This window comes from Siphateles boraxobius, unplaced genomic scaffold (assembly GCF_051911475.1).
Source record: "Siphateles boraxobius isolate OS27281-9 unplaced genomic scaffold, OSU_SipBor_1 22, whole genome shotgun sequence".
Taxonomy (NCBI): domain Eukaryota; kingdom Metazoa; phylum Chordata; class Actinopteri; order Cypriniformes; family Leuciscidae; genus Siphateles; species Siphateles boraxobius.
Window position 1 is genome coordinate 20,540,724 of NW_027508833.1, and position 72,089 is coordinate 20,612,812.

General features: G+C 42.7%; 2 long non-coding RNA genes across 2 annotated transcripts; one reads left to right on the forward strand and one right to left on the reverse strand.

Moving 5' to 3' along the window:
* Positions 1 to 12,021: 12,021 nt before the first annotated feature.
* Positions 12,022 to 13,166, reverse strand: LOC143746376 (uncharacterized). The gene is made up of 2 exons (XR_013206519.1): positions 13,124 to 13,166; positions 12,022 to 12,189 (listed from the first exon to the last, which is right to left on the reverse strand). It is a non-coding gene; the product is annotated as an uncharacterized LOC143746376 (long non-coding RNA).
* A 19,736-nt stretch (positions 13,167 to 32,902) lies between these two features.
* Positions 32,903 to 34,107, forward strand: LOC143746377 (uncharacterized). Its single transcript, XR_013206520.1, has 4 exons — positions 32,903 to 33,015; positions 33,131 to 33,234; positions 33,385 to 33,471; positions 33,876 to 34,107. It is a non-coding gene; the product is annotated as an uncharacterized LOC143746377 (long non-coding RNA).
* Positions 34,108 to 72,089: the final 37,982 nt, after the last annotated feature.

The window sequence follows — 72,089 nt, forward strand, 5'->3', positions numbered from 1 at the left end:
AATTCCACGTCAACAATATAAAAGCATGGATCCATCCTGCATTGTATAAATGCTTCAGGTGGTGGTGTAATAGTGTGGGGGATATTTTCTTGACACACTTTGGGCCCCTTAGTACCAATTGAGCATAATTTAAACACCACAGTCTACCTGAGTATTGTTGCTGACCATGTCCATCCCTTGATGACCACAGTGTACCCATCTTCTGATAGCTACTTCCATCAGGATAATGCTGCATGTCACAAAGCTGAAATCATCTCAAACTGGTTCTTGATAATGACAATGTGCCAGAGACACACCAAGATTCCTGACTTGATTTTTAGTTGTTTGACCCCTAGACTGAAGGTATGCGTTCACCTTGAGAACTTCATATTTGTTTCCAAATGCAATGACTTCAGTTTTGTCTTTGTTTAACGGAAGAAAGTTTTGGCACATCCAATTGTTTACTTCATCAATGCATTGGAACAGAGAGTTAATGGGGCTGTAATCGTTAGGCGATAGTGCTAAGTAGAGCTGTGTATCGTCTGCATAGCTGTGGTAAGTGATTTGGTTATTTCTCATTATTTGGCTCATTGGGAGCATGTACAGGTTGAATAGGAGTGGCGCAAGAATTGAGCCTTGAGGGACTCCGCATGTCATGGATGTCCACTCAGACTTATAGTCTACTATACTCACATAATAACCTCTCCCTACCAAGTATGACCTGAACCATTTTAGGACTATCCCAGAAAACCCGACCCAGTTTTCCAGCCTGTCAAGAAGTATGTTGTGATCGACAGTGTCAAATGCAGCACTGAGGTCGAGTAGTACCAGCACTGATAATTTGCTTGTATCAGTTTTTAAGCGAATATCGTTTATTATCTTTATGAGCGCTGTCTCTGTGCTGTGGTGCGGTCGGAAACCAGACTGAAAATTGTCAAAGTGTCCATTTGAGCTTAAGAATTTGTTCAGCTGATTGAAGACAACTTTTTCAATGATCTTGCCTAAGAAAGGAAGATTTGAGATCGGTCTATAGTTGTTTAATATGGTCTTTTTCAGATTGCTCTTTTTCAGGAGGGGCTTGATAACTGCAGTTTTCAGGGAGTTCGGAAAACTCCCAGAGAGAAGTGAGGCATTTACCACTTCTAGGAGATCTGCTTCTAAGCTGTGTAACACATTTTTGAAAAAAGATGTGGGAAGTGCGTCAAGGGCGCAGGTTGATGTTTTAAGGTGCTGTATGGTTTCTTCCAAAATGTTACCATCAATTCCTTCAAAATCAGACATAGTGACTACTTTCTCAGGCTGTTGTATGATCTGCCTGACCCCAGCGCAACTCAAGGATGAGCTGATCACCTTTCTGAAATTATTGATTTTCTCAGAGAAGAAAGAAGCAAACTCACTGCACTTGCTCTCTGAGAGCATTTCACTGGGAATCTTGCTTGGGGGGTTTGTCAGTCTCTCTACAGTAGCGAAAACAGTGCGTGTGTTGTTTATATTGCTGTTTATAATATTCGAGAAGAAAGTCTGTCTAGCTTTGCCTAGTTCCTTATTGAAAGCATGGATGCTGTCTTTGTAGAAGTTATAATGGACTAGAAGTTTTGTCTTCCGCCACATGCGCTCTGCTTTTCTGCATTGTCTTTTCATATTTTGCACTGCTGTGAATTTTCTCCAAGGTGCTTTTTGTCTGCCTTCCAAACAAGGAAGGTAACAAACAACAGGTGGAAAGATTTAAACAATAACGAGATAACAAGATGGGTGGGGTTTGACAATTGACAGGAGAGCACATGGCACAAGGAAATAACATGACAGCCATGTGCTCACAACAGACCAGACTAAACACAAACACATGACAAACCGAGAGTGTCACGGCTCTGTCACTAAACCAAGAGAAAACCCAGACAAGGGTGACAGAACTGTGACAAACCCTGGCTGCACTTTAGATTTCTTGCCGTTGTCGTTTTGGAAAAAAATGAGCATGTCAGGCAAAGTAAAGCCAAACACAATATGAAAGACAGTTAATCTCTGACTGAGCGTATACAAGTTTCCATAAGCTGGTGCGTTCCCAAGACTCACGTTTGTGGGGGAGAAATTGTACAAGCTGCAACTCTGTAAGGATTGGCGTGCCCATGTAAATCCATTTTTATCAGAGGCTCTCACTCTCCCTGTTCAACACCAGTAGCTCATGAAATTCAGAATGGAGTTAGTCACAAATGAGGTTTTGCACATAAAAGAGTAAAAAAGAATCCAGAAATTTTGTGCGCAAATTATATTTTAAAATTCTAAAACCAGCTTTTTAATTTTTGATTTTTTTAATGACACAAAGCAAATGTTTTTGATTATTGATTCAATTTTATATTTACCCTATGTGGAATACAAATTTAGGGTAATTACCAAGATTTAGGGAGTAGTCTTTGATTGATCATGGTGTCATGGTTGCTGTCCTTATAAAAAAAATAACTTGATCTAGATCACTAGTGCTATTGTAGTGCTGTTAAAAATACAATTTGTGTATTTAGGTGTGAATCTTTTAATTAGAGCACATAAAAAAAAAAAAAACTCAAACTAAGCTTAGATATGCAAAGGGAACATTTGGGCAATTTTCCTTTTTTTTTTAATGCAGGTTTGAAAGTCTGTGGGAAATCTATTAAATGCACTGTGAGCTTGACAAATCCTTCCAGTAAAGTACATGAGAAGATTTATTTGTCAGATAAATTGCTGCATTTAGTGTGGTGACATTTAATAATTATTAATAAAACCATAATAAGAAATGTCCCTGGCTTTGGAGCAATAATGTAATGCTTTTGAATTATCTTCATAAAATACTTGATTTACTGACAGTAGCCTATGTGGTTCGAATTCAATGAATTTATTGCAGATTATCAATTTAGATCATCATTTTTAATTGATCGACTTATAACTGCATTTTTATCACAACAATTAAATCATCTTTCAGAAAATAACAAATACTAAAATGTTTGTCACCCTAAGACTTCTTTTTAAGGTTTTATGTTGAGTTTAGTTTAATATCATTGCTCTGTTTGCAATTGTACTATAGCTGTTTGCAAACATATCTAGACCTCTTGCTCACAATGCAAAAATACTGATTTTGCGAATCAGTTCTACCTCATTATGAAAGGTTACTTTTGACAGCCCTATTTTGTAACCTTTCTCCTGGTGGCAGCCATAAATCATATTCTAATCCCGGTGCTAGTAGTGTGCAGTCATGATTAAAGAAAAAGCTGCCCATAATGGCAATGTACCACCACTCACAGAGAAAAAGGCCTTAGACGACCAGGACCGTGCCAGTCTTGTGGATAATGATAATATGAGATGAAATAATGACTTTTCCCACCTTGTCCGTCCCTGGCAGGTAATTTTCTGGAGATTAACTCCAACCCAGAGCACAATTACTGGGACAGTGGAGACAAAGTCCACACAGTAAAAAATTTAATTAATGGGAAGACGAGGCATCATTAAGAACATGTTGAATGGAGACCTGGGGTCGATGAGAGGAAGGTACATTTGGTTAAAAGCCTCCTAGAGGTTCTCAGTTTATATCAAGTGATTAGGTTTCATGAGTGTTTTGATATACATTTTTTCCATTTGCAATGTTGGAGAAAGCAAAATTATAGGAAATGCTGAGCCGACATGTTAGGGTCTTTTTGTTTAAAAATGTTTTGAACACCAAGGAGCTATGACTTAATTAATTAATAAGGTTAAAGGTGCTCTAATCGATGTTGGGTGACGTCACTTCTAGTTGACGTTCGAGGTATTGTCAAACAAAACGGAGGCTAGCTAGAGTTAGCCCAGTTTGTTTTTGTTGCCGTTTTTGGAGCCTGGGGTGTCTGGAGAGACCGTGTTTTTTTTACAGTGTGTTCAGGGGACAGGCAGCTAGCAGATAGTGAGGAGATGTTTTCTGTATGTGACAAAAAATGTTTTGGCCTAAAAAACACATGACATCGCTTAGAGCACCTTTATCAGAGTTTAAATAGTATCCATTTGCCCGGCTCTGTTTTGCAATGCGTGAGTCCATTTCATCATGTGTCAGGACATGCAGTTATAGTGATCATAACTAAATAGATGGCTCATTCATGGATTGTCATTAAATGAATATTCCAGGTTCTTTAAAAAAGGTTGCAGAGAAGACCTTAGTGTGAAAGCAAATGGGGCCAGATTCAGCAACTAAGTCCACCTTGATGAGCGTCGGTGCGCAGAGGTAAGCTAATCATATCTGGGGTCATACTGTAAATATAAAAGTCTTATAGGGATAGTTCACCCTAAAATTAAAATTAAGTCTTAATTCAACCCTGGTGTTGTTCTAATGTTGTATGCCTTTTTTTTTCTTTAATGGGCCACAGAAGGAAAATTGGTACAAAAGTTTCCTAATCTCACTTTTTCATATAATGACAGCGTTAAGCTTAAAAAAAAAAAAAAAAAAGATTCAAAAATTCTCTACCCTTTACAGCAGCAAACAACTTAAAGGTGCAAGCTTGTTTAAGGGTCAAAGAGAAGGTGGAAAGTAGAAGTGCAAAACAAAATTATGGCAGTTTTTGGTGCAAGAAACCTATGAGTGATCTTTGGGGACCCCCCCCCCCCCCCTTTCTAAACTTCTTAAGTTTAGAATAGGTCTCATTACATTTACGAACCAGAAAGTTTTATTTCCTTCATTTTACCGACGCAAACTTTTAAAAGTTCTGCTTTCCAGTTTAATGGTCTTATTTACAGCATTAATAACTCTACCCAAACCCCATACCTGTCAGGTAAAAGTAATTTAGTGCTGGTCTCTACAAGTTTTCAGGCAGCTTGTAACCTAGCAGATGATTGCTCTCACCTGCTGCCCTGTTCACAGGAGGCCTCTAATCGCTTCCAGGCTGATTACTTGTCCCCTGAGACCACCAGCGACATCTACTTATGAGAGCTCCTGGCATCATCAGTTCTTCCCCAAGAGCTTTTACCAACAATCTAGCATGAAGTACGAGCAATTGATAACCTCTAAGCCTTTGAAAAAAAAGATGAGATACCTGTAGAAAATTGAGAAGGAACAGCACGGGACCTTAAAGCGCAGTTCAATAACTTATGAAGTTCATGCCCTTTATGGAGCCAGTAACAAAAAATGGGGTAGACAGAGTAGAGTGGCTTTCTGGGTCAAATTACATAGAAATGCACACACAAATTGGCTGTAAATTACTAGTAATAGCTTGTATTGATGGCACCTGTTTATATAAATCAACTACTGACAGATTTAATGTGGAAATAGATCATACAAAGCTAATAACGCCATCTTTAGAGAAAGGACTGCACACACACACACACAGATGGGTGACATGATCGTTGCATGGGAAATTTGTGATAGGAACAGATTCGCATGACTGGTAATGAGGACTTGTGGAAAATGGTGACATTCTACCTAAAGGCATTTAACAGCCTGAATGTCTGTCTTTCACCGGGTTGTAATGAGCCTAACATCCGTAAAGCTCAATTTGTAATGGTGCAAATTCTCTATTAGCCTGTCTGCCATTCCAACAACCTGGTAACCTTCACAATGTGTTATGAGGAATTTGGAGATATGTGGTGGAAACAGGGTGGAACAAGGTTATTAGGAGGTGATATCTAATGCAGACGTTTCTGGGTGAGAACATAAAAATTGCAGAGTACAGCTGTATATGGTAGATAAATGAGTCGTTTCTGCTTACATTTATAAAATATATTAGGTAAACCAACTTTAATGGTGCTTTTTGCCTATGGTTTGTTTATGTTGAGGAAAATAAAAGCTGTTTTTGCTATATGACTGCATTTAGTTGGGGGTATTATCAGCGTATCTTAAATCAGACGCTTATTTGCTCTGCACTGGTAGATAGTGTTGGTCATTATGCACTGTTAAAAATGATTTGTGGTGAAGTAAATACTACAGAAAAAAACAATGTAAATTACATGAAAAAGTTAGTTCAGGCAAGTATTAAAAATAAGTAAATTCTATATTAGAACTCAATTCAAGCGTGTAGAAATTAAAGCGTAAATATCAACATTAAAAATTAAGTAAAATTACTCAACTTTTCTGATACTGATGTTTCCATAATGCACTAGGATTTGAATAATTAATGAGGTTGATTTTTCACTGTTTTCCAGCTGTATTTACACTGTTTTATCATTGCTTTTGTTGTTAGGATTAGTAACTTGTGATGTGACATATGGAGTTAATTTTCTACTCAAAATGATGCATTCAAACAAAAAAAAAAGGGGGGGGGGGTTGTTAGTTTTTTGCATTCTAGGCTAATGAACATTTTAATTTTTTGGTCAGAGATTTACATGTATATAAATCTGGGATTAAGTGTAAACGAGGAGTTAAGTTCTATAAGTTGAATATGAATACATAAACAAGCGTATGTGCACAGTACGTATACCTGCCCTTTGCATCTGCTTTCTGCTAATTGCTGAACTAGATTGACAGAATGGCTGACCTACCGGGTACACATTCATTTAATTCACATACGGGATGTACCATGAGATGAGATGACGTGACGCAAATAAGCAGTACTGTCATATTTTTTGTTTGTTATACAGTTTTTAGAGAAGTGCATGGCATGACTCAAAAGTAATGAAGTCATTTTTATTTAAAAGTATAAAACTGTTCAAACATGAAACAACAATAATAAAAATAAATAATACAAAGTGCACACAAAACACCAGTGATTACACTCTGTACAACAGTCAGGTAAAGTGCAAAAAATAAGGGCAATATTTTTTTTTCTTTTTTAAAGAGTATAAAATATAAGAAAAACAGGTAAAAGTAGTGTAAAGTTAAATCAGGTAACCAGTCAAGTAAGGAATGAATAAAAGCTAAGTCTAAAACACAGTAGTGCAAACTTTTTTTTTAAACAAGGCAAAATTCAAATGAGTTAAGTATAAAATTAAGAGAAGCAAGTAAACTAGTGCAAATATAAACAGTTGTAAATAATAGCCTATATAAAGTGCAACAAAAACAAAAGTCCAAAACACAGTAGTGCAAAAATACAATACAGAGCTGCATAAAATAAAAAATAAATAAAAAAGGCATATAAGCAGGGATAACAACAACAGGATTATTCAAAGTTGGCATTCAAAAACATCAGCTGTCTGGCCTAAGGGGGCTGATTCTGCTTCTTTTTTCGGAGATGATCTGTCCATTCTTGCTGAAAACTCTTTCTGATGAAACAGATGTTGCCACAATGCAAAGCCTTCCCAACATAAGTTGGGTCAGTCTGGGGTAAATCAGTGCCCGGTTTTGCCACCAGAGTAGTGGTTTGGAGGACCTTGGTTTAAGGGGCTCCTCTGAAGAACTTGTATTTATCACAAGACCTGCAACTTGTTCATCAAAATCACCCCACACTAAGCTTTCTTGTGGTGGTCTTGCTGTTGCCTGTTGCTGCTCTGGTTGATGTGCTGAGGAAGACAATCTCATTGTGCGGCATTTTTGAGTCTCTGGATGGCTTCATTTGCTGCATGATCATCTGAAAAGGCCTTTTTTAATTTTTTTATTTTTTATCTTGGGTCCAGTGCAGATGCTTCTGAGAGCAGATGGTGAAATTCCACCTTGTGGAATCTGGCACCCATGTCTTTGGTATTTGTCTCAAGCATGTCCATAGGTTTTCTGAAACCTCCTGATCTCAGGTATCTTGTGCTTATTTTTTGGAGACTCCGTGAAAGCAGAATCACCTTTGAGGCAGTCACATAGGGTGCAAAAACAACATTTGAATTTAATAAATGCAGTATAACAATTAATAATGAATAATAATAATTTCCCTGTATTACTGTGGCAATAACAATGCCACTTAATAATACTAATAATGTAATTCAATTAAAATAAAACTATAAATTAAATGAAATCAAATTTGTTATAATAATGATTGTTCTAAGAGTATTGCTACATACATCTCACCACTGATTTCAATTGTGACTTCTTTAAATGGTTTTAAAATCTCACAGGCCTCTTCCATTTCTTTCCACTCATCCTGTTTCAGAGTTCCAGTCGGGAATTTATTACTGGAAGTGTGGTGATGGCATCCTTCTTATCAAGAAATCTCCGTAACATATACAATTTGGAGTTCCATCGTTGGGCAGTCTTGTTTTAGTTTTAACTCATCAGTTGGAATACCCATCTGCTGCTGAGTTGCCTTAAGTTAATCAGCTGCCACTGTGCTTCGGTTCATGTACTCCACAATTGTTTTAATCTTATTCAGTGTATTTTGGATTACATGGAGTCCACCCTCACAATCAAGTTAACTGTGTGGGCAAAGCATGGCAGATGCTTCCATGAGGTTTTGTGAATGGCCAGGCTTATGTTGTGCGCATTATCAGTGACACAAGCTACTATTTTGTTAGTTATGTTCTACTCTCTGGCAATTCTTAAAATACTGTCTGCTAGATTGTCTGCAGTGCGCCTTTCAGCAAATTCAAAACAATCCAACAATCCAATCTCCATTTTAAAATTTTCAATGAAGTGGCATGTAACTGACATGAAACCACATGTGGCCCTAGATGTTCAGCAGTCTGACACACAGCCGATGCCTTGCCAACTTTTTCCATAATTTGTTTACGAACCTTCGAAAACATTTCTGGAATTATTGTTTTTGACAGTGTCTGCCTGCTGGGCAATATATAGGAGGGGTTTAAGGCCTTTGTAAATGCTTTGAATCCTCCGTCCTCCACAAGGGAAAAAAGTTGCATATCCAATGCAATCATCCTTGCCAGGTCCTCATCCACTTTCTTTTGTCTTAGTGGGTCAATTGGCCGAGCCACAAAATGTGTTAGGGTGGTCTGCCCTGCTCGTCGTCTGTGTGGGACAATTGTATGGGAAGTGCTGGTAGTGGCAGGTGAGGTAGAAGGAGATTGTGCAGTACTGGTACTGCTGGATGTTCCAGGCTCCTCAGCTTGTTCAGTTTCCCTTTGTGTCAGCTGCAAAGTTGGATGCTTCACCCTTTAGATGCCTAAGGTCAGCTGTAGATCCTCCTTTAAATGACAACTGTGTTTTACAAATTGTACACACAAGCCTATGTTGGAGACACTTCATTAAAATAATTCCATAATACACTTCCCTTTCTGGTGCCACTAATTTTGAAGTTAGCAGATTACTTGATGCCCCCTACTTAGCTCAAACCTATAAAAACTAAAAATATTAAGTTGTCTTTGCTAAATTTAACCATCAGCTTGCACTGTGTACAACAGTGTACATTTATTTATTTGATGCAAAAATGAAGCTGAGCTCCATCTATTCTTGTTAACTTAGCCCTCATTATCGTGACGTTCAAACAACTGGTTCTTTTCATTCACAAACAAGATGTAACAGTTCATTTGACTCGTTCAGACTCGAAAGCAACTCGGTCACGGTCAGTGAAGGGGGTATTCGTTCACTACATTCAACAAATCACATGCTCCGTCACATCTCATACTCGAAGGCTATTGGCTCGGAGTTTAGTCATTCTTTGACAGGATGAAACAGTCCACAGAGCTACCCGGTTCACTGAGATGCGCATGCGCTGCTATGGAGGGAGGGGTTTCAGGGGATGAGAAATATGAGTCAATGGATTACGTGAACGAGAACGATTCGTTCACCTAATAGATTCGTTCAAAAAGAACGATTCGTTCACGAACTTAACATCACTAGCGTTCACGTGGTGCATAACTTCTGTTATGCATGTAGATATGGTGTCTCAAACAATATCTATTGTATTAATTACTTAGATGTTTCTAAGTAAAGCATATACTTAAAAAGTGTGGTTTAATTCCATGTTGTTTGTGTAAAATGTATTGCAAAGTAAACTTCAACAAAATAGATGTTACTCAACCTTTTACTAGCCAAGTTAACCCTCTGAGGTCTAAGGTGTTTTTGGGGTCCTTGAGATGTTTTGACATGCCCTGACATTTGTGCTTTTTTCAGTTGCTTATAAACATATTAATTGCAAAGGTGTAATTACACTAATTACATTTAGCACAAACAGGGCTACCATAATATGTGAGCAAGATGTATGTACATGTTTGTATTTTTGAGAGAATATTGTTTATGCATGGTTATTGAAAAAACTAAAACTTAACCCTCAGGGGTCTGAGGGGTTTTCTGGGTCCTGTATGGAATTACTTTTGTGCCAATAATAATGAACGTAACTTTTCAAGAAACTGATGAAAATATAAATTGAAACTGAAAAAAATAACTTTGAAACTGAAAAAGAATAAACCGCGGGCACATTTTTTTACTTCGTTCTTAATACACAGAATGTTTTGCTAACTATTTCTCATATTTTGTTCGCTGATCTGAACTTACAAATGCGCTTCCAGAGTTTTCAGTTACGCTTCTGAAGTTTTCGTTTACGCTCCCTGAGTTTTCGTTCGCAGTTCTGACACATATCTCTCGTGGGGGCGGGGCTAGTAGCAGTGTGTTCTCATTGGCTACTGAGTTTTTGATTGACAGCTTCGTGACCTGGAAGTGAAGACGTCAGTGTTGTGTTTACATGTTTGAATGTGAGCGTCTGTAAGCGCAGCTTTCTATTTCATTTTACTGATATTAAGTTATGTTTGTTTTTTAATTTTATCTGTATTTACCTGCTGCTACTACTTTGTCGAAAGAAGCTTTTAGGAGTGCAACAGATCTATTGAGTCTATTCACTATTCAGGTGTAATTGTACATTAAAATAGGCCTACTGTATAATACTGAAAATATTGTATAGTGTCCAATGTTTTCGGAGAATATTTGTTTATTCCTGATGATTCTTTTGCATGTTAGGCTCTGATTAGGTTGAGCTGCAACAATTTAAAAATAATACTAGCATATAGTGTGTGTTATATTCAGCCGTCAAGAAGAAAGTTTCACTTCAACCAGGTAATCAAGGTTGGCAACCATGTCCATCACATTACTCATTGTCAGCATATGCATTTACACCATCAACATTAATGATCACTTACATAAGAGGAATTTAAACAATATAAAAATTACAATCGTGGCCTGTTGTCAAATGATACAGAAAGGGCATTTCATTACATTTGTCACAAAAAGAATGTTTTTTATCATGCTGATAATTTTATTTAGTTATTTAATTTAGTTAATATTATCTTCTAACATTTAAAATTGTAAAATTAAAATTTTAACAATCATCAAAAGTTTCAGTTGTGACTTATACAACCAGTTAAATGAAAGTAATTAAAAATATGAATTCAAATAAATGTACATTCTTTATTGTCAATACGGCATATACACAAGTATCAAAGTGAAAGTCTTGGCTGCAATAATGTTGTGACAGAAAGACCAGAATCCACAAGACATTACCTGCATACTATACATGTAATGCACAGCATTACTATACAAAATGCACATTTACAAATACAGAATACATATTTAAAATTCATATCGTTTTAAATGATGCTATGATCCTTTGAACAGTTCCTGTTATAGTAAAAGTAACAAAGCAGTGACTGGGTGGGTACAAGGATAGTCCGCCCAAAAAATTTGAATTCTCTCATCATTTACTCACTTCATGCCATCTCGGATGTATATGACTTTCTTTCTTCACATAAACATAAACAAAGATTTTTAAGGAAATAATCCATCTCTGTGAGTCCATATAATACAAGTGGATTGTAATTCGTGTACATATGACAGTTGGTCGGAAGTGATTATTAATAGTTTTAAACGGTTTACATTATTAGTATTTTTCCTGTCTAGCCCATTGTTTCACTCCAGAAGGCATTGATTCATCCACTGAGGTCGCATGGACATCACGGTCACTGTGTGTGGTTTTTAAAGCATCTTTAGGACTCGCAGAGATGGATTACTTTCCTTAAAATCTTAATTCGTGTTTATCTGTAGAAAGAAAGTAAAATGCATCTGGGACGGCGTGAGGGTGAGTAAAATAAGTGAGAATTGTATTTTTGGGTGAACTATCCCCTTAACATTCATATGCTGTTGGTATGCTAATCCATGATCAGCATAAACTAATATAAATTAAGTGCAACCTCTTGTGTACTTGTGAACTGTGTTTGTTTTGATCTAGAGGAAATTAAAATATTTGATATTTTATAAAAACAAAATAAATCAGGTGTCTGAAGATCAAGATCCCAGTCATTCAAATGTGATGTGTCTGAACAAAGTAAGATTATTGTCTGATGTGGACAGTGTATCTCTGGTACTATCACTCCATCCTCTGTGTCAGCATCAGAATTTTGTTTATGGAAAAGTTGCTCAACTCCCTGGAAAATGAGAAAGGAAACATATTATAATCAATACAAACTGATTTGAACTCCCACATACAGTAACAAGTTGAAGACTTAAAATATTTATTTCAAACAAATTATATAAATGTTTTAAGGGATTTTACAGTACTAAATATTTACATCTGAGTCATGCATCATTTATCATCTGTAATACTGTTGTGTAACCAGTAGATGGCTGTTATAGCCCTATATATAAACATATATCCATGGCTGTGTATTCCCTAGTTGCTGGATGTTTTCAGTCATAATTACTTGCATGTATTAAGTTTTGAATTTGGACATATATTTATTATTAAAGAATATTACATATTAAACATTTTTCTCAGAAATGTTAATTTGAAGTGAACATTTTTGCATTATTATTAGTCAAATATGGACACCGAAAAAGCATTTTGTTACTCATACTAGCTACATATAATAGCTTTATCAGTCATCTTTATCACACAAAAGTAATCAGAATACATATTGTGACCAGGGTGATACTTCAAAATAATTGTGTGTTTACATATCATAAACAGAGACGTGGTCTGAGTTCAAAAACTCTGCATCACAAATTAATCAGAAATTGAGAAATTCAGGTTTAAATAGCTGTATTGGCATGGTAAAAAAGGCTTTACATTGCCAAAGTTGAATCAGGCAGTGATTGACAGCGCTCTGGTCCAATGGCATCGGTCATTGTCTGATACAGTACTTTTTGTACTGTAGGTAACACAGTACAGATACTGTACAGTACTCTAGCCCAACGTTGTTTGGGGTGGCTCGAGGGAATATTATCTAATCAAAGCAACTATGATCTAATCAAAGACATAATCATATGTAGATAAACAAGTCATGTAATGATTGGGCTAACAGTTGAATCAAGACAACATTGTATAATGTTATGGGTAAAAACTAACAAAAAAAGACTTACCACGAGTATCCAGTATCCTGATAGTGACGATGACTAATGATAATGATATCATTCGTCTGTAGGCTACTATTCCTTCAATAAGAAATCATCTCAACAATATAGTGTACCAGCAAATAAATACAGATACAAACTTAATATCAGTAAAATGAAATAGAAAGCTGCGCTTACAAACGCTCACATTCAAACATGTAAACAACACCGACGTCTCCACTTCCAGGTCACGAAGCTGTCAATCAAAAACTCAGTAGCCAATGAGAACACTCTGCTACTAGCCCCGCCCCCACGAGAGATATGTTTCAGAACTGCGAACGAAAACTCAGGGAGCGTAAACGAAAACTTCAGAAGCGTAACTGAAAACTCTGGAAGCGCATTTGTAAGTTCAGATCAGCGAACGAAATATGAGAAATAGTTAGCAAAACATTATGTGTATTAAGAACGAAGTAAAAAAATGTACCCGCGATTTATTCTTTTTCAGTTTCAAAGTTATTTTTTTCAGTTTCAATTTATATTTTCATCAGTTTCTTGAAAAGTTACGTTCATTATTATTGGCACAAAAGTTATTCCATAGTCCTGGAGGTGTTCTGACATGCTCTGACATTTGTGCTTTTTTCAGTTATTTATAAACATGTTAATGGCAAAGGTGTAAATTCACTCTATATAGCACAAACGGGGCTACCGCAATATGTGAGCAACATATAAGTACATGTTTGTATTTTTGAGAGAATATTGTTTATGCATGGTTATTGAAAAAAATAGAACTTAAAGTGTCTGAAATAAGGCCACAAAACACATACTAAATATGTGTCTACAAGACTTTTGACTAATGGGCATTGTTGCCTAGAGTTTTTGCTTCAAAATGATCTGAAAATCATCCTGCCTAATCATTTACACAAAACAATACATTGATTTAAATTTTCTAAGACACCTTTTGTTTGGAAAGGCAATATGCGTGGAGGAGTGTTCACACCTGAGAAGACAAAGGCCGGATAATGTGCCACATACATAATGAGCTGCATATTAATTAGCCCTTTCACACTGATTGTGTCACAGGGTCCCAAAGAACGCAAGGACAAAAGAGATTATCAATATATACATATTTTACAATTAAAAATTGTAACCAATTACAATTAGGTTACAATTACAACAACAATTACAATTTTAACAATATTTCAAGTGTATTCTTTCTTTGTAAAAAGTATACATTTTATCATGCGTATTAACCCTCTGGGGACGGATTGGGCGGTACCGCCCAAAATGACATACTTTTACCAATGTGTCATTATCTTAAAAACTATTAATGATAGAGATGTGCGGTCTTTTTTGCCGTCTTCCTCAGATTCCGCTGAAAACAGTGATAACAAACTTACCCGGCTTGTATACACACTTGCTTGTTGCGCAATACCACTATGTCAAAGGCCAATGAAATCGAAGTTGTTTTGCAGATTCACGAGCAACAACCAATGGAAAAATTGCCGATGGAGGAATATTTTTCTTACCCAATCAGAGGAAGGTTACTATGACGTATTCTAGCAAATCGGAGGACTCTGTAGCCGTGCAAGGGGTGGTACTATATACTATTACGCAAACATCTTTGAGTGGCAGAGACTACAGAAAGCGAACGGACGCGTCGAGTATAAACAAGGCTTTACGGAGCGAGAGCACACAGAGATATGAGAGAGAGACAGAACAATTATAATATACACATACAATTATAGAATTATTTATTGTTTAACACTTTTATGATGGCAAGGAGTAAACAATTTAGGTAGAACAAGCTCTGGAACAATTACTGGAGAGTGACGGGGAGAAAGCATTGCTTAGAAAATTCTAAGCATTCCTAAGAAAAACGCCTGGGATTATTTGTAAATAAAGTTAACATTTTCATTGTTCTTTACACATTTTATTTAACAATTACACATGTCTGTCAAGCAAAGGCTTTGACAAATATAATTTTTGTTCAAAAACTGTTCACTATTGTTGTGTGATGTGTGATTTTCAGAAATAAATGCCAAAAATCGAATTTCCGTTTTTGAAATTCTCTAGTTTATAATACATTTTCACTCATACTTCCTTTATAAACATTTTACATTCGTGCTTATGTTAGATTAGGGTCTTCTGAATCCATAGATACCAAACACATAGTATTCCATCTCCATTACATATAGTTTATAAGCCCAAATGTAAAAATAGAGAAAACGGACCAAAAAGAGCTTAGTCCCCAGAGGGTTAAAAAAGGTAAGGATTCATTATTTTGAATATTGGAACAAACACTATAATAACATCTTAGTTGATAATTCAATATACCTACTTTATTTTTGACAAAACATAATATAGTATATTTAACATGAGCAGAAATTTTTGAACAAAAACTTACCTATTTAATGTGACAGTAGTCTTTTTTTACAGTCAAAACTTTATAATCTATCCAAAACTAATCAAAAAATCTAACAAAGTGTTGTGCTTTTCGTCAAATAAAGAAAAATAAACATGATGCGCGTTTTACCTTCTCTCGTCAGTGAGGTCCATTCTGAAACGCGTCCAAAAAATGAACTGTAACTCTGTCAATACGTGTCACAGAGATTCGAGAGATTTCTCTTTATGAAGCTGAAATTCTCTTCTTTTAAATGAAGTAATTTATATAAAAAAACAAATATTCTCAGTTTATGTAATCTATATCAAAAGAGAGAGATGTCAGTATTTTTCTTTCCTGACAGCTCTCAGCGGTCCAGCCGCGACTAGGACCGCTTGGAGAAGCCTTCTTTGCCTGAAGGACGGTTCTCAGATCGACCTTAGGCTCAGAAGGCTTACCCCGAGAGCGCCGCCTCCGTTGCCAGGCTCCCTCGGGAGGGGCGCGGGCGGCGACACTCTCTCTTTGCACTTGACGGTACGAGGAGCTGGCAGGCGGCTGAGGCTGCCCTTTTGAGGCAGCCTTCCCCGAGGATCCAGAGCGGAGAGGGAGGTACTGATGGAAAGCCGCCGACTACTTTTTCACCTCCTGAAACCTCTCGACTACTGAACCAACAGCACCACAAAGAGGCCAGAAGGTGCAATCGGGGAGTCGAGAAGAAAATGCTTCTCTTTTTCCTTCATCCCCGACAAATTTAACCAAAGGTGTCTCTCCACACACACCATACTAGCCATGAAGCGGCCGATGGCACGGGCCGTCTCCTTTGTGATGCGGAGAGACAGGTCGGTGGCTTTCCTCAGCTCCAAGATATCATTAGGAGAGAGACTCTCGCCCTCATCCAGCTCTTTGGATGCCGAAGCAGTCCCGTGTGCCGCTGAGAGATCCATCTGTGACCCCCACGATCTGCGGCGTCGCGCTGCCTCGGCAACCGCGGGCCCAGAACCGTGAGGCTCGCGAGCTTGGCCGCTTGACTCATCAAACACGGCCAGCCGCGAGCGCAACGCTCTGAGCGGCAGCTTCTCACACTCGCTACAAGCGGCTCCCTCGAGAGCCGCTCTAGCGTGCTGCACGCCCAGACAATGCACACACAGCTGGTGTGTCATCTACTACGTCATGACGCAGCACCAATCAGGATTGGACAGATTTCATTCATGCTTCAGACGCGCTACGCTGAGGCATTCCCCATAGTGTCGTCGCGACGACGACTCAGTGCGAGTTCCCTCAAAGGGGAACTACCGAAAACACTGACTCACGACCGCTCTTACTGAATATCCATATATATATGCTGGATACCAACCTACTCTGTTTGCACTGAGCTGAGTTTCACTTTCGTGACAAAAATGACTCGATGTTGAAAAAAAAGCATTTTTTACGAGCAGTTTAAATCCTGCATTAACTTTTCCTATGGTATTTTCATACAAGGTTATAAATTAATTTAGATTTTTTTTTACCTGCAATATGCTCTTTAATTCCATATGTGATATCTACTTAAAAATATGCTTGTGAAATTTACTTCTTTACAAAAACTTTTTTCAGAGTGGAAATCATTCGGCTGCGTCTGTGCGGATCTGAGCGGATCTGACCATCGTCAGTAGATCACACTCAATTCAGCTTTCAGTCACCTTTCATTTTAATTTAAGACATGGGTTTAAGATCTCACCTGAAATGAATGACACTCTGTGGCAATGTTAGATTATGATACAGTTCATGTCGAAGACCACATAGAAAATCTTCTTTTTTTCATTTAAAGATGGAAATTCTGATGATAAGACACAAATAGCATTGACATTTTTTTGTGAAATTTTTTAAAAATAAAGAATAGAAGTATTTTACTAGTGGCCTCAGATTTTTGGATCCAGTGTTTAATATTTAAAGTTTAACATATAATATGTCGATATTCACTTATATAAAAAACAACAACAATTCTGTCGGATTCAACAATTCAATTGATAATCTTTGATATTGGTAATTATATCTTTGCCTATTTGCACAGAATGACAGATATCAGCAGATCCTAATGACCGATGGCATTTTGTGATTAGTCTTTGGATGATGAGGTTTTCTTGAGGACAAGTTTTTTGTTTTTTGCATTTATTTCTTTGACAAGTTTGTGACTATGCTCTATGTAGTTGCATGGTTGGATATGCTGCCTAATTGGTTGAAATTTTAATAATATCTCTTCAGGGGGCCTGCATTAAATCAGTTTCCACAGAACAGCCACAATGGTTTGATATTTCGTTTTATAATGCAGTGACATTTATACATTTTTAAATGTGGCCGAAGTATCCGAATACTTTTTTGGGTCACTGTAGATGTGGCTGTCTCAGACAGTCATCTGGGGAGTAACTTAACTTAAATGTAACTTTCCATTCAGCTGCCCTGTATAGACATCTAAGGAAATCGTCTCGGTTACGTATGTAACCCTCGTTCCCTGAGTAGGGAACGGAGACGTTACGTCGGATGACGACGAATGGGGTTTCGCTTAGAACACCTATCGACTTCGAGTATTACAAAACGAGCCAATGGCAAAGAAATGCCATGGGTCTGCGGAATTTGCGTAGCGTATCTTCGCCTTACCTCGTGGGTATAAAAGGAGGACGCCGGCAACAGGCAGATATGTTTCTTCGCTGAGGAGCCAAGAATGAGCTCAGGCGATCCCTGCGGTACAGCGGAAAGAGGCAGGAAGACGTAACGTCTCCGTTCCCTACTCAGGGAACGAGGGTTACATACGTAACCGAGAAGTTCCCTTTCGTTGTCACTCCGAGTTACGTCGGATGACGACGAATGGGGTTACCAGTCTAATCACGCCACCTTCTCGGCTTCCCGAGTCGATATCCATACCGAGAAAAGAGATCCTCTGCACGGGGCAAAGTTTGCTCTTCTCCCCGTTGACCCGAAGGCCCAGACGAGCTAGGTGCCGAAGCACTAGGTCCCTGTGTTCGCAAACCTGAACTCGAGAGTGAGCTAGGATCAGCCAGTCGTCGATATAACTCAGGATGCGAACCCCATGTTCCCGAAGGGGAACAAGGGCAGCCTCGACAACCTTCGCGAAGATGCGAGGAGACAGGGCTAGCCCGAAAGGGAAAACCGCGTACTGGATGCCTGCCCCTCGAAAGAAAACCGAAGGAACGGTCTGTGTCAAGGAGAATGGAGACATGATAGTAGGCGTCCTTCAGGTCGATCGCTGCAAACCAATCCATGGGCCGTATGCATTCGAAAATGCGTTTGAGCATCTTGAACGGCATCCTGTGAAGGGAGCGGTTCAGCACGCGCAAGTCCAGGATTGGCCGTAACCCACCGGTTTTTTTGGGGACGGACCTCATCTCGGCTGGAGGGACAGTCTCGATTGCACCCTTCGCCAGCAGGGTGGCAATCTCTGCTCTCATGATGGGGGCATAGCCACCGACAAAAGTGGAGCGGACTCCCCAAGCGGGGAGGAGACCGTGCGAACTGAATCGCATAGCCGAGCCTGATGGTCCGCGCGACCCAGCGGGACAGACGGGGAAGCTCTAACCAGGCTCCCAGGAACTGAACCAGCGGGATCATGCGAACCACAGGCGTCCCCCCGGAGGGGCAGCGAAGCGGAGTAACTGGCCCAGACGTGGACGGCATAGCGGCCCGATGTGGGGGAACAGTTAGCAACCGCGCCCTGGCAGAGGGGGCCAGGGGAGGACCAGGCTGGTCGTCCCGCGGGGGCCTGCTCTGCCAGGGGTCTGGCGACAGAGGGGGACAGGGGCGAAGCGGTCCGTGGACGGCACGCCGTGTCAACCACCTCTGGGACAGAGGGGGACGAGGAGAGCACGGCTTGTGGGCGGCGCTCTGTGACGTCCGAGAACTCTCTGTGCTCAGAGACGGGAGAGTCAGCTCTTTGGAGAATAAGGATTCTTCCCCGGCCCTCCCCCGGGGAAAGGAGTGGTCCTGCTACCAACTCCTGGAAAGAACTGAGTCCCATCTCTGAGGAGCCCATCTCAAGAGTGCCGCTTAACCCGGCGTGTAGCGGGGTGCAGGGCTGGAGAGGACTGTGGCGTCCAAGGGGGGGCGCCCTCGGCGGTGGGCAGACCGAGGGATCTGAACGGACGGCGGGGCCGTCGGGACAGAATCAACGTCAGTCTGCTCATGGGCGGCTGAGAGCTGTTGGGCAAGCCCTCAACCGCACCGCCGAAGAGGCCGACCTGGGATATGGAAATGTCGGACAGACGGGTCCGCGCGACATCCAGCACATCAGACAGGTTCAGCCACAGAATGGTGAGCATCACCTGACCCAGGGAGCGTACGGCCACTTTCGTCGCTCAGAGAGCAAGGTCAGTGGCGGCGCGCAGCTCAGTGAAGAGCCCTGGGTCAGTCCCGCCCTCGTGCAGGTCCATGAGCATCTGGGTCAGGTGGACCAGCAGAATGACCATGGCATGCAGTGAGGCGGCTGCCAGTCCCGTGGCGCTATAGGATCTCGCCACAAGCGTAGACGAAAAACTACAGGCCACGGGCGGGTGCTTAGGATTGCACCGAGAAGAAGCACTCTGAGGACACATAGCATCGCAACAGAGCGTTTCAGCCGGGGGGACCCCAGTGTACCCATGGGCAGCGGCCCCATCGAGGGGAGGAAAGGCGGATCAGATCAGCGAGCGGTCCCGAGAAGACAAGGGGGTCTTCTTGGACTTCGAGATCTCATCATGCACGTCCGGGAAGAGAGGTATTGGGGTTTGCCGTGGACGAGGGTCGGCGGCCTTACCCAAAACGCATCGTCCCAGGAAAGCATGGTCGTCATCTCCGGATCAGACTCAGGCACAGCCATATGCACACCGCAAGGTGGCAGCTGTGACGAGCCCTCACTTCCAGAAGACTCAAACCCACCTAGTGATGCTGCAACAGACATGGCATCTTCCTCTGTAGCTTCATCTGAAACACGCAGGCCACCAGAGGGTAGACTCGCGTGAATCAGCAGTTCACTAGCGGGCACCGTCATTGAAGAGGGGGGCTGGGGTAGCGGACACATAGTCGGCGCCTTGATCCAGACCGTAACCCTCAGGTCACCCTGGCAACCAGCCGAAGATCGGGGATCTTGGATGAGGGGATGAGGGGATGAGGGGACTCTCACTCTTGCGAGTTCACCGAGTCTCGACCTATATATGACGCGATGATCACGTTCCCAGCGAGAACATGAGTCACCCACGAGTGCTGTTCAAGCATGATCAAAGCCCAAACACACTAGACAGCGCTCGTGCCCATCAGAGTCCGATACCAGTCGGCTGCAACCAGAAATGCACGGGCGAGCCGTCTTTAAAAAGACGTGCCGTGTGCGAGCTCTTTTATGAGAGGAGAAAAAAATTCCGCGATGTTGAAGCACACAGGGAGACACACACACACACTGGCAGATCACTGCACAGATCAGCAGGCACTGTGAGCTCGCTGCAGATCGCCGTCACACCAACACCGGAGAGAGAAGCTCGTCTCGTAGAGCGAAGTCAGAGATGACTGTGGAGTGAAGAAATACTCTTGGCTCCGAAGCGAAAACATATCTGCATGTTGCCGGCGTCCTCCTTTTATACCCACGAGGTAAGGCGGAGATACGCTATGCAAATTCCGTAGTCCCATGGCATTTCTTTGCCATTGGCTAGTTTTGTAATACTCGAAGTCGATAGGTGTTCTAAGCGAAACCCCATTCGTCGTCATCCGACGTAACTCGGAGTGACAACGAAAGGGAACTAATGAAATAAACTCTGTCATCACTTCGTTTTGATGCCTCCATGTCTGTGTTGAAAAATTAAAGTTTGCTCAAGTGAAAAGCAGTAGAAGACTTGACAATAACATATGATTTCCAAAGCTCCTTTTCCTCTGACAGTGTGCTAGTTCCAGTATTGATGGCTAGTTTAGAAATGTTCTGGTTTGTGGGGTTATAAGATTCTTACCAAGAAAAGTTAACGACACTCAAGTCAGCATATCGGTGGGAATGTAGTGGTTTGAGTGTTCTCCTACTGTGTAGAGGTATTTCAGGTAAGACGAAGCCAAGAGATGCTGGAGTTGTATCGATGTTTCCTGTTTTTCTTTTTCCACTTTTCAATTTTGCAGTGTTACATGCACGTGCAAAATCTGCTTATTGATCACCGTACAGTTCTGTAGCCTGAAAAATGTAAGATCACCTCTCTTGAGAATGTTAAACCGGTGTGTGTGGGTGAGCTGAGTGAAAAATGCAAAAAACATCCACTATGAATCTGTGTAAAGGTGCATATCAAGAAATATGAACCATTAGAGAGTTTGATGAACTTTTTGTTTGCAGATATTGTTGCCTGTTATCCAGCTCTTACCCTAGTCCAGTTTTCAATAGCTAAATAAATTGCATGTGATGTACGTAATTTGTAATTTGCTTTGGATGAAAGTAGAGACTGATTTTAACAAATGTCAAAGTATATAATAATTTTATGCATGATATTTTTTGGTATTTCAAATGAACAGCCTTGAGCAAAATTCAGAATCTATATCTGTCAATCTGTCTGTTTGTCTGTCTGTCTGTTTGACGTTCTGTCTATTGTTCTATCTCTGTATCTTTCTATCTATCGTTCTGTCTAAATCCCTGCCTAACATTCTATCATTCTGTCTGACGTTTTATCTATCTATCTATCTATCTATCTATCTATCTATCTATCTATCTATCTATCTATCTATCTATCGTTCTCTCGTTCTCTCGTTCTCTCGTTCTCTCGTTCTCTCTGTCTGTTGTTCTGTCTGTCTCTCTGCCTAACATTCTATCGTACTGTCTGTCATTCTATCTTTTGTTCTATCTTTGTATCATCTATAATAATAATAATAATAATAATAATAATAATAATAATTAGTTACATTTATATAGCGCTTTTTCTAGGACCTCAAAGCTCTTTACATAGAAGGGGGAATCTCCTCAACCACCACCAATGTGCAGCATCCACCTGGATGATGCGACGGCAGCCAAATTGCGCCAGAACGCCCACCACACACCAGCTTACTGGTGGAGAGGAGACAGTGATGAAGCCAATCAGTATATGGGGATGATTAGGAGGCCATGATGGACAGAGGCCAAGGGGCAAATTTGGCCTGGATGCCGGGGTTACACCCCTACTCTTTATCGAAGGACATCCTGGGATTTTTTATGACCACAGAGAATCAGGAACTCGGTTTAACGTCTCATCCGAAGGACGGTGCTTTTTGACAGTATAGTGTCCCCATCACTATACTGGGGCGTTAGGACCCACACAGACCACAGGGTGAGCACCCACTGCTGGACTTACAAACACCTCTTCCAGCAGCAACCTGATTTTCTCAGGAGGTCTCCCATCCAGGTACTAACCAGGCTCCGCCCTGCTTAGCTTCAGTGGGCAACCAGTCTTGGGCTACAGGGTGATATGGCTGCTGGCCATAACTTTCTATCCTTCTAACTCTTGTACTGTGTATTCTATCGTTCTAACTTTCATGCTATGTATGTAAAAATCTGTCGTTCTATGTATTATGTTACGACCTCTTGGCTCAAGGAGTAGCAACATGAATGGAGAGGCCATACAAAGTAATCAAATTTGCACAACGTTGTATTTAATTCGAATAATTAGACATGACTACATTAAAATAAAAACAAAATATAAAGATACACAAACAGGCACATCAAGCCTTGGACTGGAGAGGACGAGAGAGTCAGCATGACAACCAAACAGCAAGACCAAGCTTCAAGCTTCCCTTTCTTGAGCTATCCTCCAGCTTCTTATGAGCAGCATGGTTAATCACCGTCAATTCTCCACACCTGTTTCACAGCAATTAACCTGAGGATACAAATAGCGTTACCCAGAGACACCTACTGGACAAAATAAAGTACTACACCCCGTGGTCCATCACACCTCCCTCCTAAAGACCGAGGCCCTTATACAAAGCTACTCTGTAAACATGATACAAAAAACCCACATACAAAGAATATAATCACAGAATAAGATTTAAGCAGATTTAGATGTAAAAAAAAAAAAAAAAAAATGTATATATATATAGCTGCGAGCAGCGATTACGGGCCCAAGCCGGTGGCACCGCAATATTTATTTTATATAATATTTATCGCTGCTCAGAGCTATATTTATTTATATATATATATATATATATATATATAACAAGTCGCCAACCCGGTGCCTTTAGGGTTATTGTTCACGGCGCCCAAAACCATACCCCGCTTTGACTGTTGTGTGCTGTAGAGCTTGCATCAGTGTGGGCTCTGCAAAAGTGTGCATCGAGGGCATATATCAACCACAAAGTATGCGTGACAAACCTTCTAAAACCTAAAATGAAAAATTAGACACCCTACAGTCTCATGGATTTAACGGACACATGAAATAACTACATAAGACCGAAAATTCATATGAAGTGTGCCATTTGGGACAGGGCCTATGATTGTGAACCACAATAGCCACGTATATGAGTTAATTTACATTTAGAATAATTTTTAATGTCAAATGATAATTTAATTTAAAGCAAACTAAAAGATATGGGTCATATGAATATTTTGGAAAAAGATATCATATATATATATATATAGATATCCAAAAAGAAAAGGCCTTCAACTTAAACTTGAACAAGGGTTAAACTCTTGTCACTGTAACAGACACCAAGGCGCGCGCACATCACACACACACACACACACACACACACACACACACACACACACACACACACACACACACACACACACACACACACACACACACACACACACACACACACACACAGTTTAAAAGCAAAAAAATATTTATCCAACCCCATTTAACAACAGTCTGTGAGTGCCATCTTTTGGACATTCATCATATTGCATAGGTTTTCATTTCTTGTCCTCAAACAGAGCACTAATTTGTTTATTTTTAATTTACACATTCTACATTGATTAAAATAGAAAATCAAATGTGTCTTTTTTAATGGTTGTATCATTTTATACAAAAATGTATGATTCTGATGAGAATAAAGTTAGTGTTGATTAAAATGTTAAAGAAAACATATATATTGATCTAATACACAGTATATAGCACTTTAATTTTAAATTCATTCAGCTTGAATCACCAAACATACAATATTAATTTTATTTAAAGCAAATAATACATTTAAAAAAATATGTTCTATGCATATTTGGTCATTTTAAAAATATCCATAAAGTGCTATGCAAAAAGACAACGCCTTAGAGATTTCTTTATCCTTTTAATGCAGGACTAATTTTAAACTCAAACTAAGTGCACGGCTGCACGGTCATTCATGGGGACAAAACAGATAATTGTTATCTGATTAGAACAATGAAAAAATTAAATAAAATAATATATATTTTTCAAGGCTTAAGACATTTACTTTCCTTTTTAATGCAGGCCAAATCACACAGCAGTGAAATGGTTTATCTAGCACCCCCCCCCCCCTCCCCCTCCCCCCACTCCTCACACAGACACAGAGTCATAGACACAGAGAGAAAGAGAAAATTACCATATTCAAACCAACATATCTGACTTCCTGTTGGTCGGAGCTAATGACTCTAAATTAGAAAGTTGTCCGGCTTGATGAGAAAAATATACGTCCAGAGTTTTGTTACTGTAGGTAAAACTGACCCCCCAACTTTTGTCAAAAGCATTTAGAAAGTAACACACTTCCTGCTGCCAGTTGGTGGCGCTATAACTTTGACTCACAATAGTTACATCCATCTGATCGGCCTCTTAACACGAACTCACTGCTGAAGTTTCATCAAGATCAGTTAATGTATGCAGAAGTTATAAGACTTTGTGTTTCTCTTTTCTCGCCATAAATTTGTTTCCTTGCCACGGCCAAACCGTTTGAGATATCAAAAATCCGTCCGCAATTTAGCATCCTCAATGTCTTGACTTCATGTACACCAAGTTTGCGGACGATCGGATGCAATCTCTAGGAGAAGTGTTTCAAATTCCAAAGCATGCGTTTTCCAAACAACCCATAATAGCCGACTTCCTGTTGGGCTGGCTTAAAACTTAGAGCACGAAAGTTGTTCGGCTCGATGAGATCTATATGTGTACCGAGTTTCATATTAATTCATGCAAGCGTGTTTGATATATGGACCAAGTTTTCAAACCCCGTTCCAGGGGGTGCTGTTGAGCCCCCCTGCCACGCCCGGGTACCAGCTTCCGCCCATCCCTGATGGGGTTCTGACCTCTGTGCAAAGTTTCAAGAGTTTTCGAGCGTGTTAAGGGCCCCAAAAGCCCCCGAAACCTTGAAAAACAAGAATAAAAGCAAATCTCACACACACAGAGACACAGAGGCAGAGACAGAGAGGGAGAGAAAATGCTTGAACAATCCACATTCAAACCAAAATATCTGACTTCCTGTTGGTCGGAGCTAATAACTTTAAATTAGAAAGTTGTCCGGCTTGAAGAGTACAATATACATACCGAGTTTTGTTACTGTAGATAGAACCAACCTTCCCACTTTTGTCAAAAGGTGGCGCTACTGAGCCCCTGTACCACGCCTGTTTCTGAAACTTTGCACATGTCTACTAGGTTATAAATGATATTTGTCTGTCGAGTTTCATGCAATTTGAAGTATGTTAAGAGTCTCAAAAGCATCCAAAAAGAATATTAAAGTTTGATGCGTTGCCATGGCAACAGTATTTAAGATATCAATAATCCTTTCACAGGTCTACATCTGGCGTGTGTTTACATTATACACAAACTTTGAAGCAAATTGGGTAAACATTTGAGGGTGATTTAAAAGCATTTTGAAAGTGACAGACTTCCTGCTGCCAGTTGGTGGCGCTATAACTTTGACTCACAATAGTCACATCCATGTGACCGGCCTCTTACAACGAACACACTGCTGAAGTTTCATCAAGATCAATTAATGTATAAAGAAGTTATAACACACTTCCTGTTTCCATTATTCGCCATAAATTTGTTTCCTCGTCACGGCCAAACCGTTCGAGATATCAAAAATCCCCTGACAATTTTTCATCCTCAATGTCTTGACTTCATGCACACCGAGTTTGGTGATGATCGGGTGAATTCCCTAGGAGAAGTGTTTCAAATTCCTGAGCGTGCGTTTCCAAACAACCCTAAATAGCCGAGTTCCTGTTGGGCTGACGTAAAACTTAGAGCACGAAAGTTGTTTGGCCCGGTGAGATCTATATGTGTACCAAGTTTCAGATTATTACATGCAAGCGTGTTTTATACATGGACAAGTGTTCAAACCCCGTTCCAGGGGGCGCTGTCGAGCCCCCCTGCCACGCCCGGGTACCAGCTTCAGCCCGGCCCTGATGGCCGCGGGTTCTGACCCGTGTGCAAAGTTTCAAGAGTTTTCGAGCATTTTAAGGGCCCCAAAAGTGCCTTTTCAAAAGCGCCTTTCAAGGCTTGGGCCCGAATTATTGGTTCCACTTACCCTCTCTCCTTCACCACCTACCCCTTTAGTACTCCACCTCCTAATGCTCTCAGGCGCCTTGAGAACACAAAGATGAGGTGAAAGAAATAAAGAGAAGAACCAACAAAAATGTAATAGATCACTAGTTCAATGGAGCTTGTGACAAGGTATCCGCCATAATATTATCTACCCCTCTAATATGACGAATATCCAGGCTGTAAGACTGCAAGAATAAAGCACAACGAATAAGTCGTTGATTTGGACTATGCAAGGACTGTAAGAAGATAAGAGGGTTGTGGTCTGTAAATACTACCAGAGACACAGATCCTCCCCCCACATACACATCAAAATGTTGTAAAGCCCAAATTAATGCCAACAACTCCTTTTCAATGGTTGAATAATTACTCTGACACAAATTAAACTTCTTCAAAAAGAAGCTAATTGGTCGATCAATACCGTTGTCATCCTTCTGCAATAACGCAGCTCCAGCACCCAGCCCACTCGCGTCCACCTTTAAATGGAAAGGACGGTCCCAACGAGGTGCCGTTAACACAGGATGCAGAACTCAGCAAAAGTTTGGCATTATTAAAAGCATTCTGACAATTTTCGGACAATTCATATTTATGTTTGCCTTTTAACAAATCCGTTAAAGGAGCAACCACTGTTGAGAAATTTTCACAGAATTTCCGATAGTACCCAAACATTCCTAGAAATCTCATTAACTCTTTCTTTGTAGAGGAACTGGGAAATTATCAATGGCCGGGACTTTTGCCCGAACAGGACACACTTTACCTTGTCCTACCACATTTCCCAAATATACCACAGTGGCACGTGCAAATTCACATTTCGCTAAATTGACTGTCAACTTTGCTGTCTCAAGACGAGTAAATAAAGCGCGCAGTTGGAAAAGATGTTCCTCCCATGTCTGGCTATACAAAACCACATCATCCAGATACACAGCACATCCCTCAAGCCCAGAGATAACCAAATTCATCAGGCGCTGGAATGTAGCTGGAGCGTTTCGAAGTCCAAAACTCATTCGTTTATAAGAATATAATCCGGAAGACGCCGTGAAAGCACTAAGTTCCTGAGCACGAGAAGTTAGGGGTACCTGATAATATCCCTGAAGTAAATCAATTTTTGTAACAAACTCAGCTGACCCCACCGAATCAATGCAGTCTTCAATTTATGGAAGTGGAAAAGAGTCAGATTTAGTAACAGCGTTCAATCTTCTATAAACGGTACAAAACCTAAATGTTCCATCCGGTTTCGTAACTAGAAGACAAGGAGAAGCCCAACTGGAACTAGATCGTTCTGCAAGTCCATTCTCCTACAGATACTTAACCTCCGATTCCAAAAGTTTTTGTTTTTCGGGAGACACACAATAAAATCACTGCCGAATAGGTTGGGAGTCACTGACATCAATATCATGCTGAATCATGTCAGTGCACGAAGGAGTATCAGAAAAAAGCACTTGAAACTCTGTCATCAGATGTATTAATTATCTACAATTATCTTGAGATAAATGCCCAAGCATAATCTCCAATCTTTTTAATTGCTCAGAATTACGGAGTCTAGGTTGAATTAAATATTCATCAAAAATATCCTTCTCAACTCCATCTCACAAAGAACCACTTTCACCCCCTACAGCAAAAGCAGTAAAAGAGGAACCAGTCATTGGAAGCATCACCAAAACTTGATCTCCAGAATTGAATTCCCAGTTTTCTGCCTTTTGATAAAACCAGGCTTTCATTTTAGGCCCAATACAACCTATATCGGAACCCATTTACGTAATCCAAAATATTTACAGGTGGTTCAGTTTCCAATAAATCATCACGCAAGAGTGTGAGCGGTCCCCTTACGTTATGTCCAAATACTAGATCATTAGGACTGAAACCCAAACTTTCTTGAATGACCTCGCGAGCAGCGAGCAGCGAGCATCAACCAAGGTAGTCCCTCCTCCCAGTCTTTCATCAATTCAGTACAGTACGTTCTCAACAACTGTTTTAGTGTCTGATGAAAGCGCTCGAGGGCACCCTGACTCTCAGGATCTCTAAGCACTGCTTTTTTGATGATCTACACGCAACTGTTTTAAAATTTGGGCAAACATACGCGACGTGAAATTTGTTCCCGTCAGACTGAATAACACAAGGAATTCCAAATATGGAAATAAATTGAGTCAAAGCTTTCACTACAGACTTCGTAGTAATATTTCGCAACGGATACGCAGCAGGATATCGCGTAGTCTGGCACATCACAGTCAATATATAGATGGAACCAGTTTTAGAAGGAGGTAATGGCCCCACACAATCAATCGTTAGATGCTCAAATGGATTTTTCACCACAGGTATAGGATACAACGGAACAGGAGATATCAATTCGTTCGGCTTTCCGACCAATCGACAGACATGGCAAGTTTTTATAAAAGCAGCCATTTCTCTCTTTAAAGTAACACCAGGTAACTTTTGCTCTCGGGGTCCCCCTACAGTTGGGAAACAGTATTGTCCTCTACTACTGTCGTAAACTCTGTCATCGTGCATTTGTTGACAACCATGATGACCCTGAACACTGCAGGAGGAGGTCACATGCAGGTGTTCTGCTTGCGTCGCGTGTGAAATGACTTCATCCCAGGTACAGTGGCATATATTTCAGCATGTCATATGAATATAATTTCATGGGTTTTATTTTTTTTTCTAACGACAAATGATCGCGAAGATCACGTTTACAAGCCAGTATCATTATAGTAGCCTAGTCTATTGGTTACCGTTTTACTGAATCTATATGATACTTCAATGCAATGTTTGAGTGGTTAGATAATAACCATATATCGTCAATATTATAATTTCAAGCTACCATAAATAAATATGCAAATTTTACAAATCGATTTGCATTATAGCTTGAAGCAAGACAAATAATCATTACCTGATTCATGAAGATAAACGGAGGATAAGATAGCTTCCGTAACATAGTCAGGCAGACAAAAAAACACCCCAGACTACGGGGTGTCATTGGTTGTTGCGTTAAATGTTACCCAGATAAAATAGTGCTATTTTCTGATTGGCTAACAACACCAGACGAACAACACCAGAGGAGTCACGCTTGAATTCATGCCTGTTCCACAGTGTGAGCGGCGCGGCCAGAGTTTTGGGCGCTGCGGCATATTAAATATATTACAAATAGTTTTTGAGCATGAGAAATACAATGTGTGGCGGGAGAGTGTGACAAAAGACCGAAATGAGTGACTGTCACGCTCAATGCGTGACACTTGACAGCCCTGCGATTTTAAGAAAGTGGGGGTGGTGGTGGAAGTGACGTATATGCCGTAAAGCAGTCGAGTTATGTAGTTCTCTTTGTTCGCCGGTTACTACCCGAAACCCGAAGTTTAAAAGTACGATTAAAAACGCTACAGACCCCGTCAGGCTATGGCAGACGTGTCATTCAACCTATTGTAAGTCGATGTACCATCACAAGAGACTTGGAAATATATTATGAAGGTTGAAAAGTTACCTGGTGTTACTTTAATCGAGGCAAAAAGAAATAACGCATCAAGCTGTGATAGGTTTTCTTTCCTCCAAAATGACCAGCTATGTCACCATGAGCAGTTTTCAAAATTAACTCCTGCAATCCCTTCGGTATCACTATTTGAAACACCGGGTCCCCCAGAATCATATCATAACACAGCGTCCATTTTCGAAGTAATAATCCGTTCTGTGCAAAATATCCACTAGCTTTTCATCTCATATTCTGTTTTAACAGATTCAAACAATGTTTTTAGCTGCGCATCATTTTTTTGCTCTACAATCAAATCCTGTAAGGAAATCGACGGAACAAGCCAAGACAAATTCTTAGAAAGATCATTAAATGATTCTTCTGGATCTTCATACTCATCCATATCTTTCTTCTTACTCATTGCTCGTGTTATGGAACAAAAGGAACAAAACACGTCAGGCAGTTCTTGCAAACATTTATCTGATTCTACCGAGCAGACCGGAGTGGTTTTAACAACGGGAAATTCCGTACCCCATATTTTACTCCCAGCCAAATTATTTCCCAAAATCAAATCCATCCCCTCGATAGGCAAAACTGATCGTAATGCAATTTCTACCCCTCCTTTCACAACCTCAGAATCTAGCTGAACTCGGTGCAGAGGAGCCGAAAATATGCCTAATCCAATACCTTGAATTAGAACACTTTTACCCGTATTTGTTTCAGAAGAAAACGGCAGTTTCAAATCCAATAAGAAAGATTCAGATGAGGGCGATTCCACAGTTTCTGTCCACAAGGGGTGTAATGAACAATATAAATTGAATAATACCCAGTTGTTGTAATTTTTTTATTTTTAGTTCACTATTTTGTTAAAGATAGATGTTAGAAATAATAAAGTTAGTTTTATCCCACTAAGCCTTGGCATTATCGTATAATGAGACTTTATTTTATTTCCGTCCCCAGAAATTGCAGATGTCAGTTATTTCTTTAATTTGCTTTAATAAAATCCGGAATTTTGGCACATGACATTTATTTTGGTGTGTCTTCTACAAAATACCACTACTAACACTGAAAGTATAATTCCCTTAATCTACCACGATGCAATGGAAACATTTACTAACGTTCGTTACACTTTCTGTCCAAGCAGTTACGCACGTTAAACTATGATTGTAAAGGAAGCAGAGATATAATTTTTCCATATAATTCCATATAAAAAAAACAGTCAGCAAACGAGCTGGCTTACTGAAGCTAATCCTGCAGAAAAGCATGAAATCCACATACTCTGCCTGGCAAAATGAGAATCCCAGCATGAAGTTGTGCTTCAGTACGTTTTGCACACTCCAACCAAGCCATATTTTGCCCTATGTAAAAGCCCATTTGAACCAATGCCTCTGTGAATATTGTGAGAATATTGACTTGAAGTTAAACGTGATAAACCAGGTTGTCCAAGCAAAAAATCTGGATTGCAAAATCAGAAATCGATACCATGCAAGTGACATCACCGTCTGTCCACCTTCAGATGATGCCAGAAAGCTTCACAAGTTACCGTGTATTGACCGAAAATGTCGAGAATGCGGTGTTGATGCTGTAGAAGCATATCTGCAACCACTAGATGTAGCAGCAGAAAACGAAGTCTCCTGGCATGTCTGGGGAAATACTACAGTGCGTGGAAATCTTAGAAAGGCCCTACTACCCAGGTCTGGCCAGCTTAAAGAGTTGATCCAGGAGATGAAAAGTGAGCTCAAGATCTTACCCAACCATCTTTTTCAAGCTAGATGGCAGCAGCAGAAGTTCTGGGAAATAGCGAAAAATCCCCCAAAAGATTCAGTTGTCTGTATTATGGACTTCACTGAGAATTATATATGCCTTTTACAGAACGAGGTACAGAGTGCCCACTGGGCTACACACAAGTAGTGTATTTATACTCTTGTTCTTGTGGTGATCCAGAGCCAGTACGAGATTCAGTGATAATTGTGTCAAATGATGCCAAGCATGATTCCCATGCTGTGGCAGTATTTGTTAATACAGTCACTGGTCATCTGAAAGAAGTTCGCCAACTTGCATTTTCCAGGATGATTCAGTTCACAGATGGATGTTGTGGAAAGTAAAACAACAAGTCTAAAACTCCTTTTGTTGACATTTCATTCGGTCAGCAGGATCTAGATTTGGTTGTAGAAAGACACTTTTTTGGGTCTCGTCATGGTAAGTCTCCATGTGATGGGGAAGGGGGCGTGGTGAAATCTGCAGCAGCTCGTACCGTCAAGGCTAGTGATGAAATCATCAACTCTCCAGAATCTTTCTTTAAATTTTGTGTGAAAGAACTGACAAAGCCTGCTCTTCTAGATTCTGGTACATGCAGTCATTCCAGGCAATGTTTCTACTTTGTACCTCTTGAGGAAGTTGTTTGTGAACGTCAAGACCGGGTAGATGTTGTGACTGTTCCAGGGACAAGACAAATTCATGTTGTTTGAGGTTGTGAGCCGTAAAGTGTCCAGACTCACAGGTTGTCCTGCTTCTGCAAAAGCATGTGAAGAGGGCATAGGAGAATGTGCTGATAGGTCATACACAGGTTCCTGGGTTGATAGGGTAATCAAGCTGAAGAAACAGCCAGATGCAGATCCATCCCTGGACATCTCTGGTATATCAGGTGAGGTAAAAGCCCTGTCAGCTTCTCTTCAAAAAGTGTACCACACATCAAAACTAAAAGATCATACTTTTATATGTTAAGCTTTGATATTAACACTCATTTCTTTCAATTTCAGCATTGTTTCCAAGCCCAGACTCCGATGCAGGTGATCTTGCAGAAATGGGTGATCTAGTGGATGATCTCATAGAAGACTTAGAAAGTGGTCATTTCCAGCTTGAGGTAAGTACAGATACTAATATATATATATATTTTTACATGGTTTTTCAGTTGCGAAAAATGTATTAAATTATATACAGTATTCAATCACCTTACACATCATTGATATCATACAGATTTTTTAACACAACAAATGTTTCACATCACTTTCAGGCCCGAACTGCTGCAACAAATGTACATGAGACTGATCCTGTTGTTGTAGCTGGCTGCTCCCAAACACAGTTGAACAGTGAGTCTCAGGTAATTGTCCTTATTTTAGCATCATCTGGAATTCCATACAAAGCTTAAAAGTTCACATGAAAAATGTGAGATGAACATTCTCTTTTTAAGTTTATTTCCTATTATAATTTTGCAAAAGACCAGTTTTACGGTCATGCAATTGCAAAACAGGCCCACAAGTGGAGAGAGGACAGAGACAGCAGCTAGATACAAAGCAGCTGTACAGATGTAAGCAGTGAAATCACTACCTCTTTTATCATGTTTATGGTTCATAAATAGGTGCTCATATAATTGCAAAAAAATGTTTTTTCTGATATCCTGCTTTTTGGCTGCAGGTTCAGACCTCAAGAAGTACGACTATTATGCTGTGTATTATGACCGTGCCTATTACATAGGAAGAGTAACAGATCACTGTCTCTGTGAAGGTGTTGACGTCCCTCATGTGAAGTTCAAGTTTCTACACAAAGACCCGGCATGCAACTCATTCTCGTGGCCAAAGAGAGATGACATTGAGCGTGTTCATCCCATGTGGATCTTTTATGGACCTGTTACCATAACAGGACATAACCCATTCAAAGTTGCTGACTTGTTTGAAGTTGTTTTAGCATTCCAGGACCGCAGGACACGGTCACAGTAGGTTATACCGACTTCCATGATTGTCACCAGGCAGATATCAGGTTAACTTATATTTATCTGCCTTTCTATTTACTTCTGCAGTAAATTAATTGTCCTTTAGTTAAAAAATATTCAGGGTTACTTTACATAAAGAGTTATAGTTTGCATGATAGTTTGATGAGTTTGATAGTATGAATAGTATGATAGTATGTTATTTTAATGTGTTATGAACTTCCAGGTTTCATGAAATGTTATTATTTTGAGGCAATCTTGCAGTATTGTTTAATTTTTTCCGTCCACGTTACACACGTTATAAGTTTGCATTTCCTTTGTCTTCTACAGTTGGCAAATAAATTTTAAAAATATACCTGTGGTATTTGTTAGTAATTTTGCTGGCTTTAAGTTTATGAACATACCAGACTCAAAAGTGCACCTTTAAGTTTATAGAACAGATATCAGATGGCCACCCTCTCTGCATGGAAGTCCTATGACCAGTTTTGTGAACCATACACAATGCATGACTCATAACTATACCATTAGGAACAAAGCAAAACATGAACTTGGATTCAACCAGAATTTTATTAAACTGAATTAGATTAAGTACTCTTTCTGCTTGAACTTACACCGTTTTTCCGTCCATGTTACATACGTTAAATTTTACATCAACTCAACTTTGATCAAAGTTTACTAGTTTACCATTGCCAGATTTATCCTGCCTTTCACACAGCTGTAGCCCAGGTTTTCTCAGGATGTTAACCTGAGGACAATGGCTTTCTCCATGAAGATTGATTTTGCAGGCTGTTGTCCTTGCAGTTAGGCCTAAACTGTGGAATCGCCCATGATCCCGTGTCACGTAATATCTTAACAGGTACCTTCAAATCCTTCACACACACAGTCCCCATAGTTATGAACGGCTCGTATGCTGCTTGCAAAAGATCTTTATTCCTTCCATAAATCTTTACGTCCCCTACATCTGATTTTAAACTCAATCCGGTAGTAGACACGAGACCAACGGCTTTTGGAACCACGGACTTAAACTTATTTCTCAAGATAGGGCACTCCTTTTTCCAATGACCCTTTTCCGAACAATACCTGCATCTCGATATCTGGATCCACTTTTCTAGCATGCTCTGATTTGTTCGGACTCATCCGTACCGCATTTACTGAATTAGTACATATTCGTCCGCAAGAATGGCAGCCTCTGCAGCCGTTGTCACCTTATTTTCATGTACAAACATCGCGACACGCTCTGGGAAATTTTTTTTAAACTGCTCCAAAACTATTAGATTAGAAAGCTCTTCAAATGTACTAACACACAATGATGTATGCCAAAGATTAAAAAGACTTGCCAATTCCCTTTCACTTCAACATGTGTTTTACGCTCATATTTTTCAGGGACAAGTTCATATGCTTTTAAGACAGCCTCTTTTACTACCTTATAGTTCTTTCGATTTTCACTCAGCTTTCACTCAGGAACTCAGCTTTTTGGAAATATTAATAATCAATAATATCTTGTTATTATTAATTATAAATATTTGGGTCTGTTAATTGGATTAACTTGATGTGGCTGAATTAATATTACAATCAATTAATCAGTTCTTCCAACGAACTCTTTTGATTATTAATTTATTCTAAGAAAAGGGTATCTTCCATGGCCACAGAAGAAGAATTATTTCTTCGCCTGTACAGTACTTTGAGCCAGTAGCAAAAACCGTGATCGTAAAGTGACTTGTATTGCAAACAAAACAGAACCAAATACATATTATGTACAAGTTTTATTAACTAAATACAGATATTTATATGAATATAAATAAACTAAACAACATACACACATGAATACATAAATAGGTTAGTGATAGGATTAAATTGGAAACCGGAAGAAGGTCTATGAGAAGAACCATCAGAATTTCATTTTCACATTTCATTGAATTGAATACTTGCATTTGTAATGGGAACAATTCTTGAAGTTGTTGAAAATTGAAGTCGTTGATGGTTCCGGCAGTGTCAAGTGGAAGTTGGTTGAGCGTTCTCTTTCTCCAGGAACGCATGACTGGTTTGGTCAAGGCCTGGGACTCTGTTGAGGCCACGCCGAGCACCCAGGAGAAGTGAGGAAGTCGGAAGGATGGGTGATTGGAGTCGTTGTTGGTTGGAGTCTTTGTTCCAAAACTCTTGAGATTGTCCTTGGTTCTTTGTGAGAGAGTCATCTCTCTCCTGCCTGAGCCCATATCTGGTTGGAATCGAGGCCTGCTGGGCCCTGGGGCCCCCGTGGAGGGGGAGGGGGTTCCCCAGTAACACCAGAACAGTGTTGCGGCTGGATGAAAGAACTAAGAGAGGGAGGTCACATGTGGACTGTCTCTAATAAGGCCTGGACAAGATCCTCACCTAAGGGTTGAACTCGACCAATCAGAAAGGTGACATGTCTGAGAGGGAAAGTGGCTCTTAGTTGATTTACGGATCTTTTTCCCTAGCATGATTATACCTTCATTAATGCTCAGATAGCAATAACACAGCCACACTGCATTCTAGAAGAAGGTGATGTACATCAAAGTGTGAGTCATTAAATGAGGATTAATTAGGTAGGAGGCATGATACAGGTGAGGTTACATTGATCGTTAGTTGGTTGTATACCAGGATACATACCATAATATATACCTAATAGTACACGAGACAGTAAACCATTTACACTGTTTCTTTCACAGTTTTATGCATGTTCATTTATAGATCAGTTAGTCTATGATTAATGCAGCAAAGTCTGTTTTAAAGAGGGTTTCTGTTTCATAGTCTCTCTCTTGAGTATGTGGCCACATTCCTCGGAGGTCGTAAAATCTCCTTATCATGCCCTGTAACATGACACTGTTTCTGCCCTTGTGTTTGTTTATTTGGGCTGTGTGAGGAGTTTCATAAACCTTTGTATATAATGAATAATTAGTATGTGTCTGATTGGTCCATACCCTACAGCTCACTGTGGCTCTCGTCGCGTACGTGTTTACGTCACAGGCATGTGCCATTACAGGAAAATAACCCCAATATGTCGGATTATTTCCATACGTCGGACCTTCAAGTTGCAATAGCAGCTCTGATAAACGTACAAGAGTCTTTTCAGCAGTTGTACAAAATATTCTCAGATATTGGTGTTGTTGTGTCGCAGTGCTTCACATTGCCACCTAGCAGCCTGGAGTGCATACTACATCGAATTTCACACACTTTTGCGTCATCATATGCACGCGGATTTCCCCCCCGATAACGCTCGTCTAAACGCAGAATAAAAAGTGATAACGCAACGCCACTTTTGCGTTTTCTCTTCAGATCGTTTCCGTGTAAACATAGCCTATGATTCCATCTTTCTGTCATTCTATTTTTCTGTCACTCTATTGTTCTATCTTTTATTCTATTGTTAATTTGAATTCTACTTCAACTATATTAAGAAGCACATTTCAGAAAAGCTGCTAACAAGTAATAAATAAGGTTGCTGAGTTTCTATGGGTCCCCCTGTGTGTGTTTGAGCGATACAGATTAGTTTTTTTAAGGAAGCAATCTGTGCTAGTAGTTTCTCTGATTAGTATTATAACTTCATTCTTACCAGAAATGTGAAGCAGGATAATTGGGTTTAATTTTTTTAATGAAAATTAAATGCTCAAAATGATCCAATTCTAAAAAGTGTAAAGAGATGAGCAGATGTGCATTTTGGGACTCCTAAGACATGGTTATGTGATGTCTTCCATGAACAGCACTCTTATTATCATCCCTCACACATCCCATGATTCCTCATGTGGGGGTGAATAATAGTTTTCCCGCCCCTGTGGAGACCGGACCACCCATCTTTACTGCATTAACTATTGGGAAGGGATTAATAATGGCAATGCTTTTAAAGGCTCCACTGCTTTTCACCTTGAAATGGGACAGTTCATTACCATTAAGGTCACTTCATGATGACTTGTCTTCAATTCAATTAAATAGTCATTTAGAACATTCTTAATCCATTAAGTTCAGTATTGTAGACCTCTTAGAGTTTTTTTGCTGTAGGAATATAAAGTATAAATATTGTTTTAATACAGAACAATAACCAATAATCTTGTTCTGTTACCTTGTGTTCTGCTTGGTTTATAATTACATGTAAATAATGGTTCTAGCCTTATTTACCCTAATAAACCACCAGCTCAAAATATTTATTTTGTTAAATTTTTTTCTGAAGAAATTTTCCCCTAAAATTTAAAGCCAAATTAGAGGAGGGAGAAAATGACTTTAGAAAGATGGCAGCGTAATTATTTTATTTTTACACATTGAAAGGTAGGTCTGTTTGTATATTCTGTTGTCTTTTGTTGCATTATATACCAATGAAGAAAAAAAATATATATATATATCATTTTTAGATTCTAGTTATTGACAAACTTTTCTTTTGGTATCTTAATTTAAGGCTCTATATGGTTCAGTCCCAGAGATAAGGGAACCTCAATGCAGCTTCATGTGCAAATTGTTGACCTACCCAATTTTCAATGGACGAACACCAAATGTGGGTGAATTTGCATACAGCTGATATGTATCGTATTGCAAGAAAAAAAAAAAGTTTCCCTCCATCAAAATAACTGTATAGAACACTTCAGTCACACAATGTTTGTGTGACTGTAACTCAAGAAATATTAAAGATATCTTAATATCCTTTTAGATTCTGTTTCTCAAACTTTTCTTTTGGAATGTTAATTTTAAGTTCATATATGATTTATTCCCAGTGATATGGAGATCTCCATATGTCTCTGTGTGCAAATTGTTCCAATGGACGAAAACCAAATTTGCATACACTACTTACTGCAGTGAAAGAGGAATGTCTGAAGAACAAATGTTAAAGAATACGAATAAATATATGTCAGACATTCCTCTTTAAAAGAAAAAAAAAATCAGCTGTCTGCAAAGTGGCCCACATTTGGTTTTTGGCCACTGAAAATGTGTACAATTTAAAAATGTACTCATGGAGCCACATTGAGATTCCCATATCTCTCGGATTAACCATATAGGACCTTTAAAATGAAGATACCAAAAGAAAGGTCTGTTAAGAATCAAATTGATTGGCTAACCACTAAACGAAGTGTATGGTCACTGAATACTGAATAACCGTTGATTATATAAATGTGCAGCTATACTTTGATAAATGTTTTGGATGGATTAGTGAGGGATATTTTATGTTTTAAACATTAATGCCTGCATATTAAATCCTGAGGAAAGTTCTGGGAACTCGCACTGCATCGAATGACGCTAAGGGGGAATGCCTCAGGCGTGACAGGTGTCCGAAATCATTATCAAATCACGGCAATCAAGTGGACCGTAGACAGCCCATGAATCATTAACGTGCGACCTGGAAGTATATAAGGGTGCCTTGCAAAAATTATTATCATCTTTTCATCTTCAGAGACTGTTCTGTCTGTAAAGCGCTTGAGAATTACGGTAAAAATGAAATGCACTGAGAAGAAGCAAAGCTTCCAGAAGTGAGCGGACCCGTGCCCAAGATATCTGGCGCAGGGAGACACACACGAGTTGTGCATTTTTTGATTGGGAGATAAGCACGAACAGACAGTTCTTGAGGGAGCTGCCTGTGCAAACTGTGAGCATTTTCCCTTGAGAACGCTCCGCTGTCATCTGGCCCTCTTCTCGAGCGAAGAGGGTTCAGCGTCTGGATCTCGTGGTCCAGACCTTTTGTGCTGAGGCAGAGCGGAGATGCGCATCATGGGGTTCCCAGGTGGAGCTTTCCGATCGCCTTGAGAGGGGGATTACTCTCTCAGACGGTTCGGCAGCTGACGAGGGTGAGCTGCAGGTGGAGGATTTCTCTCCATCTAGCCCAGCGAGTGCTCTTCAGGATGAGCAGGAGATGGCTGATGAGGGTGTTGATATTCAGATAGATGCTAAACCCTCTCAGCCACTCTTTCCCGTGTATGCAGAGCTGGTGGATGTGATGGATTGTGCTGCGGGCAGGCTGCGGTTGCCTTGGCAGCGCGTTAGAGGAGAGGTCGCTCGAGGAAGGAGATCGACATTCGGAGATCGAGAGGGCATGGAAGAATCCATATTTGGCGTATATCCATCTACATCAGCGGGCTAGTTTCGCTGATGTTGAGGGGATAAGGGAACATGGGTATGTGTTGATGCCGCCCAACGACGAGACATTCGCAAACTATCTTGGGTCTGGGCGGGCATCGACACCGAGAGCTCCAACACTGCCATCCAAACCGCTTAAAGCAACATCTCGTCTGAATGGCAGAACATACATGGCAGCGGGTCAGCGGGTCATCCAAAACATTTATCAAAGTATAGCTGCACATTTATATAATCAACGGTTATTCAGTATTCAGTGACCATACACTTCGGGTCTTTGATGATGGATCACCTTCCCTGAGGGCATGATTATATCGCAGCCCTCTCCCCTCTTCTCCGACTCTCAGGCGCTTCTTACATCAGGCCTGAGGTTGGGCCCATGATGAGAACAATGTTCTGATGGCCCACCTTGGGTTGCTTGGTGAGAGCACCTCTTTCAGGTATGTGAAAAGCATTAGACCCCATGTTCACAATTAACTGTTTGGTCTTCACTTCGCACGCCGCAGAGGGGAGCTGAGTTGGTCTTCTTTAAAAATAATTTTTTTGTGTGCAACTAACACTAAACTGTATCTCTCTACAGACCTCGTTCCCTGCATAGAATTATGGGGTCATGTCAATGTCAATATCGGTAAGATAAGGTAAGGTAAGGTAAAACTTTTTTGATTATTATGGCCCTGAAGTTCCCCTGATAGGTTGCTAGAACGATAGAGAGAAGCACCAGTTGTATGGGCTTCTTTTCTAAGTATGTGATGGCTTCCCTTGTTGTCATATGTAAGATAAAGCGAGGTGTGCCACCGCTCATTCTAGTTGTAAATCTATGTAATAGCCTAGGCTTCCTCTCATGATGATTTTCTGACCCCGCTGTGCAGAACTAATATATAGATTTGGGCCACCAGGAATGGAATAGGCTCCGCACACCTCGCTGAGCTACTGTTCGAGCGTTGGGTTGTAGGTGGTTGGCTTACAAGCAAGCCCCACTCCCCTAGGTTGGGCGCAGATAAAATTCTGCCACCTCTAGTGCTGCTGGCGGGCCCGCTCCCTGTTAAATCTCAGGGTTAGGTGGTAGTATTCTGCCCTACAAAGCAAAAAGGCAGTAACTGCATTTTTGGTAAAAAATGAGTTGTTATCATTTTCATGACATTCAAGGCATTTTTTGTTATGTGACAAAACATCTTATCTCAAATGTTTGTTGTTTTGGAGAAAAATGGTAGTCGTTTGTACAGTAACTGCAAAAAGCCCTAGGGAAACAAAGCAAGAGTACAGTAACATCCATTACTGTATTCTTGTTATGTTTTACCTAACAAAAAATAACCGAGTTGCTGCGCAGTGTAGTTACTGTTGCCATGGTGAACACACACAGCTGATTTCGCGGCATTCTCACGGAACGGTTTTCGATTTCACCCTTCTAACTTCACACAAATTTTGTTTGAGATGGCACAAAAACACTTAAAACACACTCTCTTCGCGGCCGCTGTTTGAAGACTATGTCCGCCGTTTAGATAAGTTAGGGAGTTGTTGTTACGGAAGCAGACGGACAACAAGGTAGGTAGTGATGATAATGTTTAATTCAAACAGCAGAGTTTCAGGATACTTCAACGTGCAGAAATGGGTGAGTAACAGAGTTCAGATATGGATAATACTTGAATGCAGTCCGTGGATGGATAATGGATATTTCCTTTGCAGGAACGTCGGATGGAGATATCCTGAGTGGAGAAGAGGCTAACAGGCTGACGGCACACACTCACGCACCCCTTGACTGGACTGAAAGGCTTACGGCTCGTACACCACGGCAGAGATGATCTGGACAGGAGAGTTACCAAATACGGGCACTAGGTAGCCAGCGTTCTGGTTATCAGGTAGTAGGTCTCACCAGGCCTCCCTGTAAATGGTTTACCAGTGATACTATGTTCTGGCAGCTAGTGGCCGCTCGCTATCAGTTCATCTGGCCTTGGCAGGCAGCTTCTGAAGGCGAGCTTGCGCCCATTTTTCTGCTACTAGTTCCCTCCCGGAACCTCTTTTAGCCTACAGCCTGGTTTTGCCTACTAGGCAGGCCATGTGCTCCGCTCACTGTGGGTTACTATGAGTACTCAGCTTCCTGAGTCTGGTCAGACGGTCGTAGGCTTCTCATGAGGCCTCCCAGTTAGATCAGCCCTTAGGCCTTTTTATGCCTCCTCAGTATTTTGAAATACAAATGCTGGGTAGATCCTTGAACTGAGCAGAGAAACTCCCCGTGCTAGCAAGGTTTTTAAGCACTATGCTGAGTCATGCTCTCCGGGATAACCCTTCTCTGAGATCTGGGCTGAGTGGTTCACTGTCAGCTTCGCAGTCCCTCAGGTTGGATGCCTTACCTAAAGGCAAGTAGTCCAGAGGCTCCATCTTCGGACAGACAAGAAGCTGGCCAGACTGTAGTGTCCAATTTAAGTGACGCCAAGTCAGGCTTTCCTGGTGGCATTTCGGGTGAGTATGTTCCCCAGAATAGTGATTGGCTGGGGCTCCTTTTGGTTCCCTGGCCACATTCCCTAGAAGGGACCCCTTCTAATTTGAAGCTGTGGTCATAGGCCCTTGAGCAGGCCCAGATAGGCCTTTTCATTAAACAGAGTTTACGGAGGTTTTTCCTGTGAAGCTCAGTGTGACCTGAGGGTGAATGGCTGTGGCATCTCATTTGAATTTTGCAAAGTTCTGACAGTTGTCACTGCCTATGGGCATGCACTCCCCTTAGCATGGTGGCGTGGGTATATCGTTCCCCTAGCATCATTCGACACAGTGCGAGTTCCCTTTCGAAAGGGAATGTCTCAGGTTATGACTGTAACCTTTGTTCCCTGAGAACAGAGAACAAGACACTGCATCTTTTCGCCATGCCTCGGGGCCTACCAAACCGTCCCTTCGGACGAAAAGGTGATTATCATGTTTGCAAGGCGCCCTTATATACTTACAGGTCGAACGTTAATGATTCACGTTAATGATTCATGGGCTGTTGCTGGTCAATGTAATTGCCGTGATTTGATAGTGATTTCAGACACCTGTCAAGCTTGAGGTGTTCTAGCGTCATTTGATACAGTGTCTCGTTCCCTGTTCTCAGGGAACAAAGGTTACAGCCATAACCTGAGACGTTTTCCATATGTCCTCTTTAAAGCGTTTCTATATATGCATTAATATTTTGGCACTGTTCCGAAATTAATGAATAACTACACAGAAACAAATGAGAAATGCAATATTAACATTCTAATAACTCAGTTTCCTATGTTCAATTGTCCGGTCTTGTCAATGTTATCGTGGTTATGTTTCTGTTATCTCCTTTGATCTCAGTTTTAGTTTGTGGATTATAATAAATACTTTTTTGTTTTCTACTCCTTCGTCATGCGAGTTCTCTTACGAGAGGTTCTCTCGCATTGCGTAAGTTGCTTACGCTATGGGTAAAGTCATCTTTTCTCGAGATATTGATGCCAAAAAATTATCCTAATTTTTCCATTTATTGTCAACGCAGTGCAGCAGCTAGCAGACCTAGAGCAGGCAGTCTTGCATGCTCACTGGCTACCCTGCGGCCTTTACGCGTCACAGCCCGCCAAAAGGGGTGTGGTTTACGTATAAAAGCCAGGCTCGGTAGGCAGCTCACTGATTTTCATCTCTTCAGCGAAGCTCTCCGCATCGCTGGACTCTGAGAGAAGCCGCCGCCGTTGAAACCAGCGACACTCACACTGATGTCACGAGTCGCGTTTTTCTTAAAATGGCTCGCATCTCCTGTGGCTCGTGCAGAGCCCCGCTCAGCGCCGGAGACCGCCATGTGATCTGCGCTCTCTGCCTGGTCCCGGGGCCTGCGGGCTCGACTCGAGGCCTTGAATGTGGAAGCTGTCACTCCGCCCTCTGGACCGCGCAAGAAGAAGCGCCGGTCATAGAGGCGAGCGGAGCCTGAGGTCACACTGAAGAGCTCGCTGGATTACATTCCGCCAGCTTCTCTCTCTTTCTCCGCCCCTCCCGGACGTGCAGCTGCCGGCTTCGGCCCTCACTGCCGCCGCCTCAGGCGACAAAGCTGAAGGAATGGACCCAGGTGACAGCTGTTCCATCCTGGCATCGGACAGCGAGGAGTGGTCGAGTTCTCATCACTCCGCCTCCTCCTCGATCCAGGAATCCAGCATGACTCGGGCTGGCGTGGACGCAGAACTCTTGGGCCTCCTGTCTAAGGCCGTCGACCAACTCGGCTTGGATTGGTCACCGCCGAAGGAGCCCGCGCCCAACAGGCTCGACGGCTGTTTTCTACACAGCTGCCGCCCACTGCCCGTTTCCAGATCGGCACCATTTCTGCCGGAGCTTCACGCTGAGCTTGCTAAATTGGGAATGCACCATGCTCCGCGAGACTCCACACTCATGTCTCCTCGACGCTCTCCCAAGTGGACGGCGCCGCCGAGAAGGGGTACAAAGCTATCCCCCCAGTGGAGGAGGCGGTTGCAGCGCACCTTTGCCCGCCCTCTGGGAGATGGCGCTCAAAGTCTCCCCTCCAATCCAAAGCTTGCAGGACCAACTCAGCTCTTGTCGGCCACGCGTTTACAGCCGCCGGACAAGCTGCTTCCGCCCTGCACTCGATGGCTGTGCTTCAGATCCTTCAAGTTGATCTCGTCTCCAAATGGGATGAGAAAAGCAAGGACCCAGCCGCCATCACGGATTTGAGGAGCGCAACGGATCTTTCCTTACGCGCTATGAAATCCGCAGCTCAGGCGATCAGAAGATATATGGCTTCGCTCACCGTCACAGAGAGGTACCTCTGGTTGACACTCGCTGACATGAGGGAAGCCGAGCCCTCCGCGTTTCTCAACGCGACGCTCTCTCCCACTGGTCTCTTTGGCCCAGCAGTAAACGGGATCAATGACCGCTTCTCCGGAGTGCAGAAGACCTCGCAGGCCATGAACCTCTTCCTGGCTCGAAGCTCTAGCTCTGCTGCAGATCGCCCACGTGACCAGCCGCTTGCACGAAGCTCTAAACAGCATCCAGCTTAGCCACAGCGTTTGCAGCGACGACAGGCCAGCTGTCCTAGATCGCATTCATCCAGCCGCCACAGGCCGCCTAAACGCGGGGACCCCGGCCTTAGATTGCGCTGAAGCCCGAACACGCGAAGTTCTCCTAGCAAGAGCAGAGAGGAAAAGACGGTTGAGTCTCGCTGCGGTCGGACCACCGTCAAAGTGTCTCGCCCTGTCAGTCCCCTCAGAGAAGGCTACTGCAGTAGCGTATTTAGCAGCCAACGAGTCGGCAACACAGCCCGCTCGCCTGCACACAACCGCCGTTTTCACGGCGACCCAGAAAAATCTCAAAAAGAGTATAATGTCTGGTTATCCGGCTCATGCCGTTGGTGTTTTAAGTGTAGAAAATGCGCCCATATCTCAGTGCTCACCTCTACACATAAACACTATACCTCCCGTGTCTCACACACTTACAGAGCCCACTCTTACAAAGCTGGCAAATGCCGCTCGAGTGCTGGATGTAGAGAATGTGCTCACAAATCTGTGCGCACACCTACTCGCTGCCCGCTCTGTTACACGGCAACAGCCTCACAGCGGCCAAGTTATGAACGTAAGTCACGTGCTCGCTCACGAGCGCTCATGCTTACTGACAAACACTTCGCCCCAGGCTCAGCTCGCACACAATATCATTACAAAATGTTCCCCATTCCAAGCAATCCGGACGTCACAAGTGATACAGACAGCCACCGCTGTCAGCGAGCCGCCGTTCCTGAGATCCGAGGTTCACACCTCCGGTTCAGTTTCCCGAGCCCACAAAGTGCGGCGATCAGGACCCGGAGTCCATTCTGCCCCTAGCTGTACATGTAAAAGCATGGGAGGCTATTCCAGGGGTATCAGAATGGGTGCTGAGCACAATAAGACAGGGCTGTTCACTACAGTTCGCTCGCCGTCCCCCTCGCTTTCGAGCACAGACCGAGACGAAAGTGAAAGCGGATGTAGCGCATCTACTCCGCGCAGAAATAGCTGGAGCTCTATGACCTATCTTAGATCTGAGATATTTGAACAAAGCTCTCATGAGAAGGCTGTTCAAAATGCTCACGACCAGACAAATTCTCGTGCAAATTCGCCTGAGGGACTGGTTTATCTCTCTCGATCTGATACTTTCAGATTCCGATGATACCCCATCACAGGCCATTATTGAGATTCGCCTTCGACGGTCGGGTATATCAATACACCGTCCTCCCGTTCGGCCCTGTCTTTAGCACCCCGTACATTCACGAAGTGCATGGACGCGGCTCTCGCCCCCCTGAGAGAACAGGGCATGCGAATTCTGAACTATTTGGACGATTGGCTGATTTTAGCACAGTCATAGATAGAACTCTTATCTCACAGAACAGTGCTCCTAAGTCATCTGGAAAGCCTGGGTCTCACGGTCAACTGGACCAAGAGCTCATTACTGCCCACTCAGTCAGTTTCCTTTCTAGGAACAGAACTTGGCTGCGTTCGGAATTGCATACTCAATGAGTAGGTACTTAATTTCAATGAGTACTTACTTAACGAGTGCTAAAAGAGTAGGTACCTTATAGCCAAATCTTGTTGAGTATGAATGCGATCCGGACATCATACGCCATGTTGACGTTCAACTCAACTCAACTCAACATTTATTTATTTAAGCACTTTCAAAATCATTAAAATGGACCAAAGTGCTGTCCACAAGTAATAAATATCTATAAAAACCCCAGAAACATAAAATTACATCAAGACATGACACCCAGAGAATCAAACCACAAATCCCTGACAGTTGCTATACACACACCCAGAGAATCAAGCCATAAAACACTCACAATTCTCAGACCTAATCAAACGCCAAAAGCTTGATGAAATAAATAAGTTTTCAAGTCCTTTCTAAAAATATCCATGCTTGACGAGGATTTTAGAGATAATGGCAACACATTCCAAAGTGCAGGAGCCGCAACAGAGAAGGCGCGATCTCCACTACGCCTCAAGCGAGACCGTGGGATGGTTAGAAGCATGTTCTGAGAGGAGCGCAGGTGACATTGAGACTGATAAGGGATTATCATGTGCTTTATAAATTCAGGAGCTAGATCATGCAGTGCTTTAAAAACAAATATTAGCACCTTATATTGTATTCTGTTTTTAACAGGTAGCCAGTGAAGAGATATCAATACAGGTGTTATATCATCCCATTTTTTTGTATTTGTTAAAAATCTCGCTGCAGCATTTTGGACACGCTGAAGACGAGTAACCAGTGAATCACTTATGCCTAAATAAAGAGCATTACAATAATCTAACCGGGTTAAGATGAAGGCATGTAAAACAATCTCCAAGTCCTTATATGAAAGGATTGGTTTCAGCTTAGACAGTTTTCTCAAGTGAAAGAAATGGGACTACACAACGCTGTTATCTTGACGATCAAAGCGCATTTCAGAATCGAAAAATACTTCAAGGTTCTTCACAAAACTATATATATTGTTGGACAATGGTCCATAATTCCCAGTCAGACCATTCCCAAGCTTCTTGTTCCCAAACATAATAAACTCAGTCTTATCCTCATTTAATTGTAAAAAATTAAAAAAAAAATTGCTAACGTCTCAGGCTACGTATGTTACCCTGGTTCCCTGAGAGGGAACTAGACGCTGCGTTGAGACACGGTGGGAACGCTCTGCATGATTGCATCGTGAAGCACGTGTATAATCAGTCCAATGGAAGAGCGAGACGTCATAGGCAGGTGACCTCTTAGACCAGGAAGCTATAAAGCACACCAGAAAACAGACCGCGACAGCTTCTGAAAAAGCCTGAAGCAAGTCGATCAGGGCATGCAGGAAGTATGGCAGGAGAACGCAGAGTCTCGTTCCCTCTCAGGGAACCAGGGTTACATACGTAACCTGAGACTTCCCTTTCAAGGGAACTCGAGCTGCGTTGAGACGCGGTGGGAACCCTATACCCACTACGCCATAATGAGAAATGCCAGTTCTGTGTGAAGTCCTTGCGCACACTCAGAAGCAAGCAGCAAGCAGCAAGAAGCTGCGTTCTCCTGCCATACTTCCTGCATGCCCTGATCGACTTGCTTCAGGCTTTTTCAGAAGCTGTCGCGGTCTGTTTTCTTGTGTGCTATATAGCTTCTGGTGTGCTATAAATATATCACTCCGTGGCCACCAGCAGGAAAACAACTGAACTGGCCGTGCTGCGACCCTCCTCAGAGAGTCGCCCCCCCAGTGGACGCAGAGGAGAAACGATTTCTCGAAACCGTCCCTCCCCAGTATAGTTTATCTGTTTTTGCATGACACAATTCTCGAATAGCATCAGTGCTGACATCCTCACATTCATCCATGTCCTTATACTTTACCCACCAGCGCTGCCTAATAAAATTTATTTATTTAAGATGGCTGGTGGGTAACGTCGGGGTTAAAAACGATGACGGCGACTCTGGAGAGAGAAAGCGCGCAAGCATCCCTTTAACCCGAGGCACTGTCATACCATGATACTTAATACCCAAAGCATTACTATAGTTAGACGTTTGGGCATTAAACACATAAAATAGAAACCGGCTTATTCCACGATCTCGACACCTCAGTGGAACAACAGCAGTCCCCGACGAGGAGGCTGAGATACAGAGTTTTTCTGTTTTTAGATATATTTCATATAATAAACTCTTTTTATTTTCACTCTCATAATGTTCAGCTGGCCAGTAAATATTTACCTAGCAACAGCACTAGATAAACCTTCTTGTAAAGCTCCTCTATATTCAACAGAGTTATGAGCTGACATATTTATTTATTTATTTATTTATTGAAAACTCAAACATCTGCCTTTTTCTTAATATCTTTATTTGTTTTGTTCTCTTTTTTATAAACAAAACACTTACAAAACTAATTCCTCGGAACTGGAAATCGCCAGCACTGGATCTGAAAGGTGAAAGCTGAGATAGGGCGGAGCCCGTCCCAACCCCCGCTGTCAGATCCGTCCCATGCGACGGATCGGACAGCGGGGGTTGGGACGGGCTCCGCCCTATCTCAGCTTTCACCTTTGCGAGCCGCCGCCGTGTCTCGGCAACCACGGGACCCACGCGGGGAGCGCGAACCAAACCGTCCTTCTCGAAGAAAGCCCGGTGGGAGCGGAGCGTCCTCACGGACAGCTTCTCGCAATGCTCACAGTCAGCCCACTCGAGAACAGACTGTGGCATGCTCCACTCCCAAATAGTATCAAAAAGCTGATGTGTGTGTCCCCACCCGTGATATAACGTGGGCAGGGAACAACACAAAGCTGCTTGCTCTCTTTTGCCATATATATTGCAACTTGACAGACAACAATAAATATGACAAGGACAGAATACACAGATCGCTTGCTGAAGCCACAGAAGCTATCGCGGTCTGTTTTCTGGTGTGCTTTATAGCTTCCTGGTCTATAACGTCACCCGCCTATGACGTCTCGCTCTTCCATTGGACTGATTATACACGTGCTTCACGGCGCAATTATGCAGAGCGTTCCCACCGCGTCTCAACGCAGCTCGAGTTCCCTTGAAAGGGAACCATCCCTTTACCTCAGACAAGCACTTATAAAAATTAGTAAAATATGTACAGCCATCACACTCCAGAGGAAAGTACAGTTGTAAATCATCAGCATACAAGTGGTAATCAATATTATGCTGCTTAAAAATGGATTCCAAGGGTAGCATGTACAATGAAAACAGAGTCGGACCAAGGATTGATCCCTGAGGAACCCCACAAGAATGTGTCGCAGGTGCAGAGACATAGTTACCAATTTTAACAGAGCATGTCCTGTCATGCAAATAAGAGGAAAGCCAGTTAAGGGCTACACCATTAATCCCTACATATCTCTGAGGCGTTGTATTAAAATTACGTGATCTAAAGTATCAAAGGCTGCACTTAAATCTAACATTATTAAGGCAACACTTTTCCCGGAGTCGATACTTAACAGAATGTCATTTGTAACCTTTAATAATGCTGATTCTGTGCTATGTTTGGTCCTAAATCCAGACTGAAAAATATCCATTATGTTATTTACATTCAAATAATCTGTAAATTGATTATGGACAACTTTCTCTAAAATCTTGTTCATAAAAGGCAATTTCGAAATAGGTCTGACATTTTTTTAAATCGTTTGAATCCAAATTAATTTTTTTAAAGACTGGCTCGATAACAGCATGCTTAAACCCTGATGGTACAGTTCCATAAAATAAACTACTATTGATAATCGATAATATAACGGGACCAATCGTGTATACAACCTCTTTAAACAATCGCGACGGGAGAACGTCATAGAGTGAAGTGGTCGGTTTTAAATGTACCATTACCCTTTCCAACTGAGCTAATGTAATCGATTCAAATTTACATAAACAATGAAACGGATTTTTTATATCGACTACAGTATTGCCTACAGGCACAATATTCGACTGAATAAGAGCTACCTTATCGATAAAATATTTTTAAACTCTCACACAGATCCGTAGACGGAGTGGAAAAATAATTAATAGACGGACTCAGTACCTTATCTATGGTTGAAAATAAAACCTTCGCGTTATTTGCATTATGTTATATAATTCGCAATAAATATGAGAATCTAGCGGCTCTAACGGTGTTTTGATAGTTTTGTAGAGATTCTCTAAGAATATCATAGGATACTTGCAATTTATCTTTCAGCCACTTACACTTTGCATGCCGACAGAGCCGCCGCAAATTTCGTGTTACATCATTTAACCACGGTTGTTTTTTAACTTTATGGCATCTCATTTTAAAAGGCGCAATATTATCCAAGATCTCTGTACAAACATGATTAAAAGAGTTTACCAATTCATCCGGTCCCACAGCGGCCAATCCTGTAGGCTCAGTATGGAGGACTAATTCAGTAAAAGTAGTTGAGAACGCACTAGGTGTATTAGTAGTGATAACCCTGGACAAGAATGACGAAGGCTGATAACAGAGTCCATTTGTTGCAGAAGTAAAATTAAACCTAATAGGCATATGGTCCGAGATGGCCATTTCTTCAACACAAATATTTTCTATTGATATCCCCAAAGAAAACACTAAGTCAAGTGTGTGCCCATGATCGTGTGTTGGACTGGAAACACATTGGGATAAGTTAAAGGAATCAACTAAATTCAAAAATTCCTTGGTCATGGGTTTACCAGGACAACAAACATGAATATAAAAAAAAATCCCCCATAATCAAAATCCTGTCAGCAGATGGAACAACCACAGATAAAAACTCATAAAAATCATCAATAAAATTCTTATTATAACCAGGAGGCCTATATATCAAGGCACAAATCACTGGCAATGGCAAGTCTGTTTTCATTAATTGTACTTTAAAACTCTTGAAAGTTTCAACAGGCAGTAACTTGCACTTCATCATGTTTTTAAAAATAACAGCCAAGCCTCCACCCCGACGGTTACTTCTCGAAGTACTTAAATAGCTACATCCCCTTGGTAAAAGTTCAGTAAGAGGGCTCGCATCAGCGTCATTTAACCAAGTTTCAGTAATACAAAGAAAGTCCAGCCCAGATGTTACATAATAGTCATTCAGGATGAATGTTTTATTGACAACTGAGCGAGCGTTTATCAAAGCCATTTGCACTGTGGTCAACTCAACAGGCTGAGTACAGGAAGAGACAGCACTTAGCTTCGTTACCCCAGCTCGTCTAAAAGACCGCAAGTTTGAATGCACCACACCTTCGCGTCTCATCTCTCTCCGTGTAGTCCAACGCAATGTTGTTGATGTGGCAGGCAGAACATATATCAAATGGGAAGGCCACGACTCCGCCATTAGTCTATCTCCACTGTTTAGGATCCTCAGTTTCTTAAGTTTCACCAAGACTCCAGCCCGTATGCCTCGTCTCCTGCGGCGTCTCCTCTTCCAGCACGCGCATCCCGTTTACCTGACAGACTTTCATCGGCGGCTGGAACATGCGTGGCTGTTCAGCGAACACATTCAAGTTCAAATCATGGCTGCACATATCCAAAGCCGTAGATCAAAGGCTTGACAACGAAAGGCGATCATAGATCAACTGTGAGCAATCCAAATGATTGATAATACATTAAAGTAATACAAACAAACAAACAAACAGAAAACAGACATCCTAAATGTGGAGCGACGGCAAGCCAACACACAACCTGGCGCCATCTTGCTCTCGCTACGTTATCATGTGACCTACGACGGTTATCACACTTAAAAGATATGAACAACACATTTAATTAATCTATCTGTAAATATCTTGATATTGATGAAACTTGCTCATTTTGTTGTAGCCTATTGTTGAAGAAACAGCTGTCCATTATTTTGTGAATACATTTAAGGTTGATTTAAGTTGTTATATTTTAAACCCGACTAATGTGACCCACAGTTTTATCATTATAGGGCCTAACGATATAACTTTTTATTAAGAAACCCCAACATTGTCATCTCTTGAATATGTTGTTAATTTCTTTATTTTATACCCAAAAAGTTTCTCCTTTAAGTTTTCCTCATTTTCTTGATGAATTTACCTCTTGTTTGATCCCTCAGAATTTTGTATGTATTATGAAAAACTATTTAAAGATATTTAGCCTTGTTATTGTTCTTTTTTCCTGTGTAGCCTATAAATATCATATTATGATGTACACAAACCAATGCTCTTTATGTTTTCTGTTTTGTCATTATGATTGTTCATTGTTAGATACAACTATGGTATCTTTCCATGATCTTGTATGTAATATGTTTAAATGATATGAGCGACAGGTGCACTAACACTTCATAACATCAGTAACTCGACAGCACAACCTAGAACAGTTTTCCTCTGCGTTTGTAATGTCTGCACAAAGGAGACGGGCAGCTGCTCGAAGATCTCTCCTTTGGAGAAAACATACAAAATGTAATTTGTTTTGTCATATGACATATTTATGCATGAATACACACTAGATAAATGCAGTGAAACACCTCAATTGTCAGTCAAGCAATGAATTAATTAATGCATACATTAACTAATATTTTTAACTAATTATATTTTATATACTGACAACAATAAGAAACATGAATAAATGAGTAAAAGAACAAATAAAAGTAGCCATCACAATAAACAAATGCATATACAAGTCAACAACACATGAAATAAAGCTTTATTCAAACTACAAGCATGTATTTACAGGTGCTGAACCCCACATACCGCCATCTCAACACAGCGGTTCCCATTCTGCGGCTTTATTCTTATGAATTCACCAGAGGTGACCGTGCCTTCGTGCCAGAGCTTGTTGCTGTGCTGTGCTTCACAATCTGAGGCAAAAAGGGCCGGTGGAGTGATGGAGCGTCTCATGCATGGCACCGTTTCCAGGATTCAGCTCCGGGCTCCTCATCCTCAGTGCTCACACCAGTCTGCAGACATTTCAGATCCTACAAAAATGCACAAACATTATACAAAAGCAGTCATCAACAGTAATAAGGAACAAATAAAAATATACAACATGTTTAGTTACTTTATAGATTTGTTTATTTACCTTATTTACAGCACATTTGTCTAATGTAAACAGTGTTGACAACAGTGACTTATCCTACATAATAGCACACATACATCACTCAGATGTCTTTTTCATGTTGTGATGTGCTCATCTGCAGAACTTATACAATATTTTCCTTTCTATGTAAACAGACATTTTAAATAAGTGTGTTTAAGATGTATATGGTTATGTAAATCCACTTTAGAGACGTAACGTTACGTGTGCTTACTGGAGCTCCCGTTAGCTAGCTATACATAATAAAACATGTTTTTACAGCAAAATCACAACTATACTACTGTCTAACTCCTTTACACCTTCAACAGTTAAAATGTTTACTCTATAGTAGTTTAACACATACGATTTAAACACAAAGGAACCGTGTTTACTCACATTTGAATACCCCCGCGTCGCTGATCTCTGTGATGTTTGATGACGTATCCTCTCGCGTGGTCTCCTGGGATAGAAGAGTATTCATCGGTTGAGCATTCAAAAATCTGGGCGAAAGCAGTAAGCCATCCGGGAACTTCTCGCCTACTCTTTTATGAATACTGCTGTTTCTAACGTACTGCTTCTTTCACGTACAGTTTTCGCCTACTATATAGTAGGAAAGTAGGCATATTTGAACGCACTATCGTCCGAATCTCACGATAATTAGCACGTCACCCAGGTAATTCTCGCCTACTCTTTTATGATTCATACATACTTTTCGCTCGCCCACTCTTTTTCCCCTACTATATAGTAGGGAAGTATCCGATTCCGAACGCAGCCCTGGACTCTGTGGTTATGACGGCCCGTTTATCGACGCGCGCGCGGTGTCCGACACCTGGCCGCATCTTACCAGAAGGTCCAGAAGGGCAGCATGGCTCCTCTGAAAACATTCCAGAGGATGCTGGACTGTATGGCATCAGCTGCAGCAGTGCTTCAGCTGGGCCTGCTGCGCATGCGCTCGATACAACGCTGGTTGAACGCCCGAGTGCCTCGCCGGGCTTGGGTTTTCGGCCGCATACAGATCTGAGTGACTCAGAGCTGTGTTTCAGCTCTGCAGCCCTGGTTAGCGGCCGACTGGTACCAGAAGGGGGTGAGAATGGGAACTGTCTCACACCGAAAGGTCATCTCGACGGACGCCTACAACTTAGGCTGGGGCGCTCTCTTCGAGGGGAGACCGGTCTTTGGCCTCTGGTCAGACCAAGAGAAACACTTCCACATAAACTGTCAGGAGATGATAGCGGTCGAGAACGCGCTCAAGCGCTTCCTCCCGTTCATACGGGACCACCATGTGCTAGTCCTCTCGGACAACATGTCTGTGGTGTCCTAAATAAACCGTCAGGGCGGTGTCAGATCCAGGAGTCTCTGCTATCTGACAGAATGCCTTCTCGTATGGTCTCAGCACCTCCTGCGCTCACTGAGAGCCACGCATGTGCCAGGCCATCTGAACGACGGCCCAGACAAACGTTCCCCCAGGGTATGGTCCCTGCGCCCCCAGACAGTCCAGTTACTAATGCGCCTTTTTGGCAAAGCGAAAGTCGACTTGTTTGCGTCAAAAGACAAAAACACGCCACTCGGTGCTCCTTATAGCCCCACGCTGGGAGAATCAAGTCTGGTCCCCAGAGCTGACGCGGCTGTCACACACAGCCCCTTGGCCGATTCCGGTGAGGAGGGATCTCCTCTCTCAAGTCCGCGGCTCAATCTGGCATCCCCAATCCAGACGCTGGTCTCTGCACGTATGGTTAATCAACGGATACCCGTTTTCTTGCCAGAAGGAGTGATGAACACGATTATGCAATCCAGAGCTCCCTCTACGAGGCGGTTCTACGCGTCTAAATGGTCTGTGTTCTTCAAATGGTGTGCCGATAGAGGTCTGGACCCACAGACATGTGGGGTATTGTGGTTGCTTAGTTTCCTCCAAGAGCTGTTGGATAAGGGCAGTTCCCCATCCACGCTTAAAGTATATGTGGCGGCCGTTGAAGCGTTCGCTGAGTCGACGCGCGGTCGGTCAATAGGAAAGAACGAGCTTGTCATCCGCTTCCTTAGAGGAATGAGGAGGATTAATCCCCCGCGACCCACTTCTGTTCCCATGTAGGATCTGTCGTTGGTCTTTGAACCACTAGACTCCTTGGACCTAAAGTAACTCTCGCTCAAAACCGTTTTTCTGACAGCTCTGTCATCAGTTAAACGTGTGGGGGATTTACACCTGCTGTCTGTTAGCTTTGCGTATCTTGAGTTTGGACCAAATGACTCTAAAGTCATCCTTAATCCAAGGCATGGCTATGTCCCTAAGGTGATAGGCACTCCCTTCAGAGTGCAGGTCATTTCTCCATCAGCTCTGCCAGCATCCGATAGTGAGAGCGATGTTAATCTCCTCTGCCCTGTCAGGGATTTGAGGGCTTACATTACGCGCTCTGCCCCTTTCTGGCGCTCGGAGCATCTCTTTGTTTTGTTTGGTGGGCGCACCAAAGGTCTCACCGCCTCGAAACAGAGCCTGTGCAGATGGATAGTGGATGCTATTGCATCTGGTTATGTGTCCAAAGGTCTGCAATGCCCGTTGGGCTTCAGAGCTCATTCCACTAGAGGTGTGGCCTCGTCGTGGGCTTGGTCCAGCGGGATTTCCATCCACGACATTTGTGACGCAGCAGGCTGGGCCTCCCCGTCTACATTTGTTAGGTTTTATAACCTGGAAGTTCCCAGCCTGCAGGCTAGACTTCTGTCAGTATGAGTGGTGTAAATGTTCTGCCCAGATCGGATTGTGCGCAGACTACTCTCATGTGACCTTAGCCCTTTTGGCGGGCTGTGATGCGTAAAGGGCGTGATATCACGCGCAAGGCTCAGTGGTAGGCTGCTGCAGTTGCCACAGGGCAGCCAATGAGCACGCAAGACTGCCTGCTCTAGGTCTGCTAGCTGCTGCTGTCACGGTTTGTAAATCCTAGGTCTCCTCCTTGTCATGTGCTTTTGTTGTGTTATGAGTGAGTGCGGATGTGTGTGTGTGGGCGTGCCGACTCGTTACCATGATCCAGCAATCATCTGCAATCACTTCTCTCCACCAGCTGCAACTCATTCCATCTCCCTTCAAATACTCAACTCTTTCTCATCTCCTTTGTCAGATCATTGTTTGTTGGTGTCCGGTGTTGTTGATCCCTCTACGTTCCAGTCTCATACCTTCATTGTTCCTGTCGTATTCCTGTGGATGTTTCTGGATTCGTCGTGTTTGTTCATCACTCCTTGTCACTTCCCGCACCTGTTTCATCTGACCATCGGAGTCCCTGCGCCCCTTGCCTGTCTCACCTGGACTAATATATATTCTACTTCAACTATTAATAAACTGAGTTTACTTGCACTTGCTTCCGAATCTTATTCGTTACAGATCGATCTGACCCAAGATGGAAGCAACGAGTCACACTTCAGAGAGCCTGGAGGATTTTGTTGACAACAGCAGACGTTGGATGGAGAACTAAGAGAGAAATCTCAACGACACAGCTCGCGCTGTCCAGGCTCCACGTCAAAAAAGAGATATAAGCCATGGACTTTCCCCCGAAACTCAACGACTTAAACGCCTTAGCGTTAAGAGTGGACGCCAGACTGTCACGAGTGGAACGGCAAGTACCAACTAACCACTCTTCGGGGGAATTCGAAGGACAACGTTCTGGAGGCGGGGACGCGGTCAGCCCCGTCTACGATCCCGAGCTCATGCAGGTGGGTCGCGCCCGGCTTTTCCGGGAGGACAAGGAAAGGCGGGGATCCCAGGGCCTCTGCATGTACTGTGGAGGAACTGGACACTTCGCCTACAACTGTCCGTTAAAGAGGCCCAGCCCGATTGTAAGTATGAGGCTACTATCGGGTGGGATCTCCGCCGAGAAGACCTCATCAACATCTCTCCTTCCGGTTAGACTCCGATGGTCTACCCACCGTCACGACTGTCGAGCACTTCTGGACTCTGGCGCCGAAGGTAACTTCATGGATCACACTTTTGCACGCAACCACCAAGTTCCCCACAGGTCCCTCACTCATCAGATTGCCGTACACGCCCTCAATGGCCAGGAACTTCCCACCATTTCACTAGTCACTGAAGACATCACACTCCTTTTACATCCTGGACACTCCCCTGGCCCCCATCGTTCTTGGTCATCCTTGGCTCACCCAGCACAACCCTAAAGTGGACTGGCAGTTGAAGTCTGTGTCGGCGTGGAGTGCTCAATGTCATAAGTCCTGTCTAGTGTCTGCTTGTCCGTCTGTTTCTGTCCCTGTGTTTCAGGAGGAGATTGTGGATTTATCTAACGTGCCCGCGGAGTACCTGGACCTGAAGGAGGTGTTCAGTAAGTCTCGGGCTGCTTCTCTCCCTCCTCATCGTCCCTATGACTGTGCCATAGAGTTATTGCCAGGTACATCTCCGCCTAAGGGCAAGTTATATTCACTCTCGGTTCCTGAGAGAGAGCCCATGGAGAAATATATTTCTGATGCTCTAGCAACTGAGTTCATCCGCCCTTCCTCTTCTCCAGCGGGGACGGGATTATTTTTTGTGGGGAAGAAGGATGGATCTCTGCGACCTTGCATTGATTACCGAGGGCTGAACAGCATCACGGTAAAGAATACTTATCCTTTGCCGTTGATGTCTTCAGCCTTCGAGAGGTTGCAGGGAGCATCTATCTTCACAAATCTGGATTTACGTAATGCCTATCATTTGGTCCGCATCAGGGAGGGGGATGAATGGAAGACCGCTTTTAACACCCCCAGGGGGCACTTTGAATACTTGGTCATGCCGTTTGGTCTGTCCAACTCCCCAGCGGTCTTCCAGGCACTTGTCAATGACGTGCTGCGAGACATGATCGATCAGTTCATATATGTCTACCTGGATGACATATTGATTTTTTCTTCTTCTCTCCAGGAACATGTGCAGCACGTCCAATAAGTACTTCAGAGGTTGCTAGAGAATGGACTTTTTGTCAAGGCGGAGAAATGCGCTTTTCATGCACAGTCTGTTCCTTTCCTAGGACACGTCGTGTTGGTTGAGGGAATGTGCATGGACCCTGAGAAGATCAAGGCTAAGGTGGATTGGCCAAGTCCAGATTCCCGTAAGGCCCTACTGAGGTTTCTGGGGTTCGCCATTTTCTACCTGTGTTTCATTCGCAACTTCATCCAACTAGCCCCACCTCTGACTGTCTTGACCTCTCCCAGAACGACGTTCAGGTGGTCAGACGCAGCTGAGGCGGCGTTTACCAAACTTAAAAGCTGCTTCGTTTCAGCTCCCATCCTGATAACCCCTGATCCGTCACGTCAGTTCGTGGTAGAGGTCGATGCGTCAGAGGTGGGGGTGGGGGTAGGTGCAGTGTTATCCCAGCGTTCTCCTTCAGACGACAAGATGCACCCTTGCGCGTTTTTCTCTCTTCGCTTGTCCTCAGCCGAACGTAATTATGACATTGGTAACAGAGAGTTGTTGGCAGTCAAGGTAGCATTGGAGGAATGGCGCCACTGGTTGGAAGGTTCGGGGGTACCTTTTATCGTCTGGACCGATCACAAGAATTTGAAAGATTAAACTCCAAGCAGGCTCGGCGGGCTCTGTTTTCGGTCGTTTTAATTTTTCTCTCTCGTACTGCCCGGGTTCCAAGAACATCAAACCCGATTCTTTATCGCGTATTTTTCACCGCTCCGAACGCCCGTCTACTCCCGAGTGCATTTTACCAGAGAATCTATTCATCTCTACACTCACATGGGAGATCGAATCGAAGGTCAAAACGGCCTTAGAAGGGGTAACGCCTCCGGCTCGATGCCCACCGAATCGTTTGTTTGTGCCGGAGGGATTACGGTCCAGCGTTATTCAATGGGGGCATTGTTCCAATGTGGCTTGTCATCTGGGAGTCAATCAAACTAAGTTTTTAGTCAAGCAACGATTCTGGTGGCCTCTTATGGCTCGTGACGTTTACAGTTTTGTTTTGGCTTGTTCAGTTTGTGCCACTGGTAAGACTTCCAATCGACCCCCAGACGAGTTACTCCAACCACTGCCGGTGCCCTTGAGACCCTGGTCCCATATCGCTCTAGATTTTATTACCGCCCTCCCACCCTCCCAGGGTAACACGGTACTTTTAACCATGGTGGACCAGTTCTCGAAGGCGGCCCACTTCATTCCCTTGACCAAATTACCCTCAGCCAAGGAGACAGCGGTGGTTGTCGTTAACCAGGTCTTTCGGTTACATGGCCTCCCGACAGACGTGGTTTCTGACAGAGGACCCCAATTTGTGTCCAAATTTTGGCGAGAATTTTGTAATTTACTGGGAGCGACTGTCAGTCTGTCCTCAGGGCTTCTTCCCCAGAGCAATGGTCAATCTGAGCGAGCCAACCAGGACTTGGAGAGAACGTTACGATGTTTAGTTTCCAAGAATCCTTCCTCGTGGAGTCAACAACTGTCTATGGTGGAGTACGCCCACAACACTTTACTAGTGTCATCCACGGGCCTATCTCCGTTTCAGTGTAGTGTAGGTTACCAGCCACCAATTTTTCCTAGTCTGGAATCTGAAGTCGCTGTCCCCTCCGATCACGCCTTCGTCCAGAGGTGCCATCGCACTTGGACCAGAGCCCGTGAGACTCTACTCCAAGTGGGATCCCGCACCAAGGCCAAAGCTGATCGCCACCGGTCTAGGCCTCCCATATACGTCGCTGGTCAAAAAGTGTGGCTTTCTACCAAGAACATTCCTCGTCCGATCCGAAACTTGCACCCAAATTTATTGCCCCGTTCACTGTCACCAAGATCATTAGTCCGGTAGCAGTCCGCCTCAAACTTCCTCCGGCGTTCAGGATAATTCATCCCGTCTTCCATGTATCCAAAATAAAACCCGTTTTTTATTCCCACATTAATCCGCCGGTGTATTCGTTACAGCTGCACTGCGTTGACAATAAATGGAAAAATTAGGATAATTTTTTGGCTTCAATATCTCGAGAAGAGATGACTTTGCCCATAGTGTAAGCAACTTACGCAATACTCGTTCCCTCTTCTAGAGAGAACCGAGGTTACGTATGTATTTCAATACGCCCAGTATGACAACAATTTAAATAATTATTTGTATAGGTACGATTTTGTAGGATTTCTAATGCAGCAAAATAGAATTCAAGGATGACAGAATTAATCAGGGAATAGAATTGTGGCGAGGGGGGCGTGGTCTCGCGAAGTCTGTAGCGAGAGACGAGTCAGCGAGCTGTGCGGTGAGTAAGTATGTCAAGTGCAGATGATGAACACCTGTGTCTGATTGCAGTGATTGGTGTGGGGACCGCATATAAGCTGCCAGGAGTGAGTGAGCGGCGAGAGAGAAGGGCTTGGGACTCACACGCGACCTGCAGCAGACACCGGCAGAGTTGACACATGAAGTGGAAAGAGTTTTGACCGAATGGACTGAGCGTGAGCTGGTACAGCGGGCAGAGTGTTTCTTAAATTTTTGCTGTAGTATTGCACTACGGTGAAGGCGCACAAGCGCACCTTTTTGTTTCTTTTATTTACTGAATAAAGTGCGAGTCCCAATTCCGCCGACCCTGTCTTCTTCTTCCTCCACCCACACACTCTGAGTTTGACTACACTGGTGCCGAAACCCGGGAAGGAGAAGACTGCTGCCGCCATGCAGAACCCGCCAGGAATGCCATTTGCGGACCTCATCCAAACGCTCGCGGGTCTTCACAGGGAGCAACACCACGCCCTGCTGGCCGTGAAGGAGGAGCAAGATCAGCGGTTCCAGCTACTTCTCCAAGGCCAGCAAGAAGACCGCGAGCTGTTCCGGAGCTGGCTCGACCGCGAGATTCAGGCCGTCCCCGATCCAGCTGCGGCCTCGGCCCCGGCCCTGCCTCTCAATAAAATGGGGCCTCAGGATGATCCGGAGGCATTCTTGGACCTTTTTGAGAGGTCGGCAGAGGCCCGGGGATGGCCCCGAGCGGACTGGCCCATGTGGCTCATCCCTTTACTATCAGGAGAGTCGCAGATAGCCGCCCACCAACTGCCAGTCCAGAATCTCCTGGTCTATGAAGACCTGAGGCGCGCCATTCTTCAGCGGGTCGGCCGGACCCCGGAACAACATCGCCAGCGGTTCAGGTCCCTGAGCCTGGACGAGTCCGGCCGGCCCTTCGTCATGCCGAAGCAGCTCCGGGACTCCTGCCGCAGATGGCTGATGGCCGACGGAGGCGACGTCGAGGATGTTATCAGCAAGGTGGTACTGGAACAGTTCATCGCCAAACTGCCCAAGAAGACCGCGCAGTGGGTCTTCGCTGGACCAGGCCATCCACCTGGCGGAGGATCACATGGTGGCGTGCCCAGGGGTCAGCGAGCCCCTCCCATCTGTCTCTCTCTCTCCCTCTCTCTCTCTCTCGTCCCCTTCTCTCCCCAAGCCTGTTCCCCTTCCCAGGTCTCGTGGGGGGCTGATACCCCGGCCGGCGCCGGGGTGGAGAATGGGGGCTCCGGCGGAACCTGTCCCGGCATCCAGGGCCCCACCCAGGGGGACGGCGACGGTCAACCACTCCGCCCCGGTTCCTGCAGCCTTGCGCTCTCCGCGTCAATCGGCCTGTTGGCGCTGCGGGGACACGGGTCACTTTATAGACCGGTGTCCGGTGATGGAGGTGGGGACACTGATCCGGGTCCCCGACACGCCACAGGCTGGCCCCGATCAACCTGGCCTTTACCAGATACCAGTGAGTATCAATGGTGGTACTTATCAGGATTTGGTGGATTCAGGCTGCAACCAAACCTCCATTCATCAAAGCCTGATTCAACATGGGGCATTGGATAACAGCCGCCTGGTTAAGGTGCGGTGTGTGCACGGGGTGGTGGTGAGTTATCCTATAATGCCTGTGGTCATTCAATTTAGGGGTCAAAAGCATAGCGTAGAGGTAGCAGTTAACCCGCACCTCCGGCATCCGCTAATTCTGTGGACGAATTGGCCTGCTTTTAGTAAATTATTGGGGTCTTTGTGTGCGGATGCCTCTTGGAAAAAGAAAAACAAGGGAAAGACACCGGTTGTTCAGGTGGGAGATGCTGAGCCGGGACCTCTGGCTTCTGTTGCAGGGGAACGGAGTGCTCTGGAGAGAACTATCCTCACAGAGCCTGATGATTTTCCCCTGGAGCAGTCCCAGGACGAGACGTTAAAACGTGCATTTGATCAGGTCCGTTAAATCGACGTTCAGGTATTCCAGCCAGACCAACCGCTCTCTTATCCCTACTTTGCTATTTTGAAAGATAAGTTATATCGGGTGACTCAAGACACCCAGACAAAAGAAGATACAACCCAGTTGTTAGTTCCTAAGAGCCGCCGGGAAATGCTTTTTCAGGCGGCTCACTGTAATCCAATGGCCGGGCATTTAGGTCAAACGGCAACACTAAACCATCTCATGGCCCGAATCTTTTGGCCGGGCATTCACGAGAATGTGCGCAGGTGGTGCGCGTCTTGTCGTGAATGTCAGTTGGTGAATCCACCGGCCAATCCAAAAGCACCATTGTGCCCCCTTCCATTAATGCAGGTCCCCTTCGAAGGAATTGGTATGGACCTCATCGGGCCATTAGAACGGTCAGGACGTGGGCACCGCTTTGCGTTAGTCCTGGTGGATTACGCAACGCGGTACCCTGAAGCAGTCCCGCTCCGTAACATTTCTGCCAAAAGTGTTGCGAGCGCGCTCTTCTCGTTAATCTCCCGGGTGGGAATCCCTAAAGAGATTCTCACCGATCAGGGCACGGCGTTTATGTCACAAACTATTCGCGAACTTTATGAATTATTGGGCATTAAATCGATTCGCACTAGCGTCTACCACCCACAGACAGATGGCTTAGTGGCACGGTTTAATCGTACTTTGAAGTCCATGATTCGGAAGTTCGTTCACGAAGACGCCAAAAATTCTTTTGGCTTCCCGGCCTGAGTCGGGCGGTGGGGGTATGTGGCGACGGGGGCGTGGTCTCGCGAAGTCTGTAGCGAGAGACGAGTCAGCGAGCTGTGCGGTGAGTAAGTAGGTCAAGTGCAGATGATGAACACCTGTGTCTGATTGCAGTGATTGGCGTGGAGGCCGCATATAAGCTGCCAGGAATGAGTGAGCGGCGAGAGAGAAGGGCTTGGGACTCGCACGCGACCCGCAGCAGACACCGTCAGAGTTGACACATGAAGTGGAAAGAGTTTTGACCGAATGGACTGAGTTATCGACGAAACGGGAAGAGTGGTCGTTTGACTGAACCTTGAGAGCTGGAGACATAGAGCGTGAGCTGGGACAGCGGGCAGAGTGTTTCTTATATGTTTGCTGTAGTATTGCACTACAGTGAAGGCGCACGAGCGCACCTTTTTGTTTCTTTTATTTACTGAATAAAGTGCGAGTCCCATTTCCGCCGACCCTGTCTTCTTCTTCCTCCAGCCACACACTCTGAGTTTTTACAAGAATCCACCATGAATAGAATCCCTGTGGGAAAGAGGTAAAAAGCATGAGAGTGACACCTTATCACACTCACAAGACGGTAATATCACATTTCACCTCATATCATTTCTTAAAATCGTCCAAGGCAGAACTACAAAATGGATGTCATGCTGTAATAAACTGCCAACATGTTTCATCACAAGCAGAAAAAAAACAGCAACAAATGCACAACAGAAATCAATGCAGTCTGCTGTAAACCAACATCAATAAAACAGAACAGCTTTATTCATTCACCAACTAAACTCCAGACCTAGATGATTGACAGTTAAAGAACAGCTTGTAGTCTGGGAGGTTCAGCAGTCTTTTCGTTTCCCTGCTGCCCGACCGATTGCATGCGGGATGAAGATTGCAGCCCCTACAGAGCCTAGTATGTAGGTAACTTTCCAAGAGCCTGTGTACTTGCATTTAGGGGCCACTGACTGTTCCCTCCACTGGTCCCTCTGTCCCGCCCTCACAGGCCACTGATCAGCTATTCAGACAGCTCCTCTACTCACACAAGCACAAGAAAAAACGCTCACTGCGTCATGTGAGACAGCAGGGCGTTTCAGACACATAAATTAAGGGCGGGTGGGCTTGTAGGCGCTTTTTTGTGTGTGTGAGAGAGATTGAGAGGACAAGATCAATGTGTGGTGTGGTGTTTTTTTTTGTGGTAAATCTGAATCATAAATGGTCTAGAAGGCAGTTTCTTTCTTGCATTTTATCAATGCCAAATAGAGACAATGTATAAGCGAATAAATACTATTTATTATTAATGCTTTGGGTTAGGAGTAATTTCAAATATTACATTTTGGTGAGTACCTCATCCTACATGTTTGTACTAAAGATATTAATGATTTTTTTGCATAGAAGTTGCATTTTAAGTTTTTGGAACTTGGGAGTAGCCCTATTGACATGGGGAGGTAAGCAACCACCAAGCAACAAGAATGCCAGAATGCCCTATATAGCAACTGAATAACAATGTACTAACAACTTGACAAACATTATTATCTCTTATGTTAGTATTACTTTTGTACAATTACATTATTATTTTGTTTATATTAAGTTTTCTTTATATCCATATATATATATATATATATATATATATATATATATATATATACATATATTCCTTTGTCATTTTTATTAGTTTGTTTTTTACATTTCCATTTAGCTTTAATACGTTTATGGTTATTTTTTTTAGTAACTTGAGTAAATTTCAGCTAGTTGCCAATGGATCATTCTTTAAGTTGTATTTGAGTTTTAGTTGTATATTCATCCAAGAGCAAATGCGGATAAAGCCGCGGAGTCGATATCACAAGTAACCCAAAAGCTGCAAGGAATATCGCCAGAAGCACCTGTCTTTGTTCTTGGTGATTTTAACCATTGTTCGCTGAAGAAATGTCTGAGAGACTTTCACCAATATGTTACGTGCCCGACAAGACAAAATAAGACATTGGACTTGTGTTACGGTTCTATCAAAGACGCATACAAAGCTCTCCCGCTCCCCCCGCTGGGCGGGGCTGACCATAACTGCGTCCAGCTCATCCCGTAATACCGCACGGCCTTAAGGAGGGGAAAATCTCTCACTAAACGCGTTAAGAACTGGACTGAGGAAGCAATTATGAGTTTACAGGGTTGTTTTGACTGCACCGATTGGGGCATGTTTAAGGAGTCCTGTACCAATATTTAGGCAAGGAAACTTTTTAGAATTGAATAAGTTGGAAAAGGAAATAAGAAGTTAAATAAGGAGGGCAAAGCAGGGTTACAAAGAAAAAATAGAGAAAGACTTTGGTGGTAGGAATTTACGTTCAGCCTGGGATGGTATGAGAACTGGTATCGGCACCAGGAGAGAAAAGAATGTCAAGGTTGCGTTAGAAGGTTTTAGTTGTGATAGTTTGCTTGCAACAGAGCTAAACAAATTTTATTTGAGGTTTGATACCACTAATTTTAGTAATGTTATTTCAGAGCAGAAATCACATTTGACTGGAAATGGTGTTGTCCCCTTCTTTGACGAACAAGCTGTGGTCAATATGTTTAAGCACTCCAGATCAGGTAAAAGCCCTGGGCCTGACAATATAAGCAGTTGCCTGCTCATCTCTTGTGCAGAGCAGTTAGGCCCAATTTTTCATTATATTTTCTTAATGTCCCTAGAGCAACACAGAGTGCCGAAGATATGAGAATCTCCTAGATCCACTACAGTTCGCTTATAGGGTTAAGCGAGGGGTAGATGATGCCACCACTACCTTGTTAAACTTACTATTCAAACATCTTGAAGGTAGCAAAACACACGCAAGGATTTTATTTGTTGATTTTTCATCCGCTTTTAATACAATCCAACCACACATTTTAGTTGATAAGCTCTTAAAGAACTTTGACCTTGATTTTAATATTGTGGGATGGATGCTTGATTTTTTAACCGACATGACTCAGAGAGTGAGGGTGAATGGTTGCTTGTCTGAGGAGATGTCATCATCCACAGGGTCTCCTCAGGGGTGTGTCCTTTCACCTCTCCTTTATATTCTTTATTCTGACGATTGCCGCAGCTAGCATGAAAATAGACACATTTTAAAATTTGCAGATGATTCTGCTATTGTCAGTCTCCTCTCCAATGAGGAAAGTGATCATGGTCCTGTGGTGGATGATTTTGCACTCTGATGTGATAGGGCATTCCTTCAACTAAATGTTGAAAAGACAAAGGATATGCAGATTGATTTTAGGCGTAAGTCATCAACTCCTCAGACCACTATTATAAATGGGAAGACGGTGGAATTTGTAGAAACATATAAGTATCCAGGCAGTTTGATTGACAATAAGATAAATTTAATTCGAACACTGAAATGCTTTGCAAAAGAGGCCAACAAAGACTGTTTTGTCATCTCAAGCTGTCAAAATTTTGTGTAGTGTAGATAAGACTCTCATGAGCCTTTTTTATAAATCATACATTGAGTCTGTTTTCACATTCTCATTAATTTGCTGGTATGGTGGTCTCACTGTCAAGGCCAAGACGGCTCTCTCCAATATAGTGAAGGTCAGCAGTAAAATTATAGGTGTCCAGCAGAGTAGCCTCTCTGACCTGTATGATAGACAGGTAGTTAGGAAGGCCAATGCAGTTATCTCTGATAGCTCCCACCCCCTTCATTCTGAGTTCCAGATATTGCCTTCCGGGTCTCGGTACAGATTACCTCCAGTGAAGAATAACAGATACAAACATTCATTTGTCCCGAGAGCCATCTTGTTCATTAATTCAGCCCGGAGGAGTAGACAGACTATAACTATTAAATAGTGATGGGGTTATTACTATTATGATATGTATAGTATTGCTTGTTTTTGATGATGTTGCTGCTGAAATAGGGATGGTGATGGAAATGTGGCTTTATTATGAATTATAAGATGTTATTTTAACAATGGTTTTATTAGTCACATTTATTTTTCTCAATACTCTGTTTTGTATCCAGGGCCTGTTTTTGTCTTGTATTTGTGCATCTGTGACTGTCCTGTGTTTATCTTCAATTTGTCAATTTGTGTTGAAACTGGATATACACTTCAGTTCAAAAGTTTGGTGTTTGATTTGCATTTATTTGGTCAGAAATACAGTAAAAACAGTAATTTTGTGAAATATTTTTACAATTTAAAAGAACCATTTCAACATATTTTAAAATGCAGTTTCCTATGATGACAAATCTGAATTTTCAGCATCATTACTGAAGTCTTCTGTGACACATAATCCTTCAGAAATTATTCCAATATGCTGGTTTGGTGCTCAAGAAATAATTATTCTCATTATCATCAATAATTTTTTTTTGGAAACTATGATACCTTTATTGCAGCTTTGTTACCCTAGGCAAAATAAGCTTTGGGCTGTGAGTGTTAAAGTATCATATAAAGCTTTTATTATTTTAAAAGAGCACAGAATTTGTTTTATTCATAATGTCACATTTATTTTGCACACGCAGTCATACTTCAGTTATATCAATAAGCTGTTGTGAAGTGTGATATTGCAGTCAGCATTCACTGTAAATGAGAAAGCAATCACCACTCAGCCAGTCGCTATAATTACCAAGCTTTTCTATCCTGAGAATCACTTCAACGCGTAAATATGATAACTCTGAGCTGAAGTGTGCATACCTTTTAATGAGAGATGTGAACAACTCTCACCCACATAATTCAAAGATGAGAGCATCTCCATTTCTCCAACACAGCAGCATGGGAGAAAATTAGGTGCAGGACTTTGTAGCACCTAATCATGTTATCCAATATAATCCTGGACTCGTATTATGTGGTTCAGCTCTGTGACATTTTCACATTGTTTTTCATTTTCAGATTCATGCTTGCAAGAAAACGTTGAGAGAGACATGTTCTTCATTACAAGGAATGCTGCTTTGTGAAAGTTAATCACCAAATGAGATGTGGGTGCCACTTAACCACGTTCAGCCTTTATTGCGTTACTCTTTTCATGAACATCAGCGAAAATGTAACACTAGAAGCCTTCTGATTGGATTTACTTGCTTTAATCATTCCAAAGGCTTTATGCTTTTATGTCCCCTGAGAATTGTCTTAGAATCTTCTCAATACAACATTTTTTTTCCAATAAACAACACAGTCTTCAATACGACATTTCATAGTGACCATGACTCCTGGCCCACGTCCCATGGCCACGGCGGTGAAGACCCCTCGGGCGTCCACGGCGGTGAAGACCCTTCGGGCGGGCACGGCGGAGAAGACCCCTCGGGTGGCCACGGCGGTGAAGACCCCTCGGGCGGCCATGGCGGAGAGGACCCTTCGGGCGGCCATGGCGGTGGCCTACTAACAAGATAACAAGGGGGCCTGGTTAATCAGGGACACCTGGGAAGACTAATAGAGATAATGGGGAACTACTAAACAAGAAACGAGGAGTTGGAAACAGAAAACAGGACTAAACCAAAAACACAAAGAACGGGGAAACACAGACAGAAATCATAACAATAAGTCATTCCAAAATGTATACGATATATTCCTGTGTGTATGTATGTTTCCCACCTCATATTAGCCTAGTTATGACTTTTTAGTTGTGTTAGTTGAACTCTAAGTGCTTATATTTGTAAGTGTAACCAAGTTCCATGCAAGTATTATTTCTATCGAGATTTAGATACATTTAAGATTGTAACGTTTCGTGTTCCGGACAGAAAACAAACCAACGGAGAAGTTCTCAAAAACGTCTTTACTTTTCAACATCCTAATACAGACTACCAAACTACCGAAGCCGATTTGCTCCGGAAAAGTCAAACTCGTTTCTATAATAAACCATTAAAGTAATTACTGCATTTGCAATACTGAACCACAAGATGGCAATCTCTACCTGTTAATTACCCCAATATATTACACTCCTCCCCTTTTAGTTTTTTTTTTTTTTTTTTTTTTACATAGTCCCTTTAATTTAGCAATAATAACCAACTACTAATCTTTCATGTTACTCAACCAAAAAACAAAAACTATTTCCCTGAACAGTTTCTAGATTTTGCAAAAAACATTCTATTTGCACAACAAAATAAAAAAAAATCACTTTGCAGCTTAACATTTACTGGATCAACATAGCTTTTCCATACGACATACTGCCAGTTATAAGTCCAGTTTTTTAGGTGGAACCCGGACCCTCTCTGGGTACCTCCGTTTCTCAGGTGAGCTCTTGATTTCTGTGTGCGATGGTGACATATCGACAACCTGTTCAGCTGGAGTAATGAGAACCGTAGGCGGTGCTGGCGTCACTGGTGTACTGGGGACAACAGCTGGAAAAACACAGTCCTTGGTGACTGGTTGTACATGCTCAACCACTGATGAAGGCAAAACAGTGTTTATTTGTTCACCCTTTTCTCGCCATGGCAACATGTGGTCGACATGCACTGTGCGTTGCCTCTGTCCCTCCTGTACCATGTATGTGACAGCTCCCAGTCTTTTCAGCACTTTTGCCTGCATCCATTTCTCTACTCCTCCCCTGAAATTTCGGACACGGACAGCTACCCCATCCTGGAAAAAACGAAGACATGAACCACCACTGTCATGATGACGTTTCTGTGCAGCTTGTTTCTCTTCAACCCGACTGGCAAGCCTGGGCTTCAGCAAACTGAAACGGGTCCGAATCTGGCGCTTCAGAAATAACTCAGCCGGAGTCCGACCAGTCACTGTGTGAGGTGTACTGCGGTACATGAGCAAAAAATTTGCAAGTCTATGACTAAGTGGTAAGGAACCCTTTTTCTCCGCTTCCAACACATCCTTCGTCAATGTACGTTTCAAAATCTGCACTGACCTCTCTGCAGCTCCATTTGATGCAGGATGGTATGCAGGTACAGCAATGTGTTTGATACCGTTTCCCTCCAGAAACTGTGTAAACTCCCTCGACACCAGCTGTGGACCATTATCTGATACCAGCTCTTCTGGCAGTCCATACGCAGAGAACAGGCTTCGCAGCACTACAATGGTGTTTTGAGATGTGGTGGAAGCCATGGGAAAAACTTCTAACCACTTTGAATGGCTATCAACCACCACCAAAAAATACTGTTTATCCTTCTCTGCAAAATCAATGTGAATTCTTTGCCACACTCTTTCCGGCCACCTCCAGTGGTGCAGCGGTGCGACTGCTGGCATTTTCTGAACAGCTTGGCAGATAGAGCAACCTTTCACCAGCTCTTCAATTTCTCCATCACAACCAGGCCACCACATGTAACTGCGAGCGAGAGCTTTCATGCGGCAGATACCTGGGTGCACATGATGAAGGTCTTCCAGTAAGCGCTGTCGATAACCTGGGGGTATGATGACTCGCTGGCCCCAAAGAATGCAACCTTGTTCCGCTGACAACTCCTGCCTGCGTATGAAATAAGGCCGCAATGCTTCCTCCTGAACATGACTGGGCCATCCATTCATTGTGTAGCTCCACACTTTGTTCAGTGTAGGATCTTTTAAAGTAGCTCTCTCAATGTCTTTCGCATCCACTGGTAGTTCCTCCATGTGTGAGAAGTAAAAAATACCTCCCTCTTCTCCTGTGTTGTCGAATGAGGCAGTGGGTAAGCGAGACAGAGCATCAGCGTTTGCATGATCAGCTGATCTCCTGTACTCAATATCATAGCTGTATGCCATGAGGATGAGAGCCCAGCGTTGCATCCTTAATGCTGCCAATGTTGGAACTGCTGACTTTGGTCCAAGGATAGTTAACAACGGTTTGTGATCTGTGATCAGTGTGAACTTCCTCCCATAGAGGTATTTATGGAATTTCTTAACTCCAAAGATGATGGCCAATGCCTCTTTTTCGATTTGGGCATATTTCTTTTCAGCCTCAGTTAACGTCCTTGATGAAAAAGCTACCGGCCGTTCCTCTCCGTTCTCCATCACATGGGAAATTACCGCCCCTACTCCATAAGGTGATGCATCACAGGCAATCCGGAGTGGCAACCGTGTGTTGTAATGCACCAACACCTTACTTTGCTGTAATAGCTGCTTTGCATCTTCAAATGCCTTAGCACACTCCGAAGTCCAACACCACTTTTCCTCTTTTCTCAACAGGTTGTGTAGAGGGTGGAGTAAGGTGGAAGAATTTTGCAGGAAACGGCTGTAGTAGTTAAGAAGCCCTAAGAAAGACTTCAGTTCCGTGACATTTTTTGGCTCAGGCGCTTTGTTTATGGCTGCCACCTTTTCATCCGTGGGGTGCAGGCCATCCTGGTCAATGCGATGTCCCAGATACTCCACACTGCTCTGAAAAAACTGACATTTTGACAATTTCACCTGAACACCATGATTTTCCAGACGGGTGAGCACTTCATCCAGTTTTTTCAAATGATTCTCCTCAGATGAAGCAGTGATGAGAATATCATCCAGGAAACATGTCACATGGTCCAGCCCTTGTAAAATCTGGTCCATTACAGACTGAAAAATCGCAGGTGCACTAGAAACACCATAGCTGAGGCGATGAAATTTGTACAGGCCCTTATGAGTGTTAATCGTCAGATACTTCTCTGATTCCTCATCTAACAGCAGCTGCTGGTAAGCATGAGACAGGTCAAGCTTACTGAACGATGTTCCTCCTGCTAAAGTAGCAAACAGATCTTCGGTATTAGGCAGTGGATATGTTTGC